Source organism: Pelobates fuscus, chromosome 1, assembly GCF_036172605.1.
Source record: "Pelobates fuscus isolate aPelFus1 chromosome 1, aPelFus1.pri, whole genome shotgun sequence".
Classification (NCBI taxonomy): Eukaryota; Metazoa; Chordata; class Amphibia; order Anura; family Pelobatidae; genus Pelobates; species Pelobates fuscus.
This window is the reverse complement of record NC_086317.1, coordinates 142,068,422-142,140,510: the sequence shown is the minus strand read 5'-3', so window position 1 is coordinate 142,140,510 and position 72,089 is coordinate 142,068,422.

The following is a 72,089-nucleotide window of genomic DNA, read 5'->3' as shown; positions in this document are numbered from 1 at the left end:
CATCCCTAACACTCCCATCATCCTCATCCATCCCTGTGCCACCTTCTGTGTCTAATCCTAACATCTCATCTGCCATTCCTTCCCTGCACTTTCTCTCCGTTGATAATCCTACCCTCCCATCTGCATCTGCCCAGTTTGCTAACCCCTCCTCCCCTGCCACCGTCAATCTTGCTGAACCCACTCCGACTCCTCCTTCTTCACCCGCCTCTACTGATTCCTCTCCATCCTCTCCCTCGCCCGCCCCTACCACGGCCCAGGTTCCCACCCCCTTTGCTAATCCCTACCCAACTCTCCTGCCCTCTCCAGGTACCGCCCCAGCCCCCGCCCAGATGGCTTGGCCATACCCCTTTCCATATCCCATGTCCATGCCCTATCCAAATTATCCATACCTCTTTCCCCAAGTCACTCCCCAGGTTCCGGTACAGTCTGCCCCGGATGTGCCCACATTCAATATGGCTGCCGCTTCTTCCCTTAACCCCAATGCAACTTCCTTCCCCGCCTCCAATATGGCGGCCCCCAGTCATCCAGCACCCCTGATGCCGGTGCTTCCCGGTGATTACCGATCCCAAGATTATGACCCAATGGCGACTCCCGCCTCCGGGACTCCCTCTCATCCCCCGGTTCTGTCACCTCAGGTGATCCCCTCACGCAGAAGGGCCCAGATTATAGAATTAGATGAGGAAGAGGTTGACAGGCTGTCTCAGGATTCATTGGAGGCTGCGGGAGTCTCGGCCCACCGTTCTATTGATGATCCCTTCGGCCATAAGGGTCGGGGAGAACGGGCCCCTCCTAAATATGTTGCCTTTAACCCCACACAGGCTAGTGCTTTAATGAAATCTCTCCCTGACCCAGAGAAGCAGCCTATGCCTTTTTACCGAGGGATAGTTCAGATTCAAAAGACTTATTCCGCCGCCTGGCGTGACCTACTGAGCATTTGTGCTATTAAAGCAGGGGATGCATATTGGCCCAGCATGGCCCGCCACCTCAGTACAGATCTGCTTACAAGTGATGTTGATTACCCCTCCGGAGTAACTTTTTGCAATCAATTAAAAGATTGGGCTAAGGACAAACTTGCAGATCAGGCTGCTGGTCTTACTGATGTTGTGCAAGACAAAGGAGAATCAGTAGAAAGGTTTCATGCAAGACTGTATCAAATGTTTACAGATTTGGGATTTGATCTTACTGACAAAATTCATTCACAAATGCTGTCAGGTGCATTTGTCCAAGGTGTTAAAGACTCCATACGTAAGGGAATCATTGCTGCACGCCCTGAATATAAGGTTGTTCCCCTGGATACTCTACTCCTAGTTGCTAGAGGTCTGGAATCAGCCCAGACCCCCAGGAGGCCCAGCTCAGCTCCTCTCATGGTGTCCCGCACTACCCCTGTCCCCAAGGGCACTAAACCAGAGGATGGATTTTGTTTTAATTGCAAGGCTAAAGGACACTTTAGAAATGATTGCCCAGAACCTAGAAGGGAACCAGGAGAGCCCAGAAAGCCGTCCAAGCCTGCCCCGGCCCCTAAGGCCGAGAAAACAGTTCCAATTATTGAGGAACCAGATGATTAGGAAATTGGCAAGCCTGTGTCATTAACCCCTGTCATGGCAGTGTCTACAGGGGATAAGGGGGGGCCACTTGCCACAGTGACTTTACCCATTGAAGGCCAACCAACCACATTTCTTGTTGACACAGGTGCAGCCCGAAGTGTTCTACGTGAACACGACCTGCCAGACCCATCCTTCCTGTCAAATATTGATGTCTCTTGTGTTGGAGTGGATGGCCAACCAAGACACAGTCCTTTAACGACCCCACTACGAGTTGGCACTAGCTTGCTTGCCCGTTTTGTAGTATCCTCCACATGCCCAATTAACCTGTTAGGCGCTGATGTCCTCTCACGCCTGCAGGCATCTATAACCTTCACGCCAGATGGACAGGTAGAAATGTCTACACCTCTGTCTGTTTCAGACACCTCAGCCTTGTGCTCCCTACCTCTGATGCTGCAATTAGAAGAACCCCGTAGGGAGGCAGCAGAACCAATGTCCAATTTCCCGGATGTGTTAAAAACACAGGTGCCTGCTAAGTTATGGTCCTCAGGCCCAGAGGACATAGGTCACCTAAATGTTCCACCTGTGGTGGTAAAGCTTATTCCAGGAGCTAAGTTACCAAGGAAACCACAATATCCTCTAAAACCAGCACAGGCTGCAGCCATTTCCATTCACATCAAAGCACTCTTGGAGAAGGGTGCTCTAGTGAAGTGTAAATCTGAATGTAATACTCCATTATTTCCTGTGAAAAAGAAGACTCCAAAAGGTGAGCCAGTGAAGTATAGGATGGTTCAGGATCTCCGTGCTGTCAATGAAGCAACTGTCCTGGACACCCCTCTTGTACCAAACCCTCACACTCTGCTCTCTGGAGTCCCACCATCTGCAAAGTATTTCACAGTCATTGACCTGGCTAATGCTTTTTTCAGTGTTCCACTGGATCCCTCCTGTCAATACCTGTTTGCTTTCACCCACGAAATGCAACAGTATACCTGGACTGTCATGCCCCAAGGGGCACAAAATTCTCCAAGTCAATTTGCAAAGGCCATGTGTACCATCCTTGACCCATGGCAAGCTGAACACCCAGAAGTTGTTTTGCTCCAGTATGTGGATGATTTACTGCTCTGTGGAGATGATATTCCCACTACTGAAAGGTGTTCAATTAGTCTGCTTTGCTATTTGGCAGAACAAGGATGCAAAGCTTCACTTCTCAAGCTGCAGTTCTGCCAACCTTCTGTAATTTTCCTTGGACATTGCCTATCTCAAGGTACCAGACACCTCACTCGGGACCGAGTCAGAGCAGTTCTGGATATCCCACCTCCAAGGACTTCAAAATCTCTTCATGCCTTCTTAGGCCTCATTTCCTATTGCAGAGCATGGATCCCAGAAGCCTCTCTGCTTATGCAACCTCTCTATGATGCACTCAAGTCAGACCCATTCTGCCTGACAAATGAAGCTCTGGATAACTTCAAATCTCTTAAACGTGCCATTGTTTCTGCTCCTGCCTTGGGCCTACCAGACTATACCAAACCTTTCAAATTATTTGTCTCTGAAAGACAAGTCCATGCTACAGGAGTCCTTACCCAAACTAATGACTTAAGAGGCCGCCAGAGGCCTATTGGTTACTTCTCATGCCAACTGGACATTGTGGCCAGAGGGACCCCTTCCTGCCTTAGGGCTGTTTTTGCTGCAAGAGAACTCATTGAAAGAACTTCAGACCTGGTCCTTGGCCACCCTCTGGTTGCTTTGGCCCCTCATGACATCTCTGCCATTATCAACCAAGTCCAGCTCAAGCACGTGTCTCCTGCTAGACACTTGCGTCTGCAATGTCATCTTCTTCTGCCTGACAACATTTCTATACAAAGATGTCAAGTTCTTAACCCATCCACTCTTCTTCCACTCCCTGAGGGGGGTATCTACTATGGGTTTGTCACGGATGAAACTTACATCTACCTTCTCTGTGGATGTATCAAGAGAATGCATCCACATTTAACATTTTACAAAGACAAGACACCTCTCTGTGAAGTCCCGGATTATGCCTTCTGTACCATGTGGTACAAGCCAAACATTACTCCTGAACCTTGTTATGAAGATGAGCTTTACCATTGGATTGGAGTGAAGCTCACTGCTCAAGATTTCTATTGTGACTCTGAAGGCAATAGCATGGTCCTGATCCAACTGCCCCCAGAACTCAATTACCTGTACCGCCATTGGGATACTGCTATTCCACATATCCCTGTTATCAAGTTGAAAACAAGATCATGGAATGATCTTGGGCCTATGGCAAAATTATGGGTCACCATGGATGAATCACAGCTACAAGAAAATGGCATAGCCAAATACACAACAACTGATCTTCTTGAAGCATGGCCACGCCATTTCCTGGAAAAAGAATTTAAAGACCTGGTCATAGTGAATGATTATGACCCAGAAACACCTCATAACTGTTTTGAACAGATGAAAATGGAAACAGTGCACTTACCAACTGTGCATGAGAATCCATTACCAGATCCGGATTTTACTCTGTTTGTGGACGGTTCAAGGTATGCTGATGAAGAAGGAAAATACCACACAGGATATGCCGTAACCACAACAGAGGAAGTTCTCAAGTCATCATCTTTACCGCCAGCGATGTCTGCACAAGAAGCTGAATTACAAGCCCTGACCTCAGCATGCAAAATTGCAGAAGGAAAGCGTGCCAACATCTATACAGATTCAAGATATGCTCTGGGTGTGGCACATGACTTCGGCCTCATTTGGAAGACAAGGGGATTTCTTACCACTGCCGGTACACCAGTCAAACACAGCTCTGCAATCAAGGAACTAATGGATGCCCTCCTACTCCCTGAAGAAGTGGCCGTTTTGAAAGTCAAGGCACATGGGAAGTTGGATAAAGATTAAGCAAAGGGCAACCATTTGGCTGATCAGGCTGCTTAGCAAGCAGCCAGAGATTTGCAGGAAGTGGATGAAGAAGTGTCCGGACAAGAAGAAGAAGTTCCTATCTTTACCTTGCAAACTCTTCCTACTGATCTGAGGATTTTGCGAGAACAGCAAGCTGCAATTACCCCTGAAGAAATCCAGAAATGGAAGAAGAAAGGAGCTGTCCTAAAGGACGGGATTTATTACAACAACTCTAAATTTTGCCTTCCAAGAAATTTATATCCAGCAGTTGTCCAATGGGCACATGGGCCTGCACATCTGTCAAAAGACCTAATGGCCGCCCTCATTCAAAAGTATTATGAAGCACCTGGAATCACAACTTTGATCAACAGCTTCTGCAAGGCCTGTGTCATTTGTGCAAAATGCAATCCAGGAAGACCAATCAAGGTGCCTGCAAAGCACCTAGCAAAACCCATGTACCCATTCCAGAGAATTCAAATTGATCACATCCAAATGCCCAAGAGTGGGCCTCATGAATATGCACTAGTAATAGTGGACATGTTCTCAGGCTGGCCAGAAGCCTACCCTGTGGCCAATATCACTGCAAAAACAACCGCAAGACGCCTACTTACAGACATTGTATGTAGATTCGGACTTCCAGAAGTCATTGAAAGTGATCAGGGTCCAGCCTTTACAGCAACAGTGACTAAAGAAAATTGGACTGCTCTGGGGGTGACCCTAGCCTTTCACACCCCTTACCACCCACAAAGTAGTGGTAAAGTAGAGCGCATGAACGGCACTCTAAAAGCCAGAATGCTAAAAATGTCACAAGAAACAAAGATGTCCTGGCCAGAAAGCCTGCCAATAGCTTTATTCAGCGTTAGGCACACACCTAGAGGGAAGCACTCATTATCCCCATATGAGATTCTATTTGGGACAGCACCCAGACTAGGTTGTTATTATCCGCAGCAGTTACAGCTTCAATCAGATGTTTTGGTAGACTATGTAACTGAACTTGCAAGTGCCTTGAACAAAATACATGCCCAAGTTTTCTCTTCAATTCCAGATCCCGATTTGGACACAGGTACCCACAACCTGCTTCCCGGAGATTGGGTTCTGGTCAAGAAGTTTGTGCGGAAAAACACCCTGGAACCAAGATTTGACGGGCCATTCCAAGTTCTCCTGATTACCGCCACCTCCGTCAAATTGGCCGGCAGGCCACATTGGATCCACGCTTCCCACTGCAAGAAGTCTCCTGCCCCAGAGGAAGCAGATACCGCACAACCATGTACCTCTGGTACATTGTCTCCTTAATTAGTCTAATTAAGGCCCAGCAAGTAGCCATCACTAAAGATATTAGTGGGTACACCTTCTGGTATAATTCATCATGTACCCGCGTGGCTACCTATACCTTTGATTATTGTGACATCGTAGAATGCCCATTCCCTACATCACAAATCCAGAATATCTATAGAGATATCCCTCATGCAAAAGACCCATATGTTTGTGTAATTGACAGACAATGGGGGCACAATTGTGACCATTGGGGGGCGGCGGGATGGAATGCCGGGCCTGCCTGGGGTTACAAGCCAAAAAGTGCCTTATCTAAAGTAGATGATCATGGTAGGTCCCTCCTTCAAAGAATGACTCTGAGAAAGCCTGGAGGAGGCACACCAATGAAATTAATTCTAAATATTGAGCATCCAAGCATCCAAGTCCAACAGATGCAGACCGATATGTACTGGGAATGTATTGGAAAAAGGGTTCCTATACTAAATTAGGGCATTTCTACCTTAAAGATATGTGTAATTCTTCTGAGTGGCAAGGAGCTACTCACATGGTCACAAACCCATTAAAACCACACATCCAGTCCTTTAAGGACATGATGGCCATTGCCAACCCCACCTTTGAAGATACTATGGCCGCTGAAACAGGTTTTAATGATGTTAACCTATGGTTAGAATGGATGAAATATAATGCCAACAAGCATAACAAAACCGCATGCTATGTGTGTGGTGGTCAGGGCCGGCGCCACCTGTAAGGCGACCTAGGCAGCCGCCTAGGGCGCAACTTACCAGGGAGCGCCGTATCCCTGCACCCGGTGTCACTCCTCATGTTGCGCCGCCTGAGCGCTCTTGCAAGCCTCAGGCGGCGCAGCACTGCAGCATGGAGGGTGGCCGGGTTTGAGTGACCGGCAGGAGTGAAGCGCAGAGCGCTCCCTCCTGCCGGTCTCTCCATGTAGCGTGGCCGGGCGGCGCGGAACGCGGGACAGGAACCTTTGTTTCCTGTACCCGGCCGCCGGCGGACTGACAGGAAGTGCTCACTCAGTGAGCGCTTCCCTTCAGTCCGCCGGCGGCCGGGTACAGGAAACAAAGGTTCCTGTCCCGCGTTCCGCGCCGCCCGGCCACGCTACAAAGGCAGGAGTGGAGGGTAAGGACCACTAGGGGGGGGATAAGGACCACTAGGGGTGGGAGGGGGGGGGGGACGCTAGGGGTGGGAGGGGGGGGGACGCTAGGGGTGTGGGGGGGGGAAGGACCACTAGGGGTGGGAGGGAGGGGGGAAAAGGACGCTAGGGGGGGAAAAGGACGCTAGGGGTGGGAGGGAGGGGGGGGGAAGGACCACTAGGGGTGGGAGGGAGGGGCGGGAAAGGACCACTAGGGGTGGGAGGGAGGGGCGGGAAAGGACCACTAGGGGTGGGAGGGAGGGGGGGAAAGGACCACTAGGGGTGGGAGGGAGGGGGGGGAAAGGACCACTAGGGGTGGGAGGGAGGGGGGGAAAGGACCACTAGGGGTGGGAGGGAGGGGGGGGAAAGGACCACTAGGGGTGGGAGGGAGGGGGGGGAAAGGACCACAAGGGGATATAAGGACCACTAAGGGGGGGGGGTAAGGACCACGAGGGGGGGTAAGGACCACTAGGGGAGGGGGAGGTGGGAGTGAGAAGACCACCAAGGGGGAACTGCAGAGGGACAGGGGGCCAAGGGAGAGCACTAAGGGACAGAAGGGGAGAACATGGAGGGACAGAAGGGAAGGGGAAATCAATAATTGACCGGAGGGGAGAGCACTTTGAATTTTAAAAATAAATAAATAAAGAGCTGCTCCCCTCTCAGTCCCTATCCTACCCCACAATCCCTCTCTTTTACACTACACACATACACAATGCACCCCCCCCACATACACATACACACACACACAGAAACATACAATGCATTCCTACTCACACACAGACACACCCGAAACACACAATGCATCCCTTACGTTCACACAAACACTCATTCTCTTAGACACAGAAACTACATTACATACACAGAAACAAACTTTGCACCCCTTACACACACACACACACACACACACAGAAACATACAATGCATTCCTTATACGCAAACACACACTGCATCCCCTATAAACACACTACATCCCTTACACAAATTGCACACATAAAACATCCCCAACTCATGGATGGGCCATGTAGGTGGTCTTATGGGTGGGCATTGTAGGCATACTCACGGTCAAGCTCTGGGGGCCCAGACCTTGAGCTGTGTAAGGGGCCCTAAAAAATGGAGCTGTTTCCTGTTCGTTAATTGTTGAGAGCACTGTTAAAAACAGTCTCCAGAGAGCCTCTTCTACACCAGACCTGTGGAGCCAGACTGAGCCCATCATCAGCCTCTTTTCCTCATCTGGTGGTAAGTAGGCAATCCAATATATTATTAGTGGCACTAATTTCTAATTTACCTCACATTAAATGGATACTATAGTCACCAGAAGCACTACAGCATAATGTAGTGGTTCTGGTGTCTATAACCTGTGCCTGTAGGCTTTTTAATGTAAACACACTGTCTTTTCAGATAAAAGACACTTTGTGAAGACTGGCGTTGGCCCATATGGCAGAGCATATGGGCGGGGCATTGTGATGTCACATGATGGGCCGGACATATGGGGGGGAGGGGGGGGGCGGCAAATTTTTTTTTGCCTAGGGCGGCAAAAATCCTTGCACCGGCCCTGGTGGTGGTGCCCGGCCTCACTGTGCCTTTGACCCTACCAGTAGATGTAGAAAATTGTGTTTTGAGTCTTTTTGCCTATCACTACAATTTTAACAGGTCCATATGTCAAGCATGGACAGCAGAGTATCCTCTTCTAGCCAAAGATGTCAAACCCCCTGATGGTATTACCGTTTATAAAGGTAATTACACTTGCTATGCCATGTACGATGGGATTGGTAAATTTGTGGGTAACTTTTCCAAAGGTTATTGTGCTACGTATAGAACTGTTCCTGTACACTTGCTGCAACATCACACTAGGTCACTAGGAGACATTTACTGGTTGTGTGGGGATTTACAGCTAAGATCCAGAATGGACACGGAATGGTGGGGGGAGTGTACTTTGGCTAAGGCCATCATGCCTATACACATTATCTCTGACACACACCTCAACACCCATGAGTCCAGCCACACTAAGGTTAAGCGTGAAGCCCCAGTAAAAGGAAGTTTTGATCCTCACATTTACATTGATGCCATTGGGGTGCCTAGGGGGGTACCCAATGAGTTTAAAGCAAGAGATGAAGTTGCTGCAGGGTTTGAATCACTTTTTACCATAGTTACCGCAAACAAGAATTTAAATTGGATAAATTATATTTATTACAACCAACAGCGTTTTGTTAATTACACCAGAGATGCCCTCCAGGGATTAGCCGAACAGTTGCAGGCGACATCCCAAATGGCCTTCCAGAATAGAATGGCCCTAGATATGATCCTAGCCGAAAAAGGAGGGGTATGTAAAATTTTACCCGACACCATGACATGTTGTACTTACATCCCAGAAAACACAGGCCCTAATGGTAAAGTTACATTAGCCATAGCAAAATTAAATGACCTCTCTGAAGAGTTGAAAAGGAATTCTGGGATAAAAGATCCCTGGGACAGATGGTTTGGTTGGATGACGGGTTGGCAAAAGGCTTTAATGCATATTGGTATGGCAATACTAATTTTTCTTTTTATCTTTGCTCTTCTCTTTTGTTGTGTCTTCCCTTGTCTGAGAAAATCCCTCACGAAGACTGTTGACCAAGCGGCACCCACTTTCACACATCTTGAAGTTGATGACCAAGATTTCCAGGATCTCAACTCACCCTGTTTGCCGCTGAAATCTATCCCTTTTGTTGATAAAGTGCGAGAGTTCTAGGAAGGGACCAGCTTAGGGACAGCATCTGTCAGTGAATGGTAAAGGCCCCGTGTGGAGAAGTGGTGGGCAAGCCGCCATGGGCCACCCATGGGTGTGAAGTGTTCGAGAGCCATACTGACGATGAGTTAGCCTATTAGGGTCAGAATTAGGGACAGACTTGCACTTTGCATTAACACCTAGCTAGCGGCCATGGGGTTTCTGTGCCTTTGTGCTAACACGTCTTCCCATATTAACAAATAAAGTTTTATCTCTTAGAATCTAACATTTCATAGGGGGGACTGATGTAGAATTATTAAAAATCTTTATTGAACTTGCATTGAATTATTGCACTAACTCCATTTTAACCTGATACTGTGACAAATCCTCCATCTTGTCCTCATAAACTGACTTCTCCATTTCAAAACTACATTACATGACAGAATTTCCCAGCACATCTAACACAATAGACAAAGACTGTATTCTCCATAAAGACATGACTACCCAGGAACTGCTGAATTTCCCCTAACTCGCAACATAGTATAATTTGAAGGCCATGAGAACACTGTAGTAATGAAATGTTCTATTCATAAGAGACCTTGCACCTGACCACAAGACCAGACATCACTGACTGTGTAAAATGACGCTCAAGCCCCCCTTTCCACTGAGTAAACCTCATGCTAAGGGAGATGGCGCTTGAGCCCCTTGTCCCCACCCGTGTCCAAAACAATACCACCTCTCGGTGGGTGGACACGAAGCTAACCACTTAGTTTTTGAGCCAATTAATTATATTGATAGGTGGACACTAATCCAGACACTTAACAATTAATCCAATTAATGATGTTTATTTACTGATATCTTGATAATCAATGATGACGCAAAATGCCTCTTAAAAGGGCCTGCGAGCCCGCTCTTGCTTCACTTGCCAATAAATTTCCTCGAAGTTATTTTAACCTGAACTCCGTGTGTCAGACTGAATTACTTCAGCGTATATACGCAATTCTATTTTCTTTAATTTGGACAGGAACAGATAGACATTTAAACATTTTGGTTTACTACAAAAAGTACCATAACAACTTCATCTGTCTGCCACTTTTTGCTATATTGTTGCTGTTTATTTTTTCTCTAATAAAACCATGAAAGCCTTCACCAGGTCATTCGAACGCACGAATGACGACCACCCGGCATATGGCATGTGCCGCCTATTAACCGCCCAGAAGCTGCGGTTTTACCCTTGTTAACCACGTTCACCTCTGAATTAGCGAACAGACTACCGAACGACTGACCACCCTGCATGAGGAGTGTCACCCTCTTTAGCCACCTAGAAGCTGCGGTTTATGGTTAACCGCAGCCTAATTGACGATCGGCTGGGTGGTCGTCGTTCGTATGCTATAACTGCCTAAGGCCTAGCAGGACTTGGTCGTCGACCTTGTGGTACTATTTTCGGATGCTATTGTTCACGAAACCCACTGGGATCGCCAGACCCCGTCCATTCGGAACTTTGAGACTCTGGAGGCTAGACCGACCCTATGCCTGAACAGTGTGGAGCTAATTCTGGGTTGACTTTTTGCCGAACAGCCCTGGAAACAAACTTTATCCCCATGGCGTTCCCACTATATTTGTGAGATTTTGTGCGCTCAGATCCAAGCTGTCTGGGGATATGTTGAACATATAAGTTAAAGAATATATTGTATGAGTTATATAATTTGATGTAGTTTTGAGTATTATTTCAAATCCAGAACATTGCCTATACCTGGAGATAATTAAGTTACTGTAACCATTTAAGCTAATTATCTCCAGGATAGAGGGGAGGGTTTGAAAAGATGCCCTTTGTTCCTATTGGTTTATGTCCCTTGTCACATTGTGTCCCATCAGGCCCAGAGGGGTGTGACTCCTGGCCTGAAAATGTGTATATAAGCAATGCCTTTCCCTTCAATAAACCAGACTTCTTATCCTCAACTCGCAGCTTCGACTCGTATTGTAGGGAAATGCTGATCACTAGCTCTGCTCAGAGCTCCAGGAATACTTTACACTTGCATGAAGATCTTTAGGTGCTGAATTGGGACTTTCTACCGCTCTCCAGGATCGGGGACAAGGACATCCAAGCAGTCCAACCCTCTGCTAGTCTGGGGCAACCGTAACATCAATCTTGAAAATGATTCTGCAAATCTTCTCCCCCTATCAAAACTCTGAATTTAGCGATAGTTTAAAAACAATATTGCAATCTTGTAAATATTGTAGATTTTTGCTAACTTTCTCTTACACAGAAGTTTCTTTTTCAGCTGAGCTCTAATTAATCTACGTATGTTTAATTAAGTTCTTCATGCTTTTTTTGGCATCCATTTTGAATTAGAAATAATATCCTAGACCTTGTTTTTCACGAATGTTTGAAAAATCCCTTTAGTTTGTTACTGAACATTGCGTAGTGAATATGACTGGTATTTGTAATTTCTGTCAAGGACATGTATGTTAGAATACATGCTATACAGCCAGACTTCTTTAAAGTAGTTGTTTTGCAAATTCATATATCTATAGGCTTACGGTGTTGAATAGGGCATGAAATCTTTTTGGGTCAGGGCTTGAGTACATATGGTTCAAGGGAAATTATAGTCACTCTAGGAATATAAAATCGTATTCCTAGCACTATAGAAACATAGAATGTGACGGCCTATAAGAACCATTTGGCCCACCTAGTCTGCCCAATTTTCTAAATACTTTAATTAGTCCCTGGCCTTATCTTATAGTTAGGCTAGCCTTATGCCTATCCCATGCATGCTTAAATTCCCTCACTGTGTTAACCTCTACCACTTTAGCTGGAAGGCTATTCCATGCGCCCACTACCCTATCAGTAAAGTAATACTTTCTGATATTATTTTTAAACCTTTGCTCCTCTAATTTAAGACGATGTCCTCTTGTTGTGGTAGTTTTTCTTTTTTTAAATATAGTCTCCTCCTTTACTGTGTTGATTCCCTTTATGTATTTAACTGTTTCTATCATATCCCCCCTGTCTCGTCTTTCCTCCAAGCTATACATGTTAAGTTCCTTTAACCTTTCCTTGTAAGTTTTATCCTGCAATCCATGAACCAGTTTAGTAGCCCTTCTCTGAACTATTTACAAAGTATTAATATCCTTCTTTAGATACGGTCTCCAGTACTGCGTACAATACTCCAAGTGAGGTCTCACCAGTGTCCTGTACAATGGCATGAGCACTTCCCCCTTTCTACTGCTAATACCTCTCCCTATACAACCAAGCATTCTGCTAGCATTTCCTGCTGCTCTATTACATTGTCTGCCTCCCTTTAAGTCATCTGAAATAATTACTCCTAAATCCCTTTCCTCATATGTTGAGGTTAGTAGATAGAATATCAAATATTCTATACTCTGCCCTTGGGTTTTTACACACAAGATGCATTATCTTGCACTTATCCACATTAAATGTCAGTTACCACAGATCTGACCATCTTTCTAATTTACCTAAATCATTTGCCATTTGGCTTGTCCCTTCTAGAACATCAATCCTGTTGCAAATTTTAGTATCATCAGCAAAAAGACCTTCAAGACCTTCTGCAATATCACTAATAAAAATATTAAAGAGAATGGGTCCAAGTATAGATCCCTGAGGTACCACACTGGTAACTAGACCTTGCTTCGAATATACTCCGTTGACTACAACCTTCTGTTGCCTGTCATTCAGCCACTACCTAACCCATTCAACAATATTGGAAGATTAATACAGGAAGATTAAAGTAACCAATGATGATAACTTCTCCCTTTAATGTAATTTTAGCTATTCCCTCAACTAGTAGATTATCTAACTCTTTTATTTGTCCAGGGGGCCTGTAAATCACACCTAAACGAGTTACTGTGTGACTAACGTAACCCAAACTGACTATGTTTGCCTCACTAACATTTATCATGTTAGATTTTATGCTATCCTTCACATACAGGGCCACCACTCCCCATTTCTTGCCCTCTCTGTCTTTTCTATGTAAAGAGTACCCTGGTATTGCTATACCCCAGTCATTTTTCTCATACCATGTCTCAGTAACAGCCACTGAATCTACATTCTTAGTTGCCATTATTGCCACAAGTTCATGGATCTTATTCCCTAAACTGCGAGCATTTGAAGACATGACTAAGCTAATCATTTTTTTTTAACACACTTGCTACAGTTACTTTCTGCCTTAAAGGGTTCCTATAGTGCCAGGAAAGAAAACCTGTTTTCCTGGCATTATAGGCTCTTGGACTGTCCCTCTCCCTCGGGGCCGCCCTCCCTTGGCGCTGAAGGGGTTAAAACCCCTTCAGCCACTTACCTTATTCCAACACCGGGCTCCCTCTGCACTGGTGATCTCCTCCCCCACCGACGTTTGCTCCCGAGTGGAGCCGAATGCGCATGCGCTGCCAGAGGCGGGTGCATTCAAACCCGCCCATAGAAAAGCATTACTCAATGCTTTCCTATGGGGATCTTTTTTGACACTGGAGGTCCGTGAGGACGTCCAGCGTCAAATAAGTGCCATTTACTCAGCCACTTGAGGCTGGATTAACCCTGCAGTGTAAACATAACAGTTTCTCTGAAACTGGTATGTTTTCAGCCGCAGGGTTAAAAATAGGGGGTCCTGGCACCCAGACCACTTCATGGAGCTGGTCCTTTAATATACTATAACCCCTTTTAGGGCCCCCCTTCCATCGGGTGACCAGTCCCCACTGACCCCGTTTGTGATTTACCTGAATCCAGCGCCGATGTCCCTCAGCACTAGGTCAAGCTCCACTTTGCTCCTCCTTCCTCGACGTTAGGGGAGCAATGCGCATGCGTGGTGAGCGTATTAGGACAGTCCCATAGGAAAGCATTGTATAATATAATGCTTTCCTATTTGGTTTTGGGTGACGCTGGACATCCTCATGCATAGTGTGAGGACGTCCAGCGTCAGACAATCAAAAGTTGTCTAACAACCCGGAAGTGCCTCTAGTGGCTTTCTGGTAGATTGCCACTAGAGGTGGAGTTAACCCTGCAATGCAATTATTGCAGTTTCTCATTAACTGCATAATTACCATTGCAGGGTTAAACTTAGAGGGACAGTGCACCCAGACCACTACAATTAGCTAAAGTGGTCTGGATGCCTATAGTGTCCCTTTCAGTGGACTAAGTCAAATTTTGAGTGTTGAGTCTCGTGACCTACCATCTTAAAACCTTACTAGTTGCAACAGCACTAAATGATGCCTGTAAGATAATGAATTACATTGCATTATATAAAAACATGTTTAATTTTTTTCTGTCATCCCCCCAGTACTGTTTCATAAAATATGAAAACAATCCTAGATGAATTCTTGTATCCAAATATTAGATGTGTGCAGTTAAAATAAATAATTCCATGAGATTATTATTTTAGATATAGTCAGAGTTTTATTTAGCTTGTTGTAATTTGACGCCAGCTGCTGAAACGTGGATGGAAACTTTGTTCTTATAAAATATTTACCTTGCTTGACTAATCAGGAAGTTCCTATGTCTATACATATATAGAAAGTTAAATTCAGCTGTTAATCATTAGCTAAGTATCATCTCTTTACGTAAAAGATAACAAGTAATATTTCTTTATTCTATGTTATATTATGCTGTAGTCGTGAATGTTTTTTTTTTTCCCTACTGTAAGTTTTCACAAGGCGTATACTGGTTTTAATAATATTTAACAAGTTATTGGGTGGAAAACTGGGCAATAGAAATGTTGCATTTTTGGGAAGCAAAGGTCAGATAATGTTTTGGTTCTAGTCCAAGCTAAACTTTAAAAAGAGAATGGATTAACTAGAACATCTACAGTTTTCACTTGACCAGATTACAATGGCCACACCAATTAATTTAATATTTTGAACACTTCTGCATAAAGTACAGATGTCCCGTGATATTGGTTAACAGGTGTTTAAGCTGGGAGAAAATGAATTATTTTTTTGCCATTTATATTATTTTTTTTTATTTTTTTTTACAAGCCCAGTTATTATATTTTAATGTACAATAGCTATATGTGAGTCAAGAAAATATATCATGAACACACCCTGATAAAAAGTCTAAAAAGTCTGTATCAATTTATCACACATTGAATCAACCAGTGTATCATATTGTTCTGTTTCCTTAACAGGACTAAACAGCGAATTAATGATATAACAGCTCACCTGTCATCCTGTTATGAACTAATATACTGACGAGGAATGATTTCCTTGCACTGTGTTGTGTTTAGACTTGTGCATGGTGAAAAAATATGGTTTGTCCGGAAAATGTTTTTGTTTGGACAAATCAAATTTTGGCCATGTAGCATTTTTATTTATTCATATTTTATCCATATCATCATTTTGGACATAACCATTCAGACGTACCAAAACCTCTCAACCTTAACAGCACAAGGGCTAATTGAGTGCTGAATAAGTATATGTAAATTGGATACATCATTAAAAAAGTGTAGAGTAGAGGCGGAGCCTGACCATCGATGGGACAAGACGTGTGAGTCCTGAGCTCCTTCTTCCCCGAGCACACAATCTGCCTCCATCAGCAATAAGAACACATCTGGCACCCATACCCACATAAATAGTAAGGTGACCATCCAATACACCAAACCTCTCCATGGGAGGCAATAAAAAGTGCAAGGAACTGCGCCAGAGAACATGGGCGGCCATCTTTGTCCTAAGGCCTACTTGAGTCTGGATCAGAAAGTAAAGACAGCGACACCCCAGTGGACTCTATGGCCCCTCTTAATATGGGAGACTTGCGGAGACTACTTAAATAAATCTCTGCTGACATCAGCGGCCGAGCTGGAAAGCAAATGGCAGGCCTGAAAGACGACATAGAGGTCCTAGCCTCCCACACGACCAGGCCGAAACGCACGTATCAGGCCTAACGCAACAAACAAGGGCTCAAGCCCAAAACATATGCGCCATGCAAGACAGGATACTACAACTAGAAGATGGTCTGGAAGACCTGAATAACAATCAGCTCCCAATGAATGCTAAAAAATCAGGGGTAAATACCCTGAAAATCGGAGCACCCACTAGCCGGAGGGCATGAGACATGTCGGGGAAACCCAAAATGACACCACAAGCAAGACACACAATGCCCGGGAAACCGCAAAAGCAAATGGGGCCTACCTGCGAACGAGCCAGTGAGAGACGGCTGCTCTCCTCAATGGTAACGCCATGCACAGACTGCTCAGTACACTCACCACTCAACCCACCCCCATGGACCGATGGGGGTCATCCCGGTCCTCACTGGACGTCTGGAGCAGACAGCCAAGATTGCACCACAAGCCTGAGCATGATAAACGGAGGTGCATCCCTTCACATGGCGCACCTAAGATAGCTGACAGCATACTACATGAGCAGAGCATGCTGCCAACATGAAAACCTCAGTGTGGCCTCCAGCAGCAACTAGATGCAATCTTCAACCGCTTCTGAGACAAACTCAGGGAGCGGCAACTGGCACCCCAAACTGACATGCCTGAACCATAGACTGTTGGTGAGCGGAGTCGCGGGCAGCGAGGGGTCAGGGGAAGACCCTTGGGCGCTGTCAGGATCGGGACAGGGATCCAACACGCAGAGTACAAACAGGAGGTAGGTACGTATACTGGACCTTAGAATGGCCGGACTAACGTAAGGAGTAAGCAAAGAATGGTCAGAGACAAGCCGAGGTCGAGGGAACGAGAGAGCAGATAAGCGAGAGACAAGCCGAATCAGAGGTAATAGAGGTAAGCAGGGTAGAACAAACAAGCCGGGTCAAAACCAAAGAGACAAATAGATAACAAGAGCACTGAGTGACTAGACAAGCTAGAACCATGACAGGGCAATGAACAAATGCAGAAAGCCCTATTTTATACCCTGGTTCTAGATAGGTAATCACGCCCCCGACGAGTCCTGATTCGTGCTCGGGACTTGATTGATAGGTCGGAACGGATTGTCGTCATGACGTCGGCTACTGAGCGCCGTGTCATAAAAGGAAGTGGATCCCTCGCGGCCGGCGTGTAAACGGCCGAGAGAACCGCGAGGAACGAGTGAGCCAGGCCGTCTGAGGGGATGAACGTCTAAATGTCTCACCTCCTCTGAGGTAGAGACAACAGGTACCCTGACAGGCGCAAAGCTACAACATCCTGCCACCCACACAATCCCTGGCCTACCCAGGCTGCAGACCACGGCAGAAAACCCAGAAGCATTTCCCACAAATACGGAGGCGCAAGTACTGAAAGCGTAAGAAGATTACCAGACCCTCCGTCACTCCTGCAAGTGGAGAAAACTCGGGCCCCAGAGGTAGCCGAGTTTGTGGCCAAGACATGCAGGCCTGCACACCAGCCTGGGGCTGGAGGGACACTCTCACGACCATCCGCACATCAGCGGACCGCCGAGACCCACTGATGGGCTCCTGCCGTTCCCTGAAGGAAGGCATCGGATGAAGAGACCCTACCTGTGGATGCCTGACTGTACAAAGACATTGTACCAACCATGTCACACAAACAAGATGGTAGAGCTTGACGGGCGGCATGCCACCCAAGATCCCAGACCACAGTGAACACATTATCCATTGAATCAGCTTGTATTTAGCTCAGCATATTTGCTTCATGTTTACTTCACATCACGTGCTATATGTATTGCTTTACTCTTATTGTTTCCATGGCTAGCTCTCCAGACTCTACTTACATGCCTTTCTTCTACCTAGCATGATTCATAGCCACTATTGATGAGTACAAAATGTATTATGCCTGCTTAACCTGTTTAGCCAGGTCAGACAGCTGACTTAACCTCCATCTTCTTTGTCCATCATAAGTGTAACACTTACACAGGCTCAGCACCCCTAGTGCCAAGATAACGCTTAGCCTGTATTACAGTCCAACCTCTCACCTCTCAGGGGCCCATCCTGAGCTACACCCCTACTAGCTCTCCATAATATGCCAATCTACATATGACACACTTTCTGGCTAACAGGTCACCTAACGTTGTCCTGACTGGGCACTCAGTGGCATAAAGTGCAAGACACAACCCTGCTTCCTTCTTATGTTATTATAACACTGGAGTAACAGCATTACAATAGGTCCTGCATTATACGGCAACTAGACTATGCTAATCTTGTTTAACTTCTTCCTAACTATAAAATTGTGCAAGCTTTCTCGTATACCTCAATGTTACAAATGATTAGAACACGCTAGAGGATTGCCGGTGGGGTACCTCACACGCGACTGTTATATGCATATGCACTGCAAAAATAAAAAAAATATAAATAATTTATATAAAAAATAGAAAAGTGTAGAGTAGCTTGGGAAAACTGCAAGATATGTGTACCCTCCAGACAGTGATGTACACACAACCCATGGGGCTCCGGTGCGAAAACTGATCCGTGGCTCCCCCCCACCCCCCGCACTTACTCTGCGCTGGCCGGGGCCGCAAAACATGGTGGCGGGCACCTGGTCGCTGCGACCCCTACGACTGAGGTATGTACGCCAGTGCATGCAGATACACATACACTTAAAGGACCACTACAGACACCCAGATCACTGTAGCTATCCCTGTAGCTGAAAACATGTTTCACTGAGGGTTAATCCAGCCTCTAGTGGCTGCCTCCCTACCTTTGGGAGTGTTAAGGGGATTCCCTGATGTCCATTGGTGTTGCTGGGCAGCCGGTCACCGTGCACTCCCCTGAGTGCTTCCTGTTCAGCTCTCTCGCGCGCCGCTTACAGATGCAGGAGCTGAAATATTACGTCACATTCCGGCTCCAGTATCAGTGCGGTGCGCGAGGGAGCTGAAGAGGGAGCACTCAGGGGAGACACCAAGGTGACACCAGGGCCAGCCTCGGGGGGCCCTGAGTTGGCCGGCTCCTTGGCCCCCCAGGAGAAGAGGCTGGCCACACAGGGTACATACCAGGTCGCAGGGTATGTACGCCACTCCAGATTCAGACAGTAGAATTAAACAAAGCAAGTTGCGTGTAATATCAGGTTGCTGTCTATACTAAACGAACACAATACAACTTATAATAACTTGGTCTCCCTAACCTATTTGTATTGTTTGCTATGTGGAATCTGTACTGCCAACCTTGCCCTTCAATTCCCCCCGCTGTTATCTCATTAAAGAGGTGGATATTATACTTCTGTAACACTCACCTCTGGTCCACCTGCCCCCTCCTTTGTTCTTTGCTGATTTGCCCTGCTTGGGGACACTTCATCAAGCAGGGCAAACCTCCTCCATGATGCCGGTTAGGGAGTTACCATAACAATCACAACACATGCACCCAGAGGCGTAACTTCAAACCACGGGCCCTGGTGTGAAAATTGCCCTGGGGCCTCCCCATATGTCTACCCCACCTTCCTTTATGTCTACTCCCCCCCCCCCCCATAAGTCCACCCTCTCCACACACACATGCAGACACACACACATATACAGAGACACACATAAACACAGACATACACACACAGAGACACATACAAACAGACACATATACATACAGAAACGTAACTAGAAACCACAGGGCCCCGATGCAAGATTGCACACACAGATACATGCATACAGACACACAGACAGACACACACATACATACAAACACACATACACATACATACATACACATACAGAGAAACATTAATACAGACAAACATACGTACAAACACACACACATATACAAAATGTTTTAGTCACCCTTTTGTTTCCTACCTTTTAGGTGCAGGAGGGTGACTTTCCCTGGGGTCCAGTGGTGGCTCAGCCTGATGGGAGTCAGAGTTCCCGCTCTGACTCCCTCCTCTCCTTCCTCCCACGCGGCTCCTGGTGTAAGCTGGTAGGAGTGACCAGGGCAGTTACTTCCTCCCAGCTCTAATGTCATCTCTGGGGCCCGGTTCCGCTTTTAAAGCGCCACAAAGCTGACCGGGCCCCCGGTTAATTCATTGCCATCCTGTGGCCCTAACAGCATGGGCCACCTGATGGGCCCCTTCAGTGCGATCCCGGCGCGATTCTACTGCGTGGGCTGGGGCCACGTTACTAGCCGGTGGGCGCCTCGGTCGCAGGGGTCTGCAGGGCGGCCATGCCCCCTTGAGTGACGGGCCCGGTCGCAGCTGTGACCCCTGCAACAGCGGTAAATCAGGCACTGCATGCTCCGTGTTTTCTATGGGTGGAGAGAAGAGGGACCCCCTGTCTCTCCTTGTCATTCAGGCAGATGGGGAAAAAAACTATTTATATACATTTCTAATGTTAGAAAAACAAACCTGTATTTCTAGGAATTATTCTCCTAATTCATTCGTTGCTCCCCTCCCGTAAACAACCTATAAAGAGTACTTACTAACCTTTAGCTCTTGCTGAACTGGTCCCAATATGGTTCTTTAGGACTGATGATCTCAGTCAATCTAATTGGGTTCCATTCCACATGCGTGGCAATCGCCCCACTCCATCAGTCAGGATCTCCTCATACAGAGGCATCAGATCAATGCATCTCTGTGGGGATGTATGGTGTACTCATGCAGAGCGTGAAGACTCTGAATGTCAGTACTGCAAAACATTTTTTTTCCTTTTTTTTAAAAGAACATAGTAGAGAAGGGGTTAGCTAGCACCAACATCTTTTACCTAGTTTCTGGTGCTCTACTGTCTTAAGGATTGCAACACATTACATAGAGTGAACATAATCCACAATGGAGCGCTTTGTTCTTAAACTGGGACTCAAAAAGTTAATTATTTGTGATTTTCATTTGAAAGTTGTCTGTTCTTCCTTTTTTGTTTGGTTGAAATTTTTCCATTTTTTAAACTTAAGCATTATGTCAGGCCACTTCAGGCAACAGGTCCTCATTTTGTTTTACAGGCTAATTAATCGTCTAGCTGAATTGCTGGTTTGTTCATGAGACTGCTACACTAGCTATGTCAGGTTCCTGCTGCTCTGGCAGCTTATCAGGGTTATTTCAAACGGAATGTTTACTGGGAACCACACGTGATTTTCCTACTGAGTGAGCCAGGCTGCGGGGTGCTCTGTGTAATACACAAAACATCATTTGTCAGAAGCAAATAGGAAGAAAACACTAATAATTAAATATTTTGAGATTCATTATGGCAAATATATATATATATATATATATAAATCTGTTTTCAAAACTATTCCTAAACTTTAGAAAACATTACATTTACCGGTATTTTTCAAAGAGACACATATTTTTATTTCAATTATTAGAAATTAGAAGTTCTAAATACGGTCTGGGAATATTTTCATGATTTTTTTTTATTTAAGATTAATGTGTAAGCTATTTATTTAAATTTTTTACATGTATGCATTTTTTTACTCACGTTTTTATATACAATACAGTATCTTACAAGTGAGCACACCCCTCACATTTTTGTAAATATTCTATTATATCTTTTCATGTGACAACACTGAAGAAATGACACTCTGCTACAATGTAAAGTGGTAAGTGTACAGCCTGTATAACAGTGTAAATTTGCTGTCCCCTTAAAATAACTGAACACACAGTCATTAATGTCTAAACCATTGGCAACAAACGTGAGTACACCCCTAAGTGGAAATGTCCAAATTGGGCCCAAAGATTCAATATTTTGTGTGGCCACCATTATTTTCCAGCAGTGCCTTAACACTCATGGGCATGGAGTTCACAAGAGCTTCACAGGTTGCCACCGTGGTCCTCTTCCACTCCTCCATGACAACATCACAGAGCTGTTGAATGTTAGAGAATGTAAGAGACCTTGCGCTACAGATGCTCAATAGGATTTAGGTCTGGAGATATGCTTGGCCAGTCCATCACCTTTACCTTCAGCTTCTTTAGCAAGGCAATGGTTGTCTTAGAGGTGTGTTTGGGGTTGTTATCATGTTGGCTCTGCTTCAATACGTTACAGTACATGTTGGCATGTACCCCCAGTGCTGGCAGCACTCATGCAGGCCCGGACCATGACACTCCCATCACCATGCTTGACTGTAGACAAGACACACTTGTCTTTGTACTCCTCACCTGGTAGCCCCCACACACGCTTGACACCATCTGAACCATATCTCCAGTTTATCTTGGTCTCATCTGACCACAGGACATGGTTCAAATAATCCATGTTAGTCTGTTTGTCTGTTTGCGGGCTTTATTGTGCATCATCTTTAGAAGAGCACTGACCCCCCACCCCTTCAACCTCTGCAGCAATGTTGGCAGCACTCATACGTCTATTTCCCAAAGACAACCTCTGGATATGAAGCTAAGCACGTGCACTCAACTTCTTTGGTTGACCATGGCGAGGCCAGTTCTGAGTGGAACCTGTCCTGTGAAACCGCTGTATGGTTTTGCCCACCATGCTGCAGCTCAGCTTCAGGGTCTTGGCAATCTTCTTATAGCCTAGGCCATCTTTATGTAGAGCAACACATTTTTTTTTCAGATCCTCAGAGAGTTATTTGCCATGAGGTGCCATGTTGAACTTCCATTGACCAGTATGAGAGATTGTGAGAGCGATAACACAAAATTTAAAACAACTGCTATTTTTTAAATGTTATGTACTGTTTACCAGTAGAGTGGTATCCCGTGGTCCAGCAGGGATACAGCACCAGCTTCTAGCTGTACTCAGGGGTCTGTGATGGGCTGTTCGTACTTACCCACATAGCTTTCTCTGTGCTCCGGGATCGGCACACCACTTATTCCCAGTGAGGACCTGCATGGAGACCATCTGTACCTTCTTGTAAGAGGCCTGTGCCATCACCAGATTCTGCCAAACCCCTTATTAGCAATTCATCACTATCTAAAAAGGGATGGGAAGAGCAATCCGGTTTATAAAAGGAACTGGAAGCCCTCAATATATAATTATACATCACTAGATATAAAAGTAACCCACAGTATGCTCAAAATCAGAGGCGGCTCTCTAATTAGGCGGTTTAGGCGGCCGCCTAAGGCCTCGCGCTGGCGGGGGCCTCGCGGCCGCCTAAACCGCCTGTTGGCAGAGTGTGTCAGGTCCTCGGTCACTGACCGAGGACCTGACAGCAGGAGGGGGCCCGGTGGCTTGCCCGGTATGCCGCCGGGTTCGAGGTTCCTCCTGGCTGCCCGGCCACCATCGCAGACACTGGTCTGCAGCTCCGCAGTGTGCAGAGCTGCAGACCATGTGACTCGCGAGAATTGGCCAATCAGAGCGTTGCCGCGGGTTACCACGGCAACGCTCTGAAATCTCGCGAGATTACACGGTCTGCAGCTCTCTGAGGAGCTGCAGACCGTGAGCAGTGGCCACCGGACCACCAGGGAGCCCACTGGACCACCAGGAAAAGGTAGGCTCTCCCTCCCCATCACCCCCCACCACCATCACCCCCACCACCCTCAGCCTCACCCCCAGCTTCACCACCCACCACCCTCAGCCTCACCCCCCACCACCATCACCCCCCACCACCCTCAGGCTCACCCCCAGCTTCACCACCCACCACCCTCAGCCTCACCCCCCACCACCATCACCCCCACCACCCTCAGCCTCACTCACCACCACCACCATCACCCCCACCACCCTCAGCTTCACCCCCACCACCATCACCCCCACCACCCTCAGCTTCACCCCCACCACCATCACCCCCACCACCCTCAGCCTCACCCCCACCACCATCACTCCTCCCCACCCTCACCCCCACCACCCCTCCCCACCCTCACCATCACCCCCACCACTCTCAGCCTCACCCCCCACCACCACCATCACCCCCCACCACCCTCAGCCGCACCCCCCACCACCACCATCACCCCCCACCACCCTCAGCCTCACCCCCACCACCCTCAGCCTCACCCCCCACCACCACCATCACCCCACCACCCTCAGCCTCACTCCCCACCACCATCACCCTCAGCTTCACCCCCCACCACCATCACCCCCACCACCCTCAGCCTCACCCCCACCACCATCACCCCTCCTCAGCCTCACCCCCACCACCATCACCCCTCCTCACCCTCACCATCACCACCCACCACCTCACCCCCCACCACCATCACCCACCATCACCCCCTCAGCCTCACCACCATTACCCCCCACCCCTCCCCACCATCACCCCTCCCTACCCTTACCCCCACCACCCTCAGCTTCACCCCCACCACCATCACCCCCCCACCACCCTCAGCCTCACCCCCCACCACCATCACCCACCATCACCACCCTCAACCTCACCCCCACCACCCTCACCCCTCACCATCACCCCTCCCCACCATCACCCCCCTCAGCCTCACCCCCACCACCCTCGGCTACACCCACCACCACAGTCACCATCACCCCCCACCACCCTCAGCTTCACCCCCACCACCATCACCCCTCCCCACCCTCAGCCTCACCCACACCACCCTCACCATTACCCCTTCACCCTCAGCCTCACCCCCACCACCCTCAGCCTCACCATCCCCCATAACCCCCCACCACCCTCAGCCTCACCTCCCACCACCCTCAGCATCACCCCTCACCACCCTCAGCTTCACCACCCACCACCACCCTCAACATCACCCCCCTCAGCCTCACCCCCACCACCCTCAGCATCACCACCCTCAGCATCACCCCTCACCACCCTCAGCATCGCCCCCCACCACCCTCAGCATCACCACCCTCAGCATAACCCTCCGTCACCACCCTCAGCCTCCCCCACTCACCATCACCCCCTCCTTCTCACATTACCCACTCTCACATTAGCCCCCCCACTCTCACATTAGCCCCCCACTCTCACATTAGCCCCCTCTCACTCTCACATTACCCACTCTCACATTACCCCGTCTCACTCTCACATTACCCCCTTTCACTCTCACATTACCCACTCTCACATTACCATCACCCCCCGCTCCCTCTCACATTACCATCACCCCCCGCTCCCTCTCACATTACCATCACCCCCCGCTCCCTCTCACATTACCATCACCCCCCGCTCCCTCTCACATTACCATCACCCCCGCTCCCTCTCACATTACCATTAACCCCCTGCTCCCTTTCACCATCACCCCCCGCTCCCTCTCACCATCACACCCCCCGCTCCCTCTCACCATCACACCCCCCACTCCTTCTCACCATCACACCCCCCGCTCCCTCTCACCATCACACCCCCCGCTCCCTCTCACCATCACACTCCCCGCTCCCTCTCACCATCACACTCCCCGCTCCCTCTCACCATCACACCCCCCGCTCCCTCTCACCATCAGCTACCCCATACACATAGGGTCTCAGACAAAAACGCAAACATGCTCACAGAGACATTCGCACACACAAGGATACTCTCTGTCAGACACACTCTCAGGCACATACACAGGTAGACAGTGCATCAATGTGTATATGTGACACTTTTTTGTTAGTGGGGCCTCATGTTTGCGTTTCGCCTAAGGCCTCATAAAGTCTAGAGCCGCCTCTGCTCAAAATGAAAAACAAATCAAGTGTATACTAAAAGAATATACAGAATATTTGTCCACTAGATATTAGAAATCAGGGAAGTCATATAGAGCAACCCTCTCTCCCTGTTAAAACGAACTAGAGAGAATACGTATAAATTGATAAGTGAAAAAAAGTTAAAGAATATTAAAGTGGATAGTGCATAAAGTGCAGAGTTAAACACGTGGCCTGCGTTTTGATGCAGACTACATGCACCGTCATCAGGGAGAAAAGATCAAATAAGTGTATTCATATATAAAGGAAAATCTCCACATGAAAGTCCTAATTGCCTATGCAATAGTATGGGGTATAAGGTTCATTAGAAGTGGTTTACTTACACCCTACCACTAAATTAAGTTAGCCACCAGGTGATAGGTAATATTAGTGACCAACCTGCATGGTGAAGAGCCCCTTAATGCACTTAATGAGTCTTAGCCATCTGATGAGATTACAAAGGTGAGATGACTCTCCACAAGGCCCCAGAGAGCACAAGACCTTAGGCAATCTCCTAACCCACCTAATTACAGAGCCGCTAAAGTTGGAAAGCAGAAAAACAAGTAAGGTCATTAATATCCATACTTTTATTTACAGTTCTAGGTTTACCCAGAGGCATGTTACTCAGTGTGATAGCTCTGATAAAAGGATTTATCTGCTCTAATTGTACATGTGTTTGCACACTATCCCTCCATTATCTAGTTAGTAAATAAAACAATCAATATAATGTTGATTAGCTTCTGTTCTGAGTCTGACCTCCCAGTCTATGTTCCCTAAAGATTCTTAGAGCATTAGAACAATATTTTAAGCACAGACACAAAGAATTGGTTTGCCTGAATAATTGCTGGAATTTTGTCCTGTTTCATTTTGTCTAAATTTAATTGTCCAGTTTTCAATATAAGTATTTGCTTCCTTAGGAAATCTGAACAATGAATAAATGCAGATCCAAAAATCATCTCTTGTTCCTTTGAGTGTCAGGATTGCAACCTATTCGGCACACAAAGCATTAAGCATGAGGACTCAGCATTATGCCTCTTTCACTCCCTATGCCCAGGGATTCAGAATAAGAATTTAGAGCATACCCCTTAGCTGTGGAATGGAGAATTAAAAAGGGTCCTCCATTGACGAGTAGAAATTTTTAACCATAACAACTTTGTATATGATTACTCTGCCTATTCACTTCCCGTACAGTCTAAAGTTTCAAGCAGGAAGCCTCGGACCGATCACCATTGATCAGCCCGTCAGATTATCAGTGGCACACAGTCTGAGACTTCCAGATTGAAGTCTCGGACTCAAACTGAAGCGACAGACCAATCGGGCACATGATTTAATACTTTGGGGTTAAACCATTTGTTAATGGTTTAAACTCTTCAGGTAAGCCGGTGCCCAGACCTCCTTGCATTATAACACCTTAATTCTGATTAAGTTGTTATGGTGCCTGGAATGGTCCTTTAAGTTGTAAGTAATTAAGTACTAGTAGAATATATATTTGTTTCTGTATAGCTCACATAACTACTATATATAGTTCCTAGCATGTACATTGTTATTAATATCTATTTTTAAGGCTTTCCTCTTCTGTTGCCTAGGAAACCCTGTGGGTTTCCCCTAACATTCATTTATTAAGGTGTCAGTGACAACATTGTTACATTAGAAACTAGAATGTAAAAGCGGGTAGACCTGTAAACCTGTATTTCAGCGCTTATGAGCCTTTTTGGAGCTTAGTGTCTGTGTGTGATGCTGGACAGGAAGTGATCTCTTCCCATCTGCCCACTAGTAACCTCTCCCACAGGAAATGCTTTGCAGCAGGAGCAAGAACAGCATTGATGGATGCACACAGAGTAACAGCGTCTGCATCTCAGTTATCAATCATAGGAGGCTGGCTGGACTACAGAAGACATAGGAGGGAGAGCACTTTAGAAATAACCCTTCAAACTTCACATGCCGTAAACTGTACAACACTAAATGTAACTGTGGTGGAATCTCGGTAAAAATAAATTTAGTAGGCCGAGATTACCACGTGGCATGTGTACGTGCACATGCTGACGTATCGATCAGTAGTGTACGGAGCATGTGCAAGAATACAGGATGTAGTATTCCCCTCCTCCATTGTGCTGGACAAGCCATGCGGTCAAGCAGGAAGTTAATTCTTATTTGTATTGATTGGTCAAGAAAATGTGCGGGTGGAGCTTAATATGGGAGGAGTTATGTGCCTATATAAGGAGCCTGCACTATTGTCCGGGGCTCAGAACTTGCTGTATTTTGGTGACATTAGTCCCTCTGAGTCCCGATCGGTGATCCAATAAAGAATCTCTTCCTTCCTGAAGAAACCTGTGTCCATCTCTCTGTGCTTTGCTTCCGTCAGTTTCTCCGGTATCATAACACCTCACAAAACATAAACAGGGAGGAGACGCACGTGGACAGGTACAGGAGGGGCGGGGTAGAGACACATTGGCAGGTATAGGAAGGAAGGGGGGAGAGACACATGGGCAGATACAGGAGTGGAGAGACACATGGACAGGGAGGGAAGGGGAGGGGGAAAATAGAACACATGGATGGGCTGGGAGCGGGGATTGAGACAAATGAAGGGGCTTGGGAGGATGAGACACTTGGAGAGGGGGATGAGACACATTGAGGGGCTGGGAGGGGGAATGAGACACCTGGAGGGGCTGGGAGGGGGTAATGAGACACTGGGAGGCGGAATGAGACACCTGGAGTTGCTATGAGGGGTTAATGAGACACATGGAGCATCTCAAACGAACCAGAAACAAGTGAAGTGCTACATTCAACAAGTGCATTGAGGAGATAGATGTCTAATTTGATGAAGATTTTAATATGCTTTCTTTATATTGATACCGGAGAAACTGACGGAAGCCAAGCACAGAGAGATGGACACAGGTTTCTTCAGGAAGGAAGAGATTCTTTATTGGATCACCGATCGGGACTCAGAGGGACTAATGTCACCAAAATACAGCAAGTTCTGAGCCCCGGACAATAGTGCAGGCTCCTTATATAGGCATATAACTCCTCCCATATTAAGCTCCACCCGCACATTCTCTTAACCAATCAACACAAATAAGAATTAACTTCCTGTTTGACCGCATGGCTTGTCCAGCACAATGGAGGAGGGGGAATACTATATCCTGTATTCTTGCACATGCTCCGTACACTACTGATCGTATCTTGCCTCGTGCAACCAACTGATCGATACGTCAGCATATGCACGTACACATGCCACGTGGTAATCTCGGCCTACTAAATTTATTTTTACCGAGATTCCACCACATTCCCCCCTTTGATGCCTCTTGATATTTTACAATTACTTGAGGCATCACATAACCTTAGTTTGCTTACACCGCAAGTTACCTTGAACCAGACCAGACTTATCTTATGATGTGAATCTTTTAACACTCATCTTCCTGCATTGGTTCTCCTTGATCTAGAGCCTTATACTTATATATCGCCATTATCTGTGCAGCAGCCTTCCTCTCTGCTATACTTCCTATCAGGCTTTGCACAGACCTAACTACTAGGGGTATAAGACACGGTAGGAGTAGACACAACAGTAAAATCAGTAGGACTCCACCTACCACTGCCTTAAGCCCTCCAAACCACTCATACCAGCTACCAAACCAACTACTTGGATTATACCCTTTCCATACCTGAGTAGGCACATGCGCTAGTTTAACCATATGGCTAGTAAGCTCAGCTATTGCTTGCCCTTCGTCATCTATTTGAAGACAGCAATTGCTTAGGTTAAACTTCCCACATACACCTCCCTCTACTGCCAAAAGGTAATCCAAGGCTAATCTATTTTGGTAGACTGCTGTCCTCATCCTGGTGTTATGCTTCGCTAGAAGATTGAGCGCTTGTGATGTTTCGTTAGTGATAATTTCAACCACCGCCTGTAATCTTATAATGCGGTTGAGCATATAAATAGGGGTTCTATAACCAAAGGTACCATCTTCAGCCCACGTGGCTGGCCCATAATAGTCTATAATACGCTGGGGAGGCCATTCATTATCTTCCCAGGTGCCTATCTCTATGGGTCCCCTTTTCTTCCTATGATTCACATCATACACTTTAACACCTAAAGTCTCACCTGTTTCAATCGGTAACAAGAAGAAGGATGGTTTGAGCATACCTAACACACATGCCCCTTCCCAGTCCTGTGGCAGCTCCGAATAGGCTTTCTTACCACAGATCCAGTACAAATTTGCTGGGGCTCTCCAGGTAGATGTGATGGATAAATCAAACCACACATCCTTTAAATTGGCGTATCTAGCAAACGGGTTTGATGGTTCTGAGACATTTGAAGCCGACCACCAAGTTGTATTCTTTGTATCATCATCATAAGCTTTTTGCCCTAGACAAGTTAATTCTCCTACAGAAGTATTATACATTATTCCTTTCCTTGCTATGCAAACATAACCTATGATGGAGGTCTTTAATCTCCACTCAGATTTACCTCTAACACTCATATGATAATCGGCTTGTGTAGATATTAATTGGTCAACTGCCTCAGAACCGGACATTACCTCCTTTGCTTCCCAAGGCCATTGGTCTCCCATGTTAGTACCTCCACACACATAGCAGTTGGTAACATTAAGACTACCGGCAATACTTTCAGCTAGGTCTATGAACAGGTTTTTAGCGTTATGGGGGATCTTATTATCTATACTCATCTCTTCATAAAAGGAATGATATACTTGATGAGTCTGGGAGGATACCGTATCAGTCTCTATCCCTATAAACAATAATGTCCCAGGATCTAAACCCGTCCCGTATATCTGAAACCCAAATAAATTGCCATACTTATCTAGGAACTTGTCGGGGTTATTAATAAGTATATGGACTGGGTTGCATTCCATAGACTTACAATAAGGGCTAGTCGGCAACTTAGTCACTATCATGTCTTTATCTACTGTCTGTCCCCAAGTCGCCCACCCCACACAAGACCAATATGGACAAAAGTTATAGTCTTTATTTGGGCATCTAGGACTCACATATTTATTTTTACTACTGGGACAAATGTATTTATCGTTAGACCCATACGTCCTCTCCCATCTAAGATCCCCACATACATTCCACGGCTTTCTACCACTCGATATCGCTTTACACGCATCAAATAGCAGAACACCCGAAGAATGTACGGATTCTAACACCGTCTTATTAATTAGAGTCCCCTGAGGATCTCCATTCCTGAGAGTCAACCAAATTGTACGAGGTTGATACTCTGGACTGAAGCACTTAGGTTCTCCTACTCCTAAATGGCACACACTATAGTCTATATTTAGGTATCTACATCTTGATACCTCTCCTTTACACTCGTATTGTGAATGCCAGATTAGGGTTTGGGAAATATGGTTACCTGTTCTCGTAGTCTTAATGCATACCTCACAGCTAGGAGTGTCGGTACCTCTACCTTCCTGAATATAAAAACACATGTAAATAAACACAATCAAAAGCACATCTTTCGCCGTCATCCTCAGTCTTCGTCCGTGCGATGGAACCTCAGCTTCCAGGATGTGAGGGCTGCAGGGAATGGAGTTCTGCTCGTCTTCACAGGTGTCCCTTCGAGACTTTCCTGGCTTATACACTATGTGATGGTAAGCGGACAGGCTTTATTATGGCCTTCTCACTCACACCTGTAACAATAAAATTTGTAATCCACAATAATTCCTCGTTACTCCGACTGAGTAGTGCGTTTCAACCGGATCTTGCAGGGATTCTCTGGATCTGCTGTAACTTGCCAAGAATCGACTGCTGCTGGCTTAACCCTGGAGTGATGTATCCACGGAGTCACTTCTGCTACTTTTATCGCTGTAGGGGTAGACAAAAGAACAACATAAGGACCTCTCCACTTGGGCCCTAACGGTACATTATTCCACTCTTTAATCCACACTTGGTCTCCTGGATGATAACTATGAACAGGGGGATATATATTCACAGGTAATCTATCTTGTACCCATTTCTGTACCTCCTCCATAGTCTTACCCAACTCTACAACCTGCTGCCGAGTAATTCCTTCTCCCAACTGACTCAAATCCCCCCTTAAGTTACCAAGTACGGGAGGTGGTCGCCCATACATAATTTCAAAAGGAGAGAGGCCCATCCTTCTGGTAGGGGTACTGCGGATTCGCAATAGAGCTATAGGTAAGAGAACGTTCCACTTAAGTTGGGTTTCCTGACACATTTTAGCCAACTGGTTCTTTATAGTTCTATTCATTCTCTCTACCTTACCAGAACTCTGGGGTCTATATGCAGTATGAAGCCTCCACTTTATACCAAGCATATGAGTCAGTTGTTGTAGGCACTGATGAACAAAGGCTGGACCATTGTCCGATCCTATAGAACAGGGTAGTCCATATCGGGGTATTATTTCTCGTAGCAGGAATCTCACAACTTCTCCTGCTTTCTCTGTACGAGTAGGACATGCTTCTACCCAGCCTGAATAGGTGCACACAATTACCAACAGGTAACGATGTCCACCCGATTTAGGCATCACTGTAAAGTCTATTTGTAGATCGGACATGGGGAGTCCCCCCATAAACTGGACTCCTGGTGGCTTTACTGGTCCTTGTCTTGCATTATTCTTAGCACACGTTACACATCTGCGTACAATGGCCTGAGTCAAGTTGGACAATCTTGGTATGTAGAAATGTTTCCTGAGAGATTCTTCAGTACTGTCTCTCCCAGAATGTGTCCCGTTGTGATAATTTTGGACAATTTCTACCGCTAGTGATGCTGGTATGACTATTCTTCCATCTTCTAGCTGATACCACTTGTTCTCCAAATACTTTCCCGGTTCAGTCTTTAACCACTCCTCTTCTTGAGCTGTATAAACTGGAGTCCATTGGGACAATGGAGTTGGTATAAGAGCAGCTATATGCCCCACATACTCCTGTCTTCCTGATTCAGCAGCACGCTTAGCTGCACTATCTGCCATCCGATTTCCTTTGGTTACATCACCATCTCCTCTCAGATGCGCTCGACAATGAATAATACCGACTTCTTTCGGCTCCCACACTGCTTCCAATAGTTGTAGGATTTCAGCTGCGTATTTGATTTCTTTGCCTTCTGAATTCAGTAGTCCTCTTTCTTTATACAAAGCTCCGTGGGCATGAGTGGTTAAAAACGCATACTTAGAGTCCGTATAGATATTCACTCTTAAACCTTCAGCCAATTGTAACGCTCGTGTTAGTGCTATTAATTCTGCCTTTTGTGCTGATGTTCCTTTCGCTAGTGGCCGAGCTTCTATCACCTTGTCTATTGTTGTTACTGCATATCCTGCATAGCGGATCCCTTCTTTCACATAACTACTGCCGTCGGTATAATATTGAACATCGGGGTTCTGGATGGGAAAATCACGAAGATCTGGTCTACTTGAAAATACTTCATCCATTACTTCCAAACAATCATGTTGACTTTCAGTAGGTTGTGGCAAAAGGGTAGCTGGATTTAAGGTGTTTACAGTCTCTAAATGCACTCTTGGGTTTTCACACAACATTGCTTGATACTTGGTCATACGGCTATTACTAAACCAATGATTTCCTTTGTAATCCAACAACGTCTGTACTGCATGTGGGACTCGTACATAAAGTTCTTGACCCAGAGTGAGTTTATCGGCTTCAGCTACTAGCAGGGCGGCTGCAGCTACGGCTCTTAGACAAGGTGGAAGTCCGCTGGCCACTGCATCCAGTTGCTTAGACATGTAGGCAACAGGTCTTTGCCATGATCCCAAGTACTGTGTCAATACTCCCACAGCCATTCTTCTTTGCTCATGTACGTACAGGTAGAATGGTCGTGTGTGATCAGGTAGACCTAATGCTGGGGCACTCATCAAAGCCTTCTTCACATCTTCAAATGCCGTTTGCTGTTCTTGGGTCCATAAGAAGGGGTCGTGCTCTGTACCTTTGATAGCTGCGTACAGAGGTTTTGCTAGTATCGCATAGCTGGGAATCCATATCCTACAGAAGCCTGCTGCCCCCAAGAATTCTCGCACTTGTCTTCTATTCTTGGGTATTGGTATTTGGCAGACAGCTTCTTTTCTCTCTGGCCCCATAATCCTTTGACCTTCAGAGATATGGAATCCCAGATACTTGACAGTTGGCAAACACAACTGAGCCTTCTTTCTAGACACCTTGTATCCTGCCTTCCAGAGAATATGTAGTAGATCGTGCGTTGCTTGCTGACATTTTTCTTTTGTAACTGCTGCTATCAACAAGTCATCTACATATTGTAACAATACACATTCTCCTGGGATAGACTCGAAATCCAGTAAATCTTGACTTAGGGCTGAACCAAATAGGGTAGGTGAATTTTTAAACCCTTGGGGCAGTATTGTCCAAGTCATTTGGCGTTTTGAGCCCGTTACAGCGTTCTCCCATTGGAAAGCGAAAATACATTGACTTTCTGCGGCAATTCGGAGGCAAAAGAAGGCATCTTTGAGATCTAAGACTGTGAAGTAAGTAGCCCCGCCCGGAATTAAAGCAAGCAGGTTATATGGATTGGGTACAACTGGATGTATGCTAACAACCGCATCATTGACTGCTCTTAAGTCCTGCACAGGTCGATACTCATCTGTACCGGGCTTTTGAACAGGCAGCAATGGGGTGTTCCAGGGGGAAGTACAGAATTTTAGGATACCATACCGTATGAACTTATCCAGATAGGATTGGATGTTCTTCTTAGCCTTCTGCGGGATGTGGTATTGTCTTAGGCTTACTGGATAAACCCCAAGTTTCAGTTCAATTTTTATAGGTGGAATATTGCGGGCCAGTCCTGGTGGGTTGTTCTCTGCTCAAACTCCTGGTATGTTAAATAATGTCTCATCACTCCTAGGGTTTTGGCTAGTCAACACTGTATAAAGTCGCCACTCTTCTTCCTTTGGTACGGATAAAGTCATGATACCTGAAGGTCCATTAAACTTTAAAGATGTTGTTCCATTTGGTAGGAACGTAATCTGCGCTTGTAACTTGGATAGCATATCACGTCCCAGCAATTGGACTGGACATTCAGGCATATAAAGGAATTGGTGTTTTACTACGTGGCCTCCCAATGTACAGAGTCGACTTTTAAGAACCGGTCTTTCAGCACTTCTTCCAGTTGCTCCGATCACAGTAATAGTCCTTCCAGATGGAGGAGCAACTAGATTAGTCACCACTGAATGTTCAGCACCAGTGTCGATCATGAACGCACTCCTTTTTCCCCCTATTGATACATCGACCATAGGCTCCGCTCGACCAAGGGGGATGGAGCCCGGTCGGTATCAATAGTCCTCCATGACCGTGTCAGCCAATCCTACGAAGTCCCTACCTTCTCTATCGCGGGACCTTTGCGCTGCTGGAATATACCTGTCTTCCCTAACACTTCCTCTGTTCCCATTACTCCCTCTATAACCATTACTCCCTCCGGGGCCTCCTCTACCTCTCGCTCTGCCTCTAAAATTTCCATAACCTGTCCTAGGTCTGTCTCTCTCAGACTGTTCCCTTCGCGGGCACTCATTTCTCCAATGCCCTTCTTCCCTACAGTAAGCGCACTGATTTTTACTTAGAGGTTCCTCATTCCATCTACTATCGCCTCTATCTGGGCCCCGTCTATCTACGCCTGCGATCGCTACCGCTAGCATATCAGCCTTTTTACGCATCTTGCGCTCTTCCTCTTTCTTATTTTCTGTATCCCTGTTCATATAGACCTTATTTGCTACCTCCATTAGTTGGGTGATTGACATACCTGCAAACCCTTCTAACTTTTGTAGCTTGCGCTTAATATCTCCGTATGCTTGGCTGACAAAGGCGGAGTTAACCATTTGGGAATTGTCTGCGTCTTCCGGATTAAAGGGGGTATACAAGCGGTATGCCTCCAATAATCGGTCATAAAAGACACTGGGCGCTTCATCGCTTTTCTGGATCACCTCAACTGTCTTCGACATGTTAATGGCTTTCTTTCCTCCTGCTTTCATGCCAGCAATTATAGCGTCTCTATAGGCTCTGAGTTGAACCATATCAGCACCATTTACGTTCCAATCGGGATCAGTGTTGGGATAATGTGTTGCGGCCCATGCTGCTGGATTAGCTTGGTTCAAAGCACGGGCTCTATCCTCTAATGCTTTAATGGCTGCTTGATTTATTCTTGTCCTTTCCTCATTGTTAAATAAAGTCATTAATAACTGCTGGCAATCAGCCCATGTCGGATTATGCGTCTGTACTATTGAGGTGAACAGATCAGTCATGGCTTGTGGTTTCTCAGTATACGAGGAATTATGGGTCTTCCAGTTTAAAAGGTCGGTAGTGGTAAATGGGACATATACGAAGACTGGGTCAGCGTGTGCCATTTGACCTGCGGCATCGATATAAGCTGACCCGGGATTTAGGCGAAGAGGCATCTGATAGTGCTTTAATTGTTGGGCACCAGTCAACTGTCGGGTTTGGATGGGGCTACGTAGAGAGGCGTCAGTCATGGGTTCCGGTCGGGGAGAGATAGGGTATGGGGATGTGGGAGGTTGGTTTTGGGAAAAGGTCGTAAATAAAACACTTCGAGCCGAGCTAGATGAAGCTTGACCGGAAGTCTGAAGTGGCGCCAAATCAGGATATTCGTTTTTAATGGGGGTGGGTTCTGGTTCCGGAAGGGGAGATTTAGTACGAGGAGGGGTGGATCCTGTACTGGAGGAGGAAGCGGAAGTGGATGAGGGTAATGAGGGGAGGGGTGCAGGGCTTCCTGCGTTTGCGTCACTTCTTCTTAACGGAAAGTAAGGGGGCGGCAAAGGGATCTCGGACTCAGGGGGCGTGTCCAAAATGGGCCTAACACCAGTCCTAGTGGACGAACAAGTCCTAGCTACCATGAGACGACACTGCTCCTCGTGGCATGTCCGGAGCCATTTTGGCGAGTCATTTACGGCCTGTCTCCAACAGTCAATATAAGGAAACTGGCCGTAAAGTTCAGGCCTACCTGATACAGCCACGTGTAAGCACTGTACCAGAGTTGGATCCAAACTGCCACGTGGCGGCCATGCCGCAACCAAAGTAGGCCACTCCCTAGTACACAAAGTGACCAAACGTACAGGAGACATCTTTACCCCAAAATCACAAATTTTGAAACCCCTTTTAAAATTCTTCACCATACATCCTAAGGGATCCGGAATCGTTGACTGCGACGCACCCATACTTAACAATGGAACGTCGTCGACAACGAATACTATACACGCGTACTATTCAACAGTCACACCCGTTTCCTCTGGCAACAGCACCACGTGGTACGGTTACCAAGTGAAACGTACACAATAACAATAAACACTCAGGGAATTCCCGTACACACACAGCTGTTACACCAGTCACTATATAATCAATATTATGCCCTTTGGCGTAACTATACAGTCACCCACGCTATAATTCTCTATATACGAATTACCCGTCTATAACACACCCCAGTAACATCGTCTTTTACAAATAGCGGTTACAGTACGGTTAGCATAGGTCAAAGCACAAGTTAAGGTCACAATACAATTATTAGTGGTTATGGTGTTAAACATGCAATGGACGACAATGATTAGTACTTATTATACAATGTCAGTAAATATACAGGGTTATGGTACCGTGCACTATAATACAGCAACACACTATTAACACTCTCGCTAGACGGCTGAGCTCGCGCTATCTAACAAGATATACACTTTACTAAACAATCGCTAACACATTTACAATTCCCAACTAAACTATTGGCCAGTACCTTGAATGGACTACCTAAAAACAATCTACATACGTTTTGGTTAGCCACACTGCCCAATCACCACATATATAGCGAGCTAGAGAACCGAATTTACACAGACGCCTCTTAGTCGCACTATACAACGAGCTAGAGGACCGAATTTACACAGACGCCTCTTAGTCGCACTATCAAAAGTCTAGTGGGTTCCAAATTTACACGCCTTCCCACTTAGCCCAGATAGGATGAGAACTAGCGAACCGGATTTACACAGACGCCGCTTAGTCTCCCGGTCCCTCCGACCTAGCGAACAAAATATACACCCTAGAACGCTAGTCTAGACAAGACACCGGTGTCCGGCTAGGGCTTATTTTACACCAGAGCGCCCTGCCTGACTAACCAAATCAAACGGTCTGACTAAAGAGCGTTCGATCGAGCGGTGCGCCTTCGCTCCTTCCCTCCGACAGAGGGGGCAGATACACAGATTCAAAACCCCTTTGGGCCTACCGCACAATCGGTATACCCCTAGTGGGTCCTGCCGTCTAAAACAGCAGTTGTCTTACCTCCTCGTTCCTGAACCTGAGTTCACACTCATCGACGGGGACACCCCAGCACTTCTCACGTAGAGGCCGATGATCTCCTGGACAACGGCCCAGTGGCGCCGAGACGAAGGGAGGTCCACGCAGAAGTTCAGGGGTGCAGCCGTAGAGAACGTGGGCAAAGATAGACCGTCTCACGCCTCTGCCTCTCAGCTACCGTTGAACGATGAGCTTCCCGGCCAATGCACCAAATGATACCGGAGAAACTGACGGAAGCCAAGCACAGAGAGATGGACACAGGTTTCTTCAGGAAGGAAGAGATTCTTTATTGGATCACCGATCGGGACTCAGAGGGACTAATGTCACCAAAATACAGCAAGTTCTGAGCCCCGGACAATAGTGCAGGCTCCTTATATAGGCATATAACTCCTCCCATATTAAGCTCCACCCGCACATTCTCTTAACCAATCAACACAAATAAGAATTAACTTCCTGTTTGACCGCATGGCTTGTCCAGCACAATGGAGGAGGGGAATACTATATCCTGTATTCTTGCACATGCTCCGTACACTACTGATCGTATCTTGCCTCGTGCAACCAACTGATCGATACGTCAGCATATGCACGTACACATGCCACGTGGTAATCTCGGCCTACTAAATTTATTTTTACCGAGATTCCACCACAATATGTCTTCCTTTAATGTTCCTACAACATATATGTATTTGCTGTGCTTTCATCTTGTATTTGTACTTCATAATTAAGGCTTTCAATGGAAACATTTATTAGTCATGAAGGGCACCCATGTTTATTAAATTGCAGTCTATGGGAAATTAGTTCTTACTTAATGAACTCTTACTTTATGAACTAGGCTTCGGAACCAATTAGTTTGTAAAGTCGGGAACTACCTGTATATGGTTAAGATTTTTATGCCTGCAAGATCTGGTAATAAATTCTTCAAACTCACTTTTATTGTTTATTTTTTGGATACGGGGCAGGAATTCTAACATGCCAATCTGGCCCTGATTGCATCCTATGCTATAAATTACTTAGGCTTGAGCCTAACTACACATACACTAAATGCAGGTTTACCTATTGCCTTCAATCTTTTTTATTTATTACTGCTATTTATAAAGCGCCAACAGATTCTGCAGCGCTGTACAATTAGTGGAGAAATGTATTATATACACAGACAAATACAAGAGGTAAAGAGAGCCCTGCCCGTAAGCTGATATCTAGCCATTGGAGCTCTTTTATACAAAGTGCTTGGCTAGATGGCCGGTGAGCTTATCTAAATCTAAAGGATACCATGGGGATTTGAGACAAGAGGTAGCAGGGGAAGTTTGGAGGTGATGGCTGAAAGAGTTAACAGAGAAGCAGCTATTGGTAGGATGTTAGGGGTAGGCAATGAAGAGGTAATTGGGTGAGAATCTCAAACAGCAGGAGGAGCATGCTATATTTTTAGGGGCAGCCTGGGTGGGTGGGAAGTGGGGAGAAAAAGTTAACCACATGGGTGAGATTGTCAGAGCAGTAGAACAGTTACTCTGTGTCTGATCAAGTCACTTAGTGTCAAACTGCCTTCACAAACGTTGTGCCAAGAACCTTAAAATCGATGTCGGCCTCCAGTGACCTAATATATTGCCTTGACTGTATATTGGCTTGTCATGAAGTGCTCGGCTCACGCTTAGTGCTGATGTTAACGCTATCAATATCTCACGTTACTCTATTGCAGAAATCTGTTCAAGTTATTAATGCTAAATATAGAAAAAGGAGCAAAACTATGAATGCAAAATAATAAATAAAAGGAAATAAAGAGGAAAGAACGTGCCAGAGATGCATTAGTGTAATGTGTGATGCGGAGATCGGTCTCACCTTCAGATTTTTGGGCATGAAAGAATTTGAAAACATATAGAAAAAAAATTAAATAATATAAAGCCACACACATGGGAAATCCTAAAATAAGAAAATATTTTTTTTCTAATGGAAATATTCCTGCAACTTCAGCAGAAACATTCTCTCATTGGAATGCATGCTTCTGTTCTACAGTTCCTAGAGAGACGCCCACTGAAAGGAAAATTAAACATAAGTCTAACGTCAGATGACCTCTATATATAACTGTGAATGTGGTTTAATCCCCATCTGTCATTTGATCTGCCCATTGCTTTGATGACAACCTAATTATATACCATTCTAGGAGCTGTTATAGAAATAAACATTGCTGGGATCTCTACAATAAGGAAACAGTGTACTCATAATAAAGCAGTGGACATGTTTACACACTTACAGCATAGCCTTTAAATGTGTTATAGTTGGTGTAACAATCATATTGTATTACTAGGAAGATGCATCAAGTGTATATGTATGTATATATATATATATATATATATATATATATATATATATAATATATATATTATATTTTTGTTCTGGGAATATACTGACATTGGAATTGATGCTCTCAGAGAAAATCAGAGGCATTTACATAACAGACACAGGGCACGACACATTTACGTCAACCCATAACTGCTCTATGCAGCCCTGCCAAGTTTACAGACAAAAGGCATCCTGGGAATGATTATTTTATGGAAATAAAAAGCACCTTGGTAATAATAGATATCAGCGGGTTCTTCAACCAGACAACACGTGTAGGCAGAAGGAAACACTGAATAAATGTCATTGACTAGAAGGCCTAAATTAGGGCTACCAAAAATGTAGATCCCCATATGTTTTAAAACTACAGATTCCATGATAGAACAGAACAAGAGATACACGATGAGCCAAATAAAACAAATAAATAGCTAAAACAACAATATAAAAATACAAAGGTACCAGATATAAGCAATAGAAAGTCTTTTTGTCACACAATTCTTCCAGTGTTCAAATGACGTCTATGGTGTAGCTCAAAACATCAGAAGCATTTGAAAAAGAACAAAAACAGAGGGAACCAATAGTGTAATATTGTAGATAAATTGATTACAGACAACACTGAGGTAAAAAATGCCAACTCACATCCTTTAGAGCTATGACCAGCTCCTGGTAAAACAAGGTGCAGTGGTATTTAAACTCCCCACTTGTAGGATATCCCTCTGACAGTAGTTGCAGTGTAGGTTATATACAATAAAAGAAAGGGAGAAGGCCAATAGTACTCTATAAATGAGTAAGTACTTGAGGTAATAGGAGATATACTTACAATTTTAAAAGCAGACAAACCACTCTGTGTGCCAAGTGTGGGTGGAACAATCTCCACCTAGGATTCTTTAGATGATGGATCTGATGTTTCAGATGATGGAATATGCCAGATATAAATAAAATAATAAAAATATAAATAAAGGTAGTCAAAAAGATTACTTTTATTTAACAAGATATAAAAACACAACTCGTTTCTCCCTGTTAGGCTTTTTGAAGTGGAATAAAACAAATACCTGGGAGCTTAGATTTATATAGGTATCTAAATGACCCAAATTAGAATTTTTGACCCAAAATGACGTCATGATCATGTGGCCGCGATCAGATGACTTAGCTTAATACAATACACATAGGGTATTATTAAAATGTAAGAAATAGTGCTTGTTTTTTTATTTAAAATAAGATAAAAACCTTTGGATAATGAATTATACGTTGTATATTATTCATCCTGCTAAAATTGTTTAAAATACATTTAGGAGGAGCAAGTCGCGAAATTGTGGCGGCCGCGAATAGCTAAATAATATAGTTAGCTGATTTTTGTATAAAGAGGGTCAAAAGACAATAATAAATTAATTTATGTTGTGGGGACTAGTTTTAAACGGGCGGGAAAATACCACGCTAGCTGTGATGTGCAAAATGTTGTGGGAAGTGTAGTTTTATCGGGCGGTGTAACGTCTGAGTGGTGAAAGGGGGCGGCCATTTTTGATGAGAGCTGGTGTGGGAAAGTTAGGTACAGATATTGCTGGATAATAATTGTTGTAAAAAGGTAGCAATTTACAACCTAATGTGGAGGTGAATTTAAAAAGGATACAGCCCTATAGATTATTAATATTACATACAAATATATTGATTAAAACAAAGCAGAGCTAAAGTTTAAATAAGAGGTGGATAAGGGACAGAGCTTTATGGCATACATTTTTACACAAAGTTTAATAAACTTGTAAAACACATACATATAAAATAATTCAATAATAATAAAGGTTTTTTTATACCTGTAAACTTTTGACCACATAGATTTTTTTGATGATGTGTTGAAAAATGTTTAGAAACCGTATGGTTCTCATATACTTTTATGATGTTAAGGCAGTGCTCCGATATTCTTATTTTTAGGTTTCTAGATGTCAGGCCTATGTATTGGAGGCCACGAGGGCACTCCAATAGGTAGATTACATTCTTGGTGTTATATGTGATGAATTCCTTTATATTAAAGGTTTCATTGGTGATATTCGACTTGAATTTAGTTATTTTATTCGGAACTGACCCCTGTGTGGTTTTACAGACAACACATTTTTTACTTTTAAAAAAAACTTTATCTTAAATTTTTTTTAAACTATTTATTTTTTATTTGTTTTCCACACAAACAAAAACACAATATACAATTATTGACATTTACTATACATAAATTTCACCTTCAGAGCGTATCATAAAGAACGTGTCAAAGCGTATCATAAAAAAAATACATAACAAGCAGATTGTAAACCCTGTACTCCTAATCTGTATACTCTGAAAGTAAGGATCAAAGGACAAAGCTACTTAGACATAAAACAGACAATACAAAACAAAACAAAATGGCCATATTTTTTTTTTCAAATATCTCTTGTATCAGTGGGAGAGTCCCCAGGGGGGAGTACTGGAAATGATACAGAATCCTAGTTGTACCCTTCATTCAGAGTTAAAAGAGAGCAAAAATAAATGCCAAGGAGGGTAAAAACAACCCAAACCATAATCACCTTTTATAGGTTCTCTATTAGGCTTAACCATGAGGACAATACGGAATGTGGAACCTTAGTAATACCTCTTTCCATTCCTAGTTAAAAATTTAAGCTGTTCGATAACTAAAGCCCAAATTGGGGTGATAGATGATTTCCAATATCTGGCTAGCATAATTTTTGCAGCTAATAATATGTGAGTAACCAAGGGAGTATAATTTTCGAAAGTATGCTTAACGTTAAGCTGTAATAGGAATAGATCAGGACCATAATAAAAGGGTTTACCGATAGATGCTTGAATTTTACTCCTGATCATATTCCAAAACAGCTGAATAGGGGGGCACTCCCACCAGATATGTAGAAATTTACCTCTTTGGTCCCTACATCTGCAACATCTGTGTTCCTGAATTGGAAAAAATGTAGACAATCTATATGGTAGCAGATACCACATAACTAAGAGCTTGTAGTGGCACTCCAATAGATTGAGACAATGAATGTTTTCATATACCATGCTCCAGGAATACCTCCATTCCTCGCAGCTAATTTGAATATTTAAATCTGTACCCCACATTTATATCTGTACCCTTTTATTCTGAGATAGTTAAAACGTCTTTGTTATCTAACTTATATTCAGCGCACAACAAGTGAAAATCCTTCAAGTTGTTATTGTTCATGAAATCACTTATTTTCAAAACACCACATTTAATCCAATTTTGTATGTTTAAATCATCTATATTATAGGATAAATAGGTTATAGGAATAGGAAGTTATAGGAAGGAGTCATTTTTTTTTTTTAATTGATTAATTGGTTTTTTTTTTTACATTTCTCCAAATACTTTATTATATTGTCTAAGATCATACTTCCAGATTTCCCTAATGGAGGGCTTCTCTGTTTATTCTTTATTTGTCAAAATAGAATGCTCAGATCCAAATTATACTGCTCCTTCTGAATCAGGGACTATTCAATTTTATACCATATTTGTTCTTTGGCATTTTCTATTTAAGTAATAAACACATGTGATAAGTTGCAGGCTTTTTGGTAATCTTTTTAAAGGGGTACCCCTAGGCCTCCCGATTTAACCGTTAATGCTAAACGGTTAGCATTAATTCGTGGGCGTTTCCCCGCCCATATGTACTTATGAATTAGGGACTGTGCGAGAGCCATCCAGCTGTCTGGGCAAGCCATAGGTACCATACAAAACAGGTCCACTTGGGGAGAACATATGATCTCACTGTGTTGATTCTTCCCCACCATGAAATCTCAATATTCCTCCATTCCTTCATTGTTTCTGCAGGTTTCTCTTAGCAATGGTATGAAGTTGAGTTCCGTTATTTTAAATGGATCTAAATGGATCACAGACGATCTCCACCTCAGACTGCTAAATGATTCCCTGGCACAAAAAAACAAAACCCTGCGTCAGGCCTTCAACGACATGCTGAGGCAAATTGAGCGGCAGTGCGACCAAAATTCAGTTTAAAGCCAGAAAGTATAGAAATTCCTCCATGAAAGGTATAAATTTTCTCATAGAGTTCATCGGTTCACTAAGCGTGAGTACTATGTCATCTGCACACATAGTTAGCTTTACACAATTATCTAAAACTTGCAGCCCTTTGATTTGATCCTTGGCTCTTATTGCTACTGCTAAAGGTTCTATAGCAATCAAATATAAAAGTGGTGAGAGCGGGCATCCCTGTCTGGTCCCATTGTTTAATTGGAACCAATCAGAGAAGAACCCGCTACCACCCACCTTAGCTGTTGGGGAAGTATATAAGGCCATTATGGATCCTCTGATATATCCAAAAGCTTCTAAGGCATCTAGGAAGTCCCACCTTACCCTGTAAAAGGCCATTTCGGCATTTAATGACAGGGCCAGGAGGGACAAACCCTTTTTATAGGCCAAATCCACAATGTCCACTAATCTCCTAATGGTTTACACCGGAGATCTGCTTGACATGAATCCTGTTTGACCCCGGTGTATAATTGTGTATGTGATATTACTTAGTCTTGCTGCAATTATTGCTGAATATAGTTTAATATCAGTGTTTAATAGGGAAATGGGCCTATAATTTGCCAACTGTTCTGGATTCATATTTTGCTTGGGAATAAGTACAATATGGGCTTTTAGCATTTCATGTGGAATATTACCTGTTGACATAATGTAATTAAACATATTGAGGAGAACTCCTGCTAGGTTTTCATTCATTAGTCTATAAAAACAATTGCTAAAGCTATGAGGGCCCGGGGATTTGTATGCTTTGAGTTTTCTAATAACGGTACTAACCTCAGTAAGAGAAATAGGTTTATTCAACTGATTTAATTGGTCTTTAGAGACCTTAGGAACCTTATATTTGGTAAAAACCCTGACATATTTACAGGGTGATCCCGCTCTGGTAAATTATATAGGTTAAAATAAAATTCCTGGAATGCGTGGCCTATTTTTGATGGAGCAAGTATGGTACTATTTCCTTGGAGAATTTTAGAAATTACTTTCCTAGCTTTTTGGTTCTTTAGTCTGCTGCCTTATTCCCTTTATAGTACCATGTCATTTTTAAGTTCTCTAGGGAGAAATTAGCTTTTTAGCATATCATTGATTTTTTCTTTGACAATCTTGAGTTTGTTAAATGTTTCCAGTGACGGAGCAGCCTTATTTATTTTCTCTAGTCGGTCTAGCTCTATATATAATTCAGCTAAATTCATTGAGTTTCTTTTTTTTCCTGATGACCTAATTTAATTAAATGTCCTCTTACCGTACATTTGTACGCACACCAAATCATAGGGAGAGAACTTTCTTTACTAGCATTCTCTTTAAAAAAAAGATCAGTAGTTTCTTTAATTAGACCTAGATTTGGAATGTTTTCTAAGAGTCGCTCGTTCAAGTGCCAGTTTGATCTATCTTTAATAAAATCATCTTTAATTAGCATTATGACCGCATTATGATCTGACCATGGGGATGATAATAATAAAAAAAGTTTTACTCTTTTCGTTGTATCTGCTTCGGCTATAAAATAATCTAATCTTGAATAGACTTGATGTACACAAGAGAAGCAGGTATAATCCTTTCTTGTGGGTGCCATATCCTCCCTAAATAATACATACCACTCTTCCTCAGAATGTCGTTGAAGGTTCTAGACGAGCCCCTAGTGTAATTTTCATCTCCTTTGCCTTTTAGACTATTCCTATTAAGTACCATGTCTAGAATACAGTTGAAATCTCCTAGATAAATGATCCTCCCTTGCCTTATTCTTTCTACTTTAGCAAATAGCTTTCTAATAAACCTATTGGGGGGATGGTTAGAAGCATAGATATTGGCAATGGTATAATTATGGTTATTGATTTAGCAAATTAGTATATGATGCCTGCCTTCTTTGTTTATTTCCTGATGGATCAATTTAAACAAGAGGCACAGCGATGGGGACTAAGTTTGCCCCCAGCTGTGGCAACTTATTTATGGCTGATTGGGAAGCTGATGCCGTTTGGGGAGACCATGATTTGGTCTGGCAGGCAAACATGGTTTCATATTTAGGCTACATCAACATTTTTTTTTTTTATCTGGAATGGTTCCAAAAGCTCTCTTATCTAATTTTTAGAACATCTTAACACAAACGACAAGGGTATTATTTTAACCACTGAGTGTAGTAAAGAAGAAGTAAATTTTTTAGATCTTAAGATTTTTATCAAAGAAGGTATTGTTAATACTAAGACTTTAAAAAGGTATGCATAAATACTGTGATTGATCAAAAATGTTGTCACTATACCCCATGGCTTGAAAGTGTTTCTAAAAGCCAGTTTTTCAGATGAAAAATAAATTGCTCTAAACTAGAAGATTTTGAAGAACAAACCGTAATTTAAAAAAAAACACATTTTTAGAAAAAAACTATTCCGAAGAAAAATCAATTACAAAAGTTTGAATGAAAGAGACAGCATTCTCATATATAAAGATTAAAGTACCAACAAAAAGACTACTCCATCCATTTCAATTATGATCGATTACAACAAAAATAGAGATATCAAAAAAATAATCCAAAAACACTGGCATATCTTACAACAAGATGATGTTTATAATAAGACCATTCCTGAAAAACCTAATATCATTTTTAGAGGTGCCCCCAATTTTAAATCCCTTCTCGCCAAAAATGTTACCAAAAACCAGTCAACCAAATTCTCCACTATATCCAGTGGTGTATCCTGGTTTTGTGCTGCCCTAGGCAGGACAAAACTCAGGCGCCCCCCCCCCTCCCCCCGCGCCACCCCCACCCAACCTTTCCCCCCGCCCCGCATTCTAAATACACACACATTCACTGACAGATACGCATACACTAGCTGACAGAAACACACACACACACTAACAGACTCACTCACACTCAGTAACAGACAAACAGACTCACTAACAGACACACACTAACAGACACACACTCACTAGCAGACACAAACTAGCAGACACACACACTCACTAGCAGACACAAACTAGCAGACACACACACTCACTAGCAGACACACACACTCACAGACACACACACACTAACAGACACTAACACTAACAGACACACACACTGGCACACACACTAACAGACACAAACACTAACAGACACACACACACACACTAACAGACACAAACACTAACAGACACACACACTAACAGACACACACACTAACAGACACAGACACACAAACAGACACAGACACACAAACAGACACACACACTAACAGACACATACACACACTCACCCACCCACATTAACACATTTTTTGTAAATTTATTTTTAACACATTTTTTTAAAATTTATTTTTAACACATTTTTTTTAATTTCTTTTTAACACATTTTTTTTACATTTATTTTTAACACACTTTTTTTTATTTATAACACATTTTTTTACATTTATTTTTAACACTTTTTTTTTTATTTATTTAACACCCCTCCCCAGCCTCCTTACCTTTGGGAATGCTGGGGATGGGGGGTGTCTCTTCCTCCCTGGTGGTCCAGTGGCTGCTGGGCGATCAGGCGGCACTGCCTGGTGGGCGGGCGGCCGGCCGGCGAGGGAGCACTTCCCCTGAGCTGTCTGCTCAGCTCCCTCGCGCGCCTCAGAGTGAGGCTGGGAGCCGGAATATGATGTCATATTCCGGCTACGCCTTCCAGCCTCACTCTGCGGCTGGCGAGGGAGCTGAGCAGACAGCTCAGGGGAAGTGCTCCCTCGCCGGCCGGCCGCCCGCCCGCCAGGCAGTGCTGCCCGATCGCTTAGCAGCCCGCCGGCATGTCTGTTAGCCGCAAGGCTAACAAGACATTTGCCTTGAGCATTTGGGGGGCGGCTTTTTTTGCCGCCCCCTGGAAAATGCCGCCCAAGGCAAATGCCTTGTTTGCCTCGCGGCTAATACGCCCCTGACTATATCAAACATAAAAGTTTTTTTAAATGTAGAAAATGTGTTGTCTGTAAAACCACACAGGGGTCAGGCCAGAATAAAATAACTCAATTCAAGTCAAATGTCACCAATAAAACCTATAATATAAAGAATTTCATCACCTATAACACCAAGAATGTAATCTTCCTATTGGAGTGTCCTTGTGGCCTTCAATACATAGGCATGACATCTAGAAACCTAACAATAAGAATATCGGAGCACTGCCATAACATCAAAAAAGGATATGAGAACCGTATAAAAATATGTGCAATCTCATGGAGAGGAGGTGATATAAAATAGATTTTAGGCAGAAATGAAATGGAATGGGTTTTTCATTTAAATACATTAGTACCAAAAGGCTTAAAGGGAAACTCCAGTGCCAGGAAAACAATCTGTTTTCCTGGCACTGTAGGTTCCCTCTCCCTCCCACCCCCCAATCCCCGGTTGTTGAAGGGGTGAAAACCCCTTCAGTAACTTACCTGAGGCAGCGACGACGTCCCTCCTCGCTGCTTCTCCCTCCGCACCGCTCCTCCTTCTGACTGCGTCGGCCAGTGGGCGAGACTGATCCCGCTGGCACATTAGCGCTCCCCATAGGAAAGCATTGAAAATGCAATTCAATGCTTTCCTATGGGGAAATGAGCGACGCTGGAGGTCCTCATACAGCGTGAGGTTGAGGTTGAGTTAACCCTGCAAGGTAATTATTGCAGTTTATAAAAAACTGCTATAATTACACTTGCAGGGTTAAGAGTAGTGGGAGTTGGCACCCAGACCACTCCAATGGGCAGAAGTGGTCTGGGTGCCTGGAGTATCCCTTTAAATGCAGATTTCGATCTTTTAATTTTTTTATGTATATGTATATAAAACCTTCATTATTTATGGATTATTTTATATGTATAATATGTGTTTTTATAACTGCCCTATAATAATCTATAGGGCTGTGTCCTTTTTAAATTCACCTCCACATTAGGTTGTAAATTGCTACCTTTTTACAACAATTATCATCCAGCAACATCTGCACCTAACTTTCCCATACCAGCCCTCATCAAAAATGGCCGCCCCCCTTTCAACACTTGGATGTTACACAGCTCCATAAAACTACACTTCCCAGAAGATTTTGCACATCGCGGCTAGCGACCACGTTTAAAACTAGTCCCCACAACATAAATTCATTTATTATTGTCCTTTGACCCTCTTTATACTAAAATCAGCTCACTAAATTATCTAGCTATTCGTGGCTGCTGCGATTTCGGGACTTGACGCTTATATATGTATTTTAAAAATGTTACTAGAATAAATAATATACAACATATAATTCATTATCCAAAGGTTTTTATCTTATTTTAAATAAAAAAAGAGCACTATTTCTGACATTGTAACAATAGCCTATGTGTATTGTATTAAGCAAAGTCATGTGATCGCGGTCATATAATCATGATGTCATTTTGGCACCAAAATTGTGTCATTTAGATACCTATATAAATCTAAGCTGCCATGTATTTGTTTTATACCACTTGAAAAAGCCTAATAGGGTAAAATGCGTTGTTTTTATATCTTGTTAAATAAAAGTCAGTCTCTATACTTTTATTATTTTATTTATACCTGGCATATTCCATCATCTGAAACATCAGATCCATCGTCTAAAGAATCCTAGGTGGAGATTGTTCCACCCATGCTTGGCACACAAAACTGTTTGTCTGCTCTTAAAATTGTAAGTATATCTCCTATTACCTCCTGTACTTACTCATATAGAGAGCACTAATGGCCTTCTCCCTTTCTTTTATTGTATATGACCTACACTGCAACTACTGTTAGAGCGATATCATACAAGTGATAATACCACTGCACGCTGTTTTACCTGGAGCTGGTCATAGCTCTAAAGGATGTTAGTTGGCATTTTTTACCTCAGTGTTGTCTATAGTCAATTTACCTACAATATTGCACTATTGGTTCCCTCAGTTTTTGCTCTTTTTCAAATGCTTCTGATGTTTTGAGCTACACCATAGATGTCATTTGAACACTTGATGGCTTGTGTGACAAAAAGACTTTCTGTTGCTTATATCTGGTACCTTTGTATTTTTATATTCTTGTTTTAGCTATTTATTTGTTTTATTTGGCGCACCCTGTATCTCTTGTTCTGTTCTTTCAGTTTTTTAAAATGTTTGAGGGTTACCCTTTCCTGCAGGAGTGCAGCCTCCCTTATTCTTGTGATTAGTTTTTGTAGCGCTGTTCCACCCCCTCTCTCTTTGTAATATTATGTTATTATTATGTTATTATTTATATAGCTCCAACAAATTCCGTAGCGCTTTACAGTGGGTGAACGAACAAACATGTAGTTGTAACCAGACAAGTTGGACACAGAGGAACAGAGGGGTTGAGGGCCCTGCTCAATCAACTTACATGCTAGGAGTGGGGTAAAGTGACACAAAAGGTAAGGATAGTATTAGACTAATGACAGTTGCAAGAGAGGAAACAGTCGGGAGCTATTAACAGTTTAATCAATACGCTTTTATGAAGAAGTGGGTTTATAATGGTTTTTTGAAGGAGTGGAGACTGGGTGAGCATCTGACGGAGAAGGGAAGTGAGTTCCACAGGAATGGTGCAGCCCTTGAGAAGTCTTGAAGGCGAGCTTTAGAGGTGGGAGTATGGACAGAAGATAGACTTAAGTCTTCAGCAGAGCGTAAGGGCCTAGACGGGACATACTTGTGTATTAGGGAGGATAGATAGGTGTAGAGATTTGAAAGCAAGAACTAGAATTTTAAATTGAGCCCTATATATTACAGGAAGCCAATGTAGGGACTGACAGAAGGGTGAGGCATGGGAGGTGCGGGCAGACAGGAACATGAAACTGCTATGTTTACAGCTGCAGGGTTAAAACTAGTGGGACCTGGCACCTACACCACTTCATTGAGCTGAAGTGGTCTGGGTGCCTATAGTGGTCCTTTAATGACTTGGAGAGGATCTGCAAAGAGGAGTGGGACAAAATTCATCCTGAGATGTGTGCAAATCTGGTGGCCAAATACAAGAAAGGTCTCACCTTTGTGATTGCCAACAAGGGTTTTGCCACCAAGTACTAGGTCAAAGGGGTCAAATACTTATTTCACTCATTGACAGGCAAATCAATTTATAACTTTTTTGACATGCGTTTTTCTTGAATTTCTTTATTTTTTTTTGTTATTCTGCCTCTCACTGTTAAAATACACCTACCATTAAAATGATAGACTTATCATTTCTTTATCAGTGGACAAACATTCAAGATCAGCAGGGGATCGAATGCTTTTCCCCCTCACTGTACCTATTGGGCAGCCATGGCCTAAAACATGTATTCTTTTTATTTATTTAATCTGCTGAACTTTGCAAAGGACAGACGGTTTGGTAGATGGGAAGTTGTGTATAAATTGGAGGCCTTGGCAAAGGGTGGTGATTGAGGTCCACACTTCTGTAACCTAGGTAGGGGATCACCACACGAATAATAACTCACCCTTCTAGTTCAAGCCTGAATATAGCAGTGTTTACATTAGCTCATCAAAGAAACCAGTAAAATTAGTCAGAAAAGATGCATTACCTATAGCAGGAGTTCTCAAACTCCGCCCCCCAGATGTTGCTGAACTACAACTCCCATGATTCTTTGAATTACATAGATAGTCAGAGAATCATGGGAGTTGTAGTTCAGCAACATCTGGGGGGCCCGGAGTTTGAGGACCCCTGACCTATTGGGTCAACAAGGTGTTTTTGCAAATATAGGTTACAGGGAACTATGTTCAAAGAGAGCAACAGAGAAAGGGAGATTAAGAAACGGAGCATGGGCATCATGTGTCGGTCTCTGGGGGCCTTCTATTTTGTTACTAGTATATATAGTCAAAACTGTATTATTTTTTGCTCATATCTTCTAGTTAAACCGAAATTACGTACGGGCATATGTCTATCAATTTGGTCCAGATTTTTGTTATATAATGTAATTTTACTTCCTCCATTTAGAGCTGGTAATTAATCTGGGAGGCTATTTCTGGCCATGTTGTTACTTTGGCTATTTTCCAGTTTCTTGCTTTTAAACGTTTTGTTGCCAATAAAATAAGAATTACTCAAATTTTGACTTTAATGTTACAAAAGTTTGGGAGGATATTGCTTGTGTTAACACTCCAAAGTCAATGCATATGTTGGATATCTTGTTTTGTATTTCATTTAAACTCGTACACTCCCACCACATATGATACAATGTTCCTATAGTCCTTGAACATCTCCAACAAATATTAGAATAATCTTGCTTGCATTTTTTTTATTCTATGTGGGGTAACATAGCATTTGTGTTTAATTTTTAAGAAGCTTTCGTGTAGGCTTAAACTATGGGTAACTTATTTATGCCTCATCCCATTTATCTAGTGCAAAGAATATCCCCATATCTCTTTCCCATTTGTGCATAGATTGGGATTTCTCTGAGGCCCTATGTTGTTTCACTATTTGAGTAGCTTTAGTTATAAGTTTATTTTTAGAATGTTTAGTTAAGAGGTTTTCAAAGCCGGGGTGCTCTTTTATACCCTGTGCTGTAATCAAGTGTTTTATTCTAGCATAATTATAGAATTCTTTATGAGGTAATCCATATTGGGTTTAAAGTTCTTAAAATGATTTACATTTCCCTAAGTGTACAATTTGAGGCAATATCAAGATATTTCTATCCTTCCAATTGGTCAACAAATATTAGACTATCCCATTTTTAAAAATGGGAGAACATGATACCATAATCTAAGTCAAATATATCGGGAACATTACTAAAATGAATCTCACTCATCACTCATAACACATATACGCATACATGCATTTAGATTTTGCATCTTTTGCTATATTTTGCATCTTGAAACCTTTTACTCTGAGAGTTGTATGTGAGAGCAGTATGCAGTATTTAAAGTTGGAAGCTCTGACCTTGTTTAACTGTTTCTAATCTAAAGCCTACAACATTTATAGCCGATGGGCTTTTCGATTTACATACACATACAGGAAGCTTGAGAAAGCTAGATAGCTTACAGTGCTGTCATTCCAAGCAGTTGGAATGCAAACAATTTCAAGAATGTATTCTTGATGAAAGAAAATATGGTGCACGCACATGCTATTTAACCCCTTAACCCCTTCAGGACGGAGTCATTAGTGCACGTTCTGATAAAAAAAAAAAAACGTAAACAAAAACTAGAATTTGCGCTATATGTCTGTTCACCCGTAGTTCCCCTCTTTCAAATTATATGCACCCACACTTATTATATATCATGTTGTTCAGGAGAAACAGGGCTTTAATTTATCATTAACTATTCATATATGGAACATAATTTATTATGAATAAAATTAAAAAAAAATGTGAGAAAATAAGATTTTTTTTTAAATTTGCATTTCCGTCTGACATTTTAACTGTGAATGTCATAATACTGTTAGGTTTTACTGCAAAAAAAATGCACATATTTGTAATCAGCGATGTCTCACGAGTACAACAGTACCCACTATTAACAGGTTTTATGGTGTTTTGGAAAGTTACAGGGTCAAATATAGAACGTTCCATTTTCAAATTGAAATTTCCCAGATTAGTAATGTTACCTTTGAGACGGTGTGGTAGCCAGGAATGAGAATTACCCCCATAATGGCATAGCATTTGAAAAAGTAGACAAGCCAAGGTATTGAAAGTGGGGTATGTTTAGTCCTTTTTAGTAGCCACTTAGTCACAAACACTGGCCAAAGTTAGCGTTCATATTTGTTTTTGTGTGAAAAAAGCAAAAAACAAATATTTGGCCAGTGTTTGTGACTAAGTGGCTACTAAGAAAGACTGGACATACCCCACTTGCAATACCTCGGGTTGTCTACTTTTGCAAATGGTATGCCATCATGGGGGTAATTCTCATTCCTGGGCTACCATACGCTCTCAAAGGCAACATAACCAATCTGGCAAATTTCAATGTGAAAAAAATGAAATGCAAGCCTGTGACTCTCTAACTTTCCAAAACACCATAAAACCTGTACATCGGGGGTACTGTTATTCTCGGGAGACTTCACGAAACACAAATATTAGTGTTTTAAAACAGTAAAACATATTACAACAATAATATAGACCATAAAAGTGCAGTTTGCTTGTAAAAAATGCGAAAACGTAACTTTTACTTAAAATATCATCGTTGTAATACAATTTACCAGTTTGAAACACTAATATTTGAGTTCAGCGAAGTCTCCCGAGTAAAACAGTACCCCCTATGTACAGGTTTTATGGTGTCTTGGAGAGTTACAGGGTCAAATATAGTGCTTGCGAATTAAATTCTCTGCACTTTCTCCCTGTGTTGTCAGGCATGTCAATCAAATTTTAATTAATCAAATCACATAATTATGTTAAAAGATTATTTAAATATACACGTAGAATTTTAATATATATGCATTTATAGGTATTTAAATTCTACGTGTATACTAATGTAATCTTTTATGTAATTATATGTATTTATCTATATATATATATATATATTTGCGGTTATCTGTATTTTATATATAGATAGATATATATAGAATGTCATTCTAAGTGTATTTTGTTACCGATATATATATATTAATAACAAAATACAGTTAGAATGAAATTACATATGCATATATAATTTATATTAAATTTTGTTTCAATATTTTATTTATTTATTTTATTATTATTTTTTTTTTTAATTATACGTATTTATATATAATAAATACCCGGGGGCCTCATTTGCCGGAGGTGGGCTGCCTGGGCTGTCAGGCAGCCCCCCAGAAGAGGATCGCGGCGGAGGTGAGTACACCTCTCCTCCAGGGGCTCAAAGTCGTTACGGTGTTCCATGCCGCCGCAACTAACTTTCACTGACAATATCATCACTGTAATACATTTTACTGTTTTGAAACACTAATATTTGTGTTCAGTGAAGTCTTCTGAGTAAAACAGTACCCCCCATGTACAGGTTTTATGGTGTCCTAGAAAGTTACAGGGTTAAATATAGGGCTTGTGAGCCAAATTCTCTGGACTTTCAGCCTGGGTTGTCTTGCAGGTCCCTCAAATTATAATTAATAAAATGACTTGTTATGTAAAAGTATGATATATACATATATCTATATATACATGTATGTAGTTACAATGTCATTCTAAATGTATTTTGAATATAATATATATGTATATTAAGATCAAGATACAGTTAGAACAAATTAAAACTGGTATATAATTTTTAAAAATGTATTTTTATAATTGTTTCCCTTTTTTTTTTTCCAATTTATTTATTGATTATTTATATATATATATATATATATATATATATATATATATATATATATATATATATATATATATATATATATATATATATATATATATATATATATATATATATAGAAACCAAAAGGTTTTTTTTTATATATATATATAATTAGAATTATATATATATATATATTGAAAGGCTTTACCTGAAGTTTTGGGAGGGGCTTATGGACCTTTAAAAAAAAGGACTCCCCCCCTTCCCTACCCTACCGTGATTGATCTGACGAGCTGCAGGCTTATGAGACTGTCTGGTTCAGTACAGAACCATCTATTCCAGTTCAAAGGACCTAGTGTGGCCCACGCAAGTATTTGTTTTACCTCACTCTAGTAAACAGCTGCCTCATTATAAGCTCATGGGGCACTGCCATGTCAGGCCCAGTCACGGCTTCTATAACTGTTGTTTTTTCAACAAAACCGTACGTTTGTTTGTTCAGCCATTCGGATAAATTTTTACTAGTAAAGCAAATTCAGCCTATTTCTTTTTTTTTAATTCTTTATTTTTATAGTGCATAGCGTGACATACAAAAGTACTTAAACATTTCTTAATAGTATACACATCAGAATATTGGCAGGGTCATATCCATAAATGTCTAGATTACTGCACTTTTTTCTTTTTTATAATGGGTAGGCATAATATAGTTGTGCCAAGGCAAAAAAAAATACAAGATATGTAATCACATGAGTATGGACATATGTCCACAAGAATACAGCGAGCTTACTTTAGCCATAAATCACAATAAGGTAAGTCTAGTCTTCAAGATTTGAAAATAGGCGAAAAACAAGGGAAAACTTGGACGAGCGTCAAGAAGGACAAATCATGGTATAATTAGGGGCATGGCTAACTGGTCGCCATGAGACAACAGCGATGCAAAGCTTGGCTGGATATTTAGGCCCAGGTGGCTCAGCCTAGAGGCCAAGTTGCCTTGCGAGATTAAGTAGCTAAGTACTGTGGTTAAGTACTGTGGTTGCTGCTTAACCCTTGCCAGTCCTGCTTAACCCTTGCCAGTCCTGGGCGTGATAGTTTCTTGTGGTACAGCTAGCGTCCAAAGAGCCCGTGGCCCAGCCATGAGGAGGTGTAAGAGGTGATCAGGATGCTCAGTGGGGTGTAGTGCTAGGTTCTGCAGCTGTAATCCGTGGTGTCCACTCACCCGTCCGGGATTTGGCCCCTTCCTCTGGTATCTCCTTGCTTTCTGCCTCGTTGTGGTGTCGCTCTGGAAAGTGTTGCTGACGTGCTGGTCGTCATGTAGGTCGTCGGTGATATCTTGTGCGTGAGGGCCTTCGCTTATGCCTGAGTGGCGTGGATTTCCGGGCCCCGACCTAGCTCCGTCCCAGTTCTGTGGAGACAGTGCCTGGGTATCGACGTGGCTTGTCGTTGCGGCCCTGGAGTGGTACTCGGGTTCTTGCTGGTGCGAGGATATGTTTTGGGTCCTAGGACGATCCGCCCGGTTGTGTTGTACCGTCGCGGGCGGAGGAGGGCGAGGTCGCCTAGGACGAGTGGTCTCTTGGCTTGCCGTGCCGGTAGTCGATGTCCGCGCGGCCGCCTGAAAAGCCAGAGATGGGTGTCCGTAGTGGCGTCGGCGGGTGAAAGGCCTAATCCATGAGGCCACTATTTGTGCTGCTCTCTGGTAGGTCACCCCCCTGTCCTGCAGTGTTGTGCAGAAGGTCAGACCCAGCAGGTCTAGGGCTTCCAGAGGATGGGATGGGGTATGACTGACCTCTTTTTTGTCTCTTGGACCTTGCAGGACGGCCATTTTGACTAGGCCTCAGGTGCGCGGGGTTGCTCGCTGTGTAGTTGGTACAGCCCGTTCATAGTGCCAGTGTGCTTGGTAGGTAGGTATCGCTTATATCAGACGCTTGGTCATACCGTGATATCCCTCTCCGGCCAGGGGGGGGGTAAACGGGGTCTTGGGGGTTGCAGCTTTTTCCGCCGAGCCTCTGGCGGGGAGGTCGGCCGCCTTTCCCTCGCCTGCCCTCGTTGGTAGGCCGCAGCTCTATCTCCGCTTCTGTTCGCCTCTCCGGTCCGGCAATCCGGCTAGCTGTGCCGCGGGGATCACACCGCTTCTCTGCTGTGACTTTTTGGTAGGTTTGGTGTGGTCTGTAACGTTTGTTTGCCGGTTCTCGCACGGAGCTCTGGTTTGGTGCGACCAGTCTGCTCCGCGGTCAGGCCCCGCCCCCCAAATTCAGCCTATTTCAATCGTACATAGCATGCCTCATTCTGCTTACTGTATTTGGCCGTCACTAGGCCATATTAACTTTTATCATATGCATTTTAGTTAGTCACCCTGCAATTTAATGTTTCACTCTACATTTTAAAGTTTTCTTTGTCTGTCCTGGGTATTCATGCACTTTTTGAGCCTTCATTGTTTAGTAATTATGTTGCTAGGTGCAACTGACTGTCTAAATTTATGTCAGGCCCAAACTTGGGCCTATACATGTGATAAAGGAAATACAATATAAACTGGTATACACATTCTCTGTACACATAAATGTAAAATTCCTTATTTTCTGTAAAGGGAAATATCTTCTAAATGTCTTAAATCTTTTTACTAAATGACCTCAAATTTATAAAACGGTATCATATGTATTTCAGTTAGACACCCTACGTTTACTGTTGGTCTGCCCTCTGGATATTCAGATACTCATTGGGCCAACATTGTTTGGTAATTCACTGTGTAGTAGATATGCCCCAAGGGACAGCTTACATGCATTTAATTATGTAATTTTCATTGGGGTATAATCTTAAACAGCTAGCTAAACCTGCAGTTCTCTTGTATGCTGCTTTTGCAATCCCTCACTTTCTAACACCACCCAGACTTTCTTTGTACGGTCTACATGCATTAGGAACATCATTCAGTCATTTTTAGTTTAAGCAATTAAGTTTTATATCTGATGCTAATATTACTGAGATATTCTCGCATTATTCTAGCATTTCCTGTTGCTTTCAACCCTAATCTTTCATGCCAGCTGTGTATGCATAAGTATTTATCATCCTCCTAAGCATTCCAGGTGTAAGTCTCTTTAATGTATGTCTTATATCTCCTGTCTTTTCCTATGTAATATGTACGGCCATCACAGCCTCTAGCCTGTTCAGTCACCGTGGCATTCTAGAGGCCTCTGTTCCCATTTTGATTCTGTCTTCCAAAACCTCGTTTTATTGGGCTCAGTGCATATGTATTATATGTTGTTTTATAAGTGTTTATACAGTTTCTGTTTTCTTTTCACCATTTCATAAGCTAGACGATTAATCGTAATTATCGGGTTCTCTACCATCTCATCACCAACATGTCTGCTACATACACAAACTCCACAACCATTCTCCGATTCACATCCTACCTTCACCTGCATTAATCCCAGCACAGCCACTCTGAATCTCGGGATACAAATCTGGATATGCATATTTCCTACTCCTTGCATCACTATGCCTTTACAACGTGTGTTCATATGACCTGTAATGGGCCTTCCACAAGCTAATTGAAAACATTTATAGATTTTGGATTAAGAATATAATGTCTTGTTTTAGGTTCTGGGTAGCACATTTATAGGCACCTAGTATACGGATATCCCTATTTTACAGTTATGTAGCGGTAATATTTCCTCAATCTGATTATCATAATGCCATAAACAGGTATTACCTTCGATATGGAATATTAGATGAGTTACGATAGACAATATGCCTTGGGCCACACTGTCTATATTTACATATGCATTTCTGCACAGTCTACGGTTTTGATTACACACATATTTATGTGTCATATCTAATCATGTTTTGAGATTTCCCTAAATATGATTGCATGGTTTAACTCTGCAGTTCCTGTCTGCAGATATTTGGTCCTGCAGCTTTCCGGGACACCATGGTGCCTGTACATAGGGGGTACGGTGGTACTCACGACGTCTTGCTAACATCCATTTCCTTATGTCTTATCAAATCATATTATTTTACAGGTTATCAATTCGGAGCATCATTTGCTTTCCAGACCTCGCACCCATTTGTCAGTTATGGTTCTTTTCGTAGGTTATAGACCTCTCCTTCCACTCTCTGTCTCCTTTAGGGGATACTAAAGATTTCAGTTACAGGTTACAACCATACCATACAGAACTACACAAACTCTTATACGAATTCAGTTAAGTTTTTAGCCACGGTGGCTCTCCCGCAATATAGACCTTTTTAGTGAGTAGGTATTACTGTCTTATAGGGATCTAAGTGATCAATAGATGTTAAGTTTCTGACATCTCTGCCTTGGAGTTAGTGGTCCCGCAAGGCCAACACTCATCCTCCACGCATGAGGTATTACGCACCCCGAGCCAAAACATAGTTAGCCGCCTTGCACAGTTGCATAGAAAGGGCCTCACTTGTCACAACCAATCTATCTTATGCTTTAAATGTCACCAAGAGGCCAACACCCCGCCACAACGTTCAGTGGCCATGAATCTCCTCACGCCAAAGCCTCACCTGTCACCTATCTAGTGAATTGCCTCGCCACTTGGCAATAGCTAGCCAGCTAGTAAAACCATCCTGATCCAAGCTAATTATTAAAGGAACACTATAGTCACCTAAATTACTTTAGCTAAATAAAGCAGTTTTAGTGTATAGATCATTCCCTTGCAATTTCACTGCTCAATTCACTGTCATTTAGGAGATAAATCACCTTGTTATGTTTATGCAGCCCTAGCCACACCTCCCCTGGCTATGATTGACAGAGCCTGCATGAAAGAAAAACTGGTTTCACTTTCAAACAGATGTAATTTACCTTAAATAACTGTATCTCAATCTCTAAATCTAACTTTAATCATATGCAGGAGACTCTTGCGGGGTCTAGCAAGCTATTAATATAGCAGGGGATAAGAACATTTTAATTAAACAGAACTTGCAATAAAGAAAGCCTAAATAGGGCTCTCTTTACAGGAAGTGTTTATGGAAGGCTGTGCAAGTCACATGCAGTGAGGTGTGACTAGGGTTCATAAACAAAGGGATTTAACTCCTATATGGCAGTGAATTGAGCAGTGAAATTGCAGGGGAATGATCTATACACTAAAACTGCTTTATTTAGCTAAAGTAATTTAGGTGACTATAGTGTTCCTTTAATAATTAGCTTGGATCAGGATGGTCACTGATTTGCCAAAAAATCTAAAAGAAATAAATTAAGACTTGATAACATTTTCAAATGTAGGGACAATTTAGGCATACATTAACAAAACGTTAGTGGTAAGATAATCCTATATTTTTTCAAGGGGAGAAAATAATGGTTCTAACTTGGAAATGGGCATGTATAAAAATATCTTACGTGACCTATTATTCTATAAAAGGGAAGGTCTCAACTAGTCATGTATCAGAGGGTATATATCAAAGCCACCAGGAGGTTAGGAGATATGGGATTTTGAAAGTATCCGTTCATATTTTTGGAATGGATATCCATTCATATCTTTTGAAAGTATCCATTCATATTTTTGGAATCCAAAATAAATTTTTAGATGATTAAACTCCCTACTGGTGTCAATTCAAAATACTAACCCTTACCTATAAAGCTCCAACCAACTCTAGCCACTCTTACATTTCTTCACTGTTTCGTAGGTATGCCCTCTGTCGGTCTCTCTGCCCTACTGGTGGTGACCTTCTCCTGTCTGCTGCTCGCACCCTTACTGCAAATTCACACCTGCAGGACTTTTTGCTGGTGGCTCCATTCCTTTGGAACAGCCTGCCTATCCCTGTCAGACTCTCCCCTAATCTTCAATCTTTTAAGAAGTCCCTTAAAACCCATCTGGTCAGGAAAGCTTATGGCCTTCCAGATTAACTTCTATCTCATAAACCTGCCTCTTGCTCTATTCTTAAGGACCACACGCCTCTCTCACCTCCTGTTCTGCTACTTCCCACCATGATATTTGCTGTCTCCCTCAACACCCTGTTCTATGCCCCACCTCCTCTAGACTGTAAGCTCGTTTGAGTCCTTATCTACCTATTGTTCCTGTCAAATTTTGTTATTGTCTCATTTGTTAAATTCCCCTTTTATTGTAAAGCGCTGCGGAATAAGCTGACACAATATAAATACCAATAATAATAATAAAAATAATAATAATAATAATAATAACATATTTACAGACTCATGTCAATTTAAAGTTTACACCAAACAATATATGTCAACTTATGCTTTCCTGTATATGTAACTCTCTGCAATAATGTTACTCTTGCATGAAGGCAGTTAACTTAAGATCTCCGAAGAGTTTTGTTTTTTTCTTCTTTTATTTTCGTACTGTGTAGAAAGAGGCCCTCTGTGTTTCTAGACCTAAGTAGCTTTGGATGCGAGCCCAGTATGAATCAGTCTTACAGCTGATTCTATGGGATCAAGCAGGGCAATTTAAAATTCTAAGGCTTTATTCAAATTGCTGAACTCTTTCATTGCCATACTGCAAAGAGTCATAGTTACAGATACATAGCTGAAAAGAGACTTGCGTCCATCAAGTTCAGCCTTCGTCACATATGTTTTGCTATTGATCCAAAAGAAGACAAAAAACCTAGTCTGTAGCGCTTCCAATTTTGCAACAAACTAGGAAAAATTCCTTCTTGACCCCAAAATAGCAGTCAGATGTCTCTTTGGATCAAGCAGCTATTACCCCACTAATTATAAATTATATCCCTGTATGTTATGTTTTTGCAAGTATTTATCCAGTTTCAGTTTAACGGGTTAAACATCTGTATGGACTCTGATAAAACCACATCTTCAGGCAGAGAATTCCATATCCTTATTACTCTTACTGTAAAAACACCTTTTATTTGCCTTAGATGAAATCTCCTTTCTTCCAGCCTAAATGTGTGACCTCGTGTCCTATGTATAGCCCTGTTTATGAATAGGTTTCCAGATAATGGTCATATTTTGAAAAAGACATGAGATAGTACCATGGACCACAGCTGTACTCCGCCACAGAATCCCCCTGTATTTAGACAATGTGGAAGGTCAAAATTACACGTTATTGTGTTTTACCACTTTAACACATTACTACAGATTTTTTCATAGATACATCTTATATATGCTCAATTTTGTATAAGCAACAGTCATGTATTTATATGAATTTGTTTATGGCATTTTAATAATGGGATAAATATTGCAATAGGTCATTATTTTTCAATATTGTAAAGAAATGAAGCTGAGCTTGCAGTTCTGTTTAGATACCCACGTCTGTTTTAAATAACTTGGGATTTGTTTCATTTTAGTCCATTCGGCATATATATATTCCATGTATCATTTATCATCAGAATCAGGATATGTGGGAGGGGTGACACATGTTTATAGTATGCAGCAGTGATATGGTCATTAGCCAACCCTGCAAATTTGTGTTTTACTATCTCCTGCTGAATCACTGTGAGGAGAAGCTGCACGAAATGGGAAGACATGAAGTATAGATGGAAGAAGACTCTAGACCATGGGTGATAATTAGAGAAGATAAGCATTCAATTGCAGGGCATCTGTACGTGAAAACATTTAAATACGCATCAAAGACATTATGGGAGAGGAAGTCCCTTTCAATCCAGACATAATTCTATTACAAAACATGCACAGAAAAAACAATCCCTTATGAAACACCTTTTAACAGTGGTGGTGTGAATTGTCCCGCTCCTCTTACATCAACAAACTGCCCCTTGCATCCAATGGATGCAGAGGGTTGAGGAGATCCATACCATGGAAGCTATTATCGCCACTATCTCCTTGCCTACAGTATAGTACCTAGTCATTGGTCTTCTTGGATCCAAATGACCTGAACAAACAGGACCACATGCATCGGGTGACTGTTAAATTGATCACTGCAGCACCACCTTCCATACATGCCCTCTTCACCCAACCCACACACTCCATCCCCATAACATTTTTTTTCCTTCTCTCATTTTCTCTCTTTCTTCCTTTCTCTCCCTCCTTCATCCTCCTCTTGCATTTCCTTTCTTTAGTTTCCCACTGTTCTTCTCTAATGTTTCTTCTTTATTTGACTCTGTCTCCTGCTGGAGACAAGGCCCAATGCATGATTAAGGACTCAATAAGCAGCGACTGATATCAGGGTTATGCTCTAGCTCTTGATGTTGAATCACTCTTTTTGAGTTTTTATTAATCTCTAATGTACACTTTTACCTTGCCCGCTTCACTTTGTACACTGTCTAAAATTTTTAAATGAAGATTGCAAAAAACAAAACAAAAAACATTTATATTTATGCCCCAAAACAATGCCCCGTTATTTAGTGTTTGGCCATCCTAGAGGACACTATCTTCAATTATAACCAAGACTAAACTGTTGTAAAACAAACTCAGATTAAAAATATATTTAGGATATTTATATGGAAGAAAGAACCTTAGGACATTGAATAGAGAGATACTTACACTTATGAGGGAAACATTGGATGTCCATCAAGACAGAAATAGAAAAATCTAATTATGTTTGAAAAAACATAAATGCTGTTATGTCACATACAGTCAGGTCTATAAATATTGGGACATCGACACAATTCTAATCTTTTTGGCTCTATAAACCACCACAATGGATTTGAAATGAAATGACTGCAGACTTTCAGCTTTAATTTGAGGGTATTTACATCCAAATCAGGTGAACGGTGTAGGAATTACAACAGTTTGTATATATGCTTCCCACTTTTTAAGGGACCAAAAGTAATGGGACAGATTAACAGTCATAAATCAGACTTTCACTTTTTAATACTTGGTTGCAAATCCTTTGCAGTCAATTGCAGTCTGGAACGCATAGACATCACCAGATGCTGGGTTTCATCCCTGGTAATGCTCTGCCAGGCCTCTACTGCAATTGTCTTCAGTTCCTGCTTGTTCTTGGGACATTTTCCCTTCAGTTTTGTCTTCATCAAGTGCTCAATCGGATTCAGGTCAGGTGATTGACTCGGCCATTGCATAGCATTCCACTTCTTTCCATTAAAAAAACTCTTTGGTTGCCTTTGCAGTATGCTTCGGGTCATTGTCCATCTGCACTGTGAAGCGCCATCCAATGAGTTCTGAAGCATTTGGCTGAATATGAGCAGATAATATTGCCCGAAACACTTCAGAATTCATCCTGCTGCTTTTGTCAGCAGTCACATCATCAATAAATACAAGAGAACCAGTTCCATTGGCAGCCATACATGCCCAAGCCATGACACTACCACCACCATGCTTCACTGATGAGGTGGTATGCTTTGGATCATGAGCAGTTCCTTTCCTTCTCCATACTCTTCTCTTCCCATCACTCTGGTACAAGTTGATCTTGGTCTCATCTGTCCATAGGATGTTGTTCCAGAACTGTGAAGGCTTTTTAGATATTGTTTGGCAAACTCTAATCTGGCCTTCCTGTTTTTGAGGCTCACCAATGGTTTACATCTTGTGGTGAACCCTCTGTATTCACTCTGGTGAAGTCTTCTCTTTATTGTTGACTTTGACACAAATACACCTACCTCCTAGAGAGTGTTCTTGATCTGGCCATCTGTTGTGAAGGGTGTTTTCTTCACCAGGGAAAGAATTCTTCGGTCATCCACCACAGTTGTTTTACGTAGTCTTCCGGGTCTTTTGGTGTTCATGAGCTCACCGGTGCATTCTTTCTTTTTAAGGATGTTCCAAACAGTTGATTTGGCCACACCTAATGTTTTTGCTATCTCTCTGATGGGTTTGTTTTGTTTTTTCAGCCTAATGATGGCTTGCTTCACTGATAGTGACAGCTCTTTGCATCTCATATTGAGAGTTGACAGCAACATATTCCAAATGCAAATAGCACACTTGAAATTAACTCTGGACCTTTTATCTGCTCCTTGTAAATGGGATAATGAGGGAATAACACACACCTGGCCATGGAACAGCTGAGCAGCCAATTGTCCCATTACTTTTGGTCCCTTAAAAAGTGGGAAGCACATATACAAACTGTTGTAATTCCTACACCGTTCACCTGATTTGGATGTAAATACCCTCAAATTAAAGTCTGCAGTTAAAGCACATCTTGTTCATTTCATTTCAAATCCATTGTGGTGGTGTATAGAGCCAAAAAGATTAGAATTGTGTCGATGTCCCAATATTTATGGACCTGAATGTAAATGCTGCCCTCCATGTTTTCTTCGAAGTTCCCATAAAACATTGCTCTATAGTTATTACATTTTGTCAGTTTCATGAATATTTTTCCTTATGAACCCACATTTTCTGATTAGTGAAACAACATATAATTAATCACACTATCTGTTGTATCTCTTATCAATGACAATGGCATGGTAGTTTGTTATAATGCTTAGCATTTTAATTATCAATTATTCTTTCAGTAGAAAACAAAGAAATAATTACTGGTTATGCACAGGCTGCTCTTAATAGGGATCTATAGCTGGATTGGAAGCATTCTAGCAGCCAAATCTGATTTTATATTTTTGTTCTAATAATCCTATTAGTGAAGCAGCGGTGTACACATTGTGTGTACTTCCTGAAAAATATTAGAAATATTCATAATTGTAGCAATACAGTACGTTCCAGTTATTTAATACAAAGATCCTAGAAATTTACTAATGTTGCCTAATGCATGCAATTCAGGCAAAACAAATAAATATGGTACATTGTCACACATGATGCAGATTTTCTGACCAAATTATTATTATTACTATTATTATTATTATCATCATTTATAAAGTGCCAGCATAGAGAGCTGAATTTACCCCCTCAGTTGCCCTAATTCCAGTTTCCTCAATGCACCATAGCTCGTCATATATATGAAGCTTGATGAATGTGATTGGATGGATGAATGTTACTAGTTTGCGGTATGTGAATAGGTGGATGAATGTAAGTAGTTTGGAGTATGACTGTATGGTAATAATGACTAGAGTGGTTGGATAAACCCCAGGTGGGTGGGGGTAGGTGACATGTTATGTGACCAAGTGTGTGAATGTGACAAGGTGAGTGGTTATGACTGGGAGACGAGATTGGGACTATCTGACTGGGTGGATAGGGGAATATGACCAGCTTGGAGTATGTGACTGAATAGCAATGTAAATGTAGGAGAGGACCTGCTGTTGTGGGTTCCAGGCCAGAAGGGGAAAGAGCTAGTCTTCTTGCCTGAGCACTCCTGTTGTACCACCAATAATGCACGGTTCCAGTGCCGTCACACTCCAGTTTGCAGTCTTGAGGCCATGGCTTCAGCATCCATAGGGGAAACCTGGCCCTGCCAACATATTCTGCAGCACTTTACAATTGTAAAATGGGGATGTTTGACAATAAGTAATTTGCATGCAAAATATAACAGAGACAAGAGATGAAGAAGGTCCTGCTCAATCGAGCTTACAGTCTATGAGGAATGGGTAAAGACATACAAGAGAAATAACAGTGTGTTAGGGAGGGATGGATAAGATACCTGTGTTGAAATAATCTGGTAAAAGTGGAGTGTGGAAGAACTGACAGTGGCAGGAGAAAGTGTGAGCTGGGCTAGGGAGGAGAGGGAAGTTATGTGGGCAGTGAAATTAGATGATATAGCAAGATGATATTGTTTCCTAAAATATGTATTTTCAGTGACTTCTTAAAGGACTAGAGGCTAGAGGAGCGTATGATGGCAAGGGGTAGCAAAATTCCAAAGCAATGGGGCAGCACTTGGAAAATCTTTTTTTTATTTGTATTCACTTTTTGTATCACACAACTTTGTTACAATGCTGCCGCCCATCCCATGTGTTCCCTATGAAGGGTTAATAAATATATAGGGGTTTATATAAAAATTACTCCTCTCTGTCTCATTAGAGATATCTTTGCCAGAAGCTCAAGGAAGCAAGGTGAAGGGTCAGTGTAGGACCCGCCTAGGGAGGTCTGCCTTGACGTTGGCAGGCGGGCATTCCTTTCTATGGCCATTGGAGTAACTAAATGACCTCCATTTGTTTAAATATACATAAGGATTTAGGAGAGAGCGCAGGTAACTTTTTCTTTGGTTTTTACTTGGAAAATCTTGCAGATGATAGTTGACAATTTGGGAACAAGCAGATGTCAGAAGGTCAGAAGGGAGCATATTTGTGTAAAGAGGAAATGTGGAGTTAGTCAGAGCTTTGTAGGTTTGTGTTAACAGTTTAAATTGCATCCTAAAGGATACAGAAAGTCAATGTAATGATTGGCAAAGGGATGAGATGTGGGAGTAGCAGTCAGTCAGGAAAATGAGCCTGGCTGCAACATTCATTACAGACTGAAGAGGAGCAAGGCAGGAATTTGGAAGGCCGATGAGTAGTGAGTTGAAATAGTCAAGTTGGGAAATGATGAGCTCATGAACACGTGCCTTGGTTGTATCTTGGGTTACAAATGGGTGGATGCAGGCAATATTTTTAAAGTTGAAGTTACTAGATTTGGAGACCGACTGGATGTGAAGAGAAAAGGTAAGACCCGAGTCAAAAGTGACACCAAGGCAGTGAGCTGAGGGGTTGGAGTAACAATTGTTCTTATAGCCTAGGCCATCTTTATAAAGAGCAACAATTAAAACCCCTTCAGCCACTTACCTTAATCCCTCGGCGCTGGTGACCTCTCCTCCCTGTCCAATGTCAGCTCCCCCGTCCGACGTCACTGGAGCCGAATGTGCATGCGCAGCAAGTAGGCAAACATTTTGAGTTATTGTCCATTCTCAATATTCTCTTGCTTTCTGTTTTGGTTTGTTTATATTTTAAATTTGATTTTATACTTGACCTGATTACTTCTATAGCCATTTCTGGCATCTAAACGTATCGGGTGTATGAACGCAGGGCTTTTTTATGTGTCTTTTCACTTACTGTTACTGGTTGTGTACGACTATTCTTGCTACGTTAGATATGGAATTACCAGATTTTAAAACATCTGCACTAATTACATTGTAAGTAGTAATAGATATGAACATGTCACAGTCAATTTGACAATTCACGGGGGGGCGGAGCCTGACCGCAGAGGTGAACGGACGCACAAGCCTGCAGCTCCGTGCACACAGCAGCAAAAACGACGAAAAATAGAAACCCTTACCCCTGCAAACCGACCATACTAGTTCACCGGGTCGACCTAGACAAAATGGGGCGCAAATCCAAGCGACCAACAACGGACAAATCCGCACCGGGACTCACCATTGGAGACATGTGGAGGCAAGCGCTTGGCGCCAACGGGCCCAAAATGGCCGCGCTCTCCAGTGGCTGCTCAAACTACTCGGATGGACTGTCCGACGACGCTGATGACAACTACTTACCCATGCCGGCACCAGCTCCCTCACAAGCACTGCAACGCACCAAAGCAGGGTCTGACTCCTCACCTGTGACTACAGAGGTCCTCAAGGCCCTGCTGGCAGATCTACAAAGGAATATCTTGGCGGACATCACGGCGGTACGTACCGACCTGCAGGGGCTGACGGGCCGCATAGGGGCCCTGGAGGGAACTTCCCATACCAACACCCAACAAATTGCCAAACTTCACCTAACTGTACAAGACCTGCAGCAGCAGACCCTGTCACAGGAACACCGCCTCGCAGCCCTAGAGGACTCACGGAGACGAAATAACCTCAAACTCAGGGGAGTCTCTGATGACATCCCTGAGCAGGAACTGCCACACTTCTTAAGCCGCATGCTGGCGGCCATACTGCCTCAGAGGCAGAGAAAAGCCATCATACTGGACAGATTCTTCCGAATCCCTAAACCCAACAAAGCGCCAGCAACAGCCACCAGGGACTTGATAATTACCTTTCAAACCGGGAATGACAAAACAGCGGTCCTCTCAGCACTACGAGACAAATCCCCCCTCAGCTTCGAAAATATGTCGATATCGTTTTACGCCGATCTATCGAGCGGCACGCTGGCATGGAGGAGAGCGCTCCGACCGCTCACTTCCCTACTCCAACAACGGGGGACTCCATACCGTTGGCACCAATCCCACAAGCTAATGGTCAAACACGGAAACGAAACATACTACATTCAAGACCTCCAGAGCTCAACAACGCTACTACGGGAGATGGGCCTGACCATGGACTCGCTGCTACAACAGGGAGTACGCAACACCCCTCCCTCAACCCACGCCTGGGATCCAGCAAGAACCACCATTTTCATCCCCCAAGGAAGAACACCCGACTCCTATGCAGCTGTCACTACATGAAGAGCAACACGAACGACCCACGGGCCGAGACTGCATGTATGTTTGATGGACACTACCCATGGTTTTACTGACCCCTGCTACTCACGGACATGGTGACCTCGTTTTACTGTTGTACAGGTTATACCCCATCCTTTCCCCCTTTGACACCCTGCCTGGCTAACAGACACACCACAGACACGCCAGCAGAAGATACTACCAGACATGGTAACTTCTACACATATACACAAGAAGACCGACATACACCATACTAACTCCACCACCGAGTACACAATACTCACTTCACCGCCCCAACAATCACTCATTCACTCATCATAGGCTCAGCAACAACAATTACGGCAACCACACCTCTCTAAGCCATCAAAAACGAATCAACAACAGCACATAGAGGGGGGGAACGCACAGGTTTTATGTCTCACGATAATGTATAACATGCTCCGTGTCCATATAACTGTAAGTCATGATCAGTGCACAAGGGACACCTAGCCCACAATTATTATTATTACTTGCTCTTTGTATAACCTTGTATTATCTCTGAACTACATTGATCTAGGCAATATGTATAACCTTTTGTGTTTTTGTTTGCCATTCTATGACCGCTCTTGGTTCCCCTATCTCACAAGGGCTAAACTCTGTAAACGCATGCACGAGTATTGACAGGCTGGGATAGGTATTCTACTGGAGTCGAGTTACACGCCTCTAACAGCGGTTTTAATTCTGTAACCTCCTACATTTAGCCTAAATCAATCGTACATTCCAGATGTTAGATAGAGAACTACACGGGATTACCACATCTCCATTGCAACACATAGTTAGACTTACTACGTACAGCCTGCTCCATAACTCCTACAGCTAGGCTTAGCTTACAGCGACATAGCTAGTTTTCTTCTACTGGCTTGGTACTAACTTGTTTCACTAACGTACTAAGGTATGTCTTAACTTCAAATGCTTCACCAAGAGATACTTGCACTGCTTAAACCTAACCTCATGTCATATCTCTTATAGTGCATAACACACTACTTAATCATTTTACCACCCACATGCCGGATCTCTCCCGGTTTGATGCTCCTGTCTAATTGTTCCCACAGATACGTAAGCTCAAGCATCTACCATACGGCAGTAATTCACTGCAACTTCTCATTCCTGCTCAACATGTTAGTATTTAGTTACATGGCCACTCGGGCATAACCCTGGGCTGTCAGGGATTTTTTCTTATACAGATAAGCTAGGGACTCTTATGCTGGAAAAAATGTTATAATATGTTTTCATTCTTTTAAACCCTGGTTCCTGTATTGTGACATTACATTACTTTTTCAGCTAAGATAACTATCAGAAATTAAGACGTTAAATGTACGCCTCAATCATCTTTAAAGTTACCTATACTCATGTAAAGCGATAACCTAAGGAAATAAGCTACTTAGTTTTAGCATGTTACTTACACTTATGTAAAGCGATCACCCACTTATATGTTTGTTAAGCCTGATAACTAAAAAGAAAAAAAATGTGCCAGTTAAGAATGCACCCCGCATGCTTGCGTGGGAAAAGCCTGAGGATTGCCTTTGGGGTACCTCGAGCCTGTCTGTACTATATGCGTGCACTACAAAAATAAAGAATTATAAAAAAAAAAAAAATTTGACAATTCACAGAAATAGTCTGATCAATCGTTTGTTTTATACTTATGCAAGGTAGGTTTGTGTTAACAATCAAATATCTGAATTTCATATGAAATGTTCTATCTGAGCTGCATGGCGTGTAGAATAAAGAAAAAAAAAATAACAATTATGGCAAGGTGACCATAATAAATGGCAAGACATGTTATGGGGAACTCTTTACACATATTTGTTTTACAGAGTTAAACTGTGTGGACGTAAGGTTAAAGAACTCATTACACTAATTAACTCACTAGACTAGGCTACATAAAGGAAATTGTTAGTTTAATGTCTTACATTTGTGTTTGTCAGTGTATTAAACTGGAATAATCCAGATTAAGGCTGATAATTAAATCACTGTATAAATCAACTTCTCTTTCAAGATTTTTTTTCTCTTAGTGAAATATAAAAGGTTAGATTACCATCTAGTGTCCACTTATAATTACTGCAGTCTAGCAAATTTCAATCATTTTTATAATGTTGCTACTTGAACAGAATCTTGCATTGTGGTTGTTTCTGTATACTTCTGCGTTGTTTCACAAACTGACATTATTTCATATCTTCACTAAGGTGACTAACATAGTGGTTCCCAATCCAGTCCTCAAGACACACAAGGATTCCAGGATTTAAGCTTTTCCAATTCTGTA